This window comes from Peromyscus eremicus, chromosome X, assembly GCF_949786415.1.
Source record: "Peromyscus eremicus chromosome X, PerEre_H2_v1, whole genome shotgun sequence".
In the NCBI taxonomy this organism is placed as follows: domain Eukaryota; kingdom Metazoa; phylum Chordata; class Mammalia; order Rodentia; family Cricetidae; genus Peromyscus; species Peromyscus eremicus.
Genome location: NC_081439.1, coordinates 4,256,376 through 4,328,464, shown reverse-complemented (window position 1 = coordinate 4,328,464; position 72,089 = coordinate 4,256,376). Strand labels below are relative to the sequence as shown.

General features: G+C 39.9%; 1 protein-coding gene across 1 annotated transcript; it reads right to left on the bottom strand.

Moving 5' to 3' along the window:
- Positions 1 to 21,341: 21,341 nt before the first annotated feature.
- Positions 21,342 to 40,154, bottom strand: Fundc1 (FUN14 domain containing 1). Its single transcript, XM_059251210.1, has 5 exons — positions 40,002 to 40,154; positions 39,178 to 39,334; positions 35,377 to 35,452; positions 23,394 to 23,522; positions 21,342 to 22,775 (listed from the first exon to the last, which is right to left on the bottom strand). Exons 1-5 carry the CDS (start codon positions 40,027 to 40,029, stop codon positions 22,698 to 22,700), a joined length of 468 nt encoding a protein of 155 aa, XP_059107193.1. The 5' UTR covers positions 40,030 to 40,154; the 3' UTR covers positions 21,342 to 22,697.
- Between the last annotated feature and the right edge of the window lie 31,935 nt (positions 40,155 to 72,089).

Sequence of the window (72,089 nt, the reverse complement as noted above, 5' to 3'; positions counted from 1 at the left end):
CCCACCCCCACACCCCACCAAGCACAAATCCTAATTGGTCTTAATAAAAACCCGGAGACAGATATTGGGGTAAATGCTGAAAGATCAGAGAGACAAAGGAACAAGCCACAGCCACCTCTCACCTCACCAACTCCTCAGCTGAAACTGAGTTCCTGTCTCTGCCTGCCTCATATTCCTTTTTCTGCCCAGCCATATCACTTCCTGCTTCAACCTCCCTAGTGCTGGGATTAAAGGCTTGTGTGCCTCCCAAGTACTGGGAGCAAAGACATGAGATCCCAAGTGCTGGGATTAAAGGTGTGTGCCACCACACTGCCAGGCTTCTATGGCTAACTAGTGCCTGGCTTTGCCCTCTGATCTTCAGGCAAGCTTTATTTGTTAGTGAAAGGGTATACGGTGCTGGTGGCTGGTGCTGGTTACCGGGCACTGGTTACCAGGTGCTGGTTTGGCTAGCACTGGTTACTGCGGCAGCTGCTGTGGCGCTGGTTTGGTCGGCGGTGGAGGAGTCACAAGCAGAAGAGTCACCAGCCATGGTTACCAGAGTTAGAATGGGCTTTTTTACAGAGAAGAGGGGATAGGACAGGAGAAGCCAGGCCTGGCAGAGAGGAAACAGAAAGAGGGGAGCAGAGAGGTGGAGAGAGAAAGACAGAGACCGAGAGAGGCACAGAGAGAGAGCATGGGGGTACATGTCCGGCTTTTTGGCTGGGACGCAGTCGCCTGTTGATGACAAACGTCATAAGGCGCCAGATGAGACCCCAGCTGCAAATATACAGAATCCTTACAGTTAGAGCATACACAAAATATCACGACACCCCTCAAAATAGAGAAAAAGTATTGTGGCTGGTTTCTATTTCCTTGTTATTGTGAATAGGACTGCAATAAACATGGATGTGCAAGTATCTCTGTTAGTAGGATATAGTCTTTTGGGTATATTCCCAGGAGTGGTATAGGTGGTCCATATGGTAATTCTATGAAATCAATCTAGATGTCTATCAACTGATAATGAAGTGATATCTATACAAATGGAATTTTATTCAGCTGTAAAGAAAAGGAAAATTATGAAAATTTCAGGAAATATTGAGTGAAGTAGCCCAGGATAGCAAAGACAATGTAAGCACATACTTCCTCATAAGAGGATCTGACCTTGTTAGGATTACTATTACTATAGTGAAACACTATGACCAAAAGCAACCCGGGGAAGAAAAAGTTTATTTGGCCAAGGCAGGAACTCAAACAGGGAAGGATCCTGGAGGCAGGAGTTGATGCAGAGGCCATGGAGGGGTGCTGCTTACTGGCTTGTTCTTCATGGCTTACTCAGCCTGCTTTCTTATAGAACCCAGGACCACAAGCCCAGGGGTGGAACCACCCACAATAGGCTGGGCCCTCCCACACCAATCACTAATTAGGAAAATGCCCTCCAGGCTCTCCTCTAACAGAGGCATTTTCTCAGTTGAGGCTCCCTCCTCTAGCTTGTGTCAGGAATTACCTAGCACAGGATCCTAGCTTCTAATTTTATGTATGTATACTAACGTGGAAGTGTGCATGATGACCAGGGAACCAGAATGCGATCCCTGAGAGGAGGAAAAGAGGCTTTAAGGAGTGCAGGCAGGAAACTAGAGCACATTTGGTATGAAAGTGAAAGGGGGAATATGGGGGTGGATGGGTAAAAGCAAGAATGGGCGCAGAGCTGTGGTGAAGGGAGAGAAATTAGTGGGGAGCGGTCGGCTAAAAATAAGTATGTTAGAAAATGCCTTAAGGAAACTTGCTATTCTGTAAGCAAAATAATAAAATGTATAATAATGAAAAATACTGTAGCTTTTGAACCATAGAACAAGACATTTTAAGACACAAAATGAGATGCAAATCTAACTCTCTCACTCTCACTCTAAATTTCTCAAGAAAATAGTCTAACTAGAAATATAAGTAATCGAAGAAAGATGATAGATACAATAATCAATAAATGCTAAGTCTGTCCCAGATTGGATCCCCCAGACTGGAAGTGAGGACAGGAAGATTTTAAAAGACAGGGAGCCAGGGATATATCATGTGTGAAGTTCTGGGTTTGAGTCTGAGCACTAAAATAAAATAAATAGGCATCAATATATGGGTGGAGAACATGTCATTGAATGACGAGGCTTTTTAAACTATAATTTGATGAAGTTTGATAAACATTACCTTTTCTATGGTGTCAAACCTAATCAAGTAGTAATGATGTTTACACAGAATGATGTTTATATGAAATCACAGACTACAGTTTGTTCCTGTAGTCTTTTGACACTATTACTGATTTTCTTTTGATATCTTTTAAAAACATGACTTTTTATAATGTATGTCCATGAGTCTGTACAGACTAATGTAGACACCTGTAGAGACCAGAAGAGAGTAGTGGCTCTCCTGGAACCAAAGTTAGACTGTAGCTGGAGTTTTCCTGGTCCTGCCTGGCCCATGGTCAGGACAAATCTCTCTCACCCGCCAGTCCCGCAGCTGCTTAGACCCAACCACGTAAACACACAGAGACTTATATTGCTTACAAACTATATGGCCGTGGCAGGCTTCTTGTTATCTAGTTCTTATATCTTAAATTTACCCATTTTTATTAATCTATAAGTTGCCACATGGCTCATGGCTTACCAGTATCTTAACATCTTCTCATGGCGGCGGCTGGCAGCAACTCTCTGCCTCAGCCTTCCACTTCCCAGAATTCTCCTCTCTCCTTGTCCCGCCTATACTTCCTGCCTGGCTACTGGCCAATCAGTGTTTTATTTATTAACCAATCAGAGCAACACATTTAACATACAGAACATCCCACAGCACTTCCCCTTTTCTTTTTTTTCAAAAAGGAAGGTTTTAACTTTCATATAGTAAAATTACAGATAACAAAACAATTATCAAGCAAGAATTACAGTTAAAATACCTAGTCTATTTATAATAACTAGTCTATTTGTATTTGGCAAAATTAAAGAAGATATCCTATCTATCTTATATTTGTGAGTCTAAGGTTTCATATCTAACTTATCTTTTATCATAACTAAAGAAAATTATAACTATCTAGTCTTCAACTACATCAAAGACTTCAGAAGGATATAACATTACCTGAGAAGTGGGAGAAGGATGCAAGCAACTTTCACGAGTCTTGCAAGAGTAGACAGAGACAGCTGGCAGCCTGGACAGTCACCTAATGTTCCTTTGTAAAGTTGGGGCATCTGTCTTCAGCCCACAGGCCTAGAGTCTCTCAGTTACTTCTCTCTGTGTCCTGTAGAATGTCTGGTAGTTTCCGCTGTGAAGCAGTAACCTGAAGGACCATTTTGCCAAGCAAAGTTTAGTGGTCACCTTCCTATGGTCCTGTATATCCAGTCTATCAAGCAGTCCATGCAAGAACAGTTTCTTGCCCAAATGGCTATTTTTGCCAAGGTGAAGATAAACTCCATATGGAGTATCTTCAATGCCCATCCTCCTCTCTGAAGTAAATCGGTACTGCCAGGAGCAGACATGTCTCATTGTCCAAAAAGTCTAAATTTTTTAAAACATTTTAAATGCCATATTCTGTAGGTCTTTGAAGTATTTGAAGATTACCTATCTATCTGAAATATATCTATATATACCTAGAAAACTTAACATGACTGTAAGTTTGACTATCATAGAAGACTAATTGTTCCATTACAATTTAAATGAGTTGTATAAACATAATACCTTAAACAAGAGTAAAAATACACATACAGTATAACAAAATTAACTTTAAATTTGTATCAATAAACTAAAATCCATAGCAATGTAAAACATTTTTAAACAGGTTGTTGCTCTTTAAAAGTAGGTCCATCAATCCACCCTTTCATCCTATCACATCTATATCATATCCCCTTTTCTTCTCTAGAAAAAGACTACACCCACAATCAACCTGTTTTAAATAAAAATATTGGTTTTTCTCTGTCCCACACCAGAGGGCTCTTCTGATATAGCATACAAGAATCTCTTAACCTTTTTTTTTTTTTTTTTGGCAATATACTTGGGTTTAGAGAAGGAGTGAGCCAATTCCATCTCCAAAGCCAGCTTGGTATATTTGGGAATTTGGGCGTAGCTTCTCATACTACTTCCTGGTGGATGGGGGCACTGTATCTTATGGGGACACAAAGAAAATTTTAGGATTGTAGAGTAGTCCATGAGGTTGTATTGTCTGAGCCAGTTGCCTTGAAACCATTCTGGATGTTGGATCATCTGGGCCATGGTGTCATCGGAGAACTTTCAGGGGGCCTTGGCTGGTCAAACATGATGTATCTTAATCTGGAACTAATCCATAGCCTCTGGCTTTCTGTGGAAACAAAAGCAGAGCCTCCTTTTCAAAGCAACATATCCTTACATCCAAATTTTGAAGTCAAAGTACCTTTAAAATATACGTATTGGCATAACTCAACATCTTTTACGATCAAATGTTTTTCTGCAGTTAAAAATCCCAAAGACAACACGATCCAGATTCTCTGTGTAATATCCATCTTTACATGGCTTATTTTTTATACTACCATTACTGTCTCTTTAAAGACTTTATTTTTAAAAACTATTTCTTTATATAACTGTATATATTTCTTTTTCTCTTTCTTCTAAGACTACGTGAATTTTTACACACATTGTAAAGCATTTAAAGTCCTGTTCCATCTGAATCTGTCTTATTGTGAATCTATTGTTTTAAACTGCAGCATTACTAGGGCTAAAATAGCAGCTTTGGCTGGTGGCTCCACCCACCTCAGCTTCCCAACATGGTGATGGTGCCTTTACCGCCAGCTCTGGGAGCCATCAACTCTTAGAAACAGTGGTTCTCTGCTTCTATCAAAGCAGCGTGTAGCCCAGAAACCTCTTTTTTTTTTTTTTTTGTACTAGCAAAGACTAAATCCACCATGTAGCGTAATGTGCTGCTTGTAGACACCTCATTCCTGCCATACTGCCGGTCAAATACACACACCAGGAACCCGCCATAGATAGACAACTAGGAAGCTGTTTTTAGCTCTGGCTTAGAATCTTCTTTGTCAGGTTTTAGGTGGAAACTCTTGCCAACCTGTTGGGTGCCATTTGTAGCTGGAGAGCTTCTCTCCGGGTCCTGCCAAGCCCCCATAGTCCTGCAGCCCACTTATAAAATAAACACACAGACGCTTATATTATTTAAACTGTTTGGCCTAATGGCTCAGGCTTCTAGCTAGCTGTTCTGATATCTTTTTGTTGTTGTTGTTGTTTTATTTTTCGAGACAGAGTTTCTCTGTGTAGCTTTGCACCTTTCCTGGAACTCGCTTTGGAGATCAGGCTAGCCTCGAACTCACAGAGATCCACCTGCCTCTGCCTCCCGAGTGCTGGGATTAAAGGCGTGCACCACCACCACTGGGCCTTATATCTTAAATTAACCCATTTCTATAAATCTATACCTTGCCACATGGCTCATGGCTTACTAGTATCTTACATGTTGGTACTCATGGCAGCTGGCAGTGTCTCCTGACTCAGCCTTCCTGTTCCCAGAATTCTCCTCTCTCCTTGTCCCGCCTATACTTTCTGCCTGGCTACTGGCCAATCAGTGTTTTATTAACTAATCAGAGCAACACATTTAACATACAGAACATCCCACAGCATTAGACAATTGTGAACTACTAGACATTGGTGATGGGAACTGGACTTGGGTCCTCTGGAAGAGCAACAAGTACTTGTGACCACTGAACCCTTTCTCCAACCCCTACTGATTTTTTTAATGCTTTCTATTTCTACTTACCCTGCTTTCTCTATTTTTCCATTTCTGCCTTTACTTAGGTTAGACTGTGTCATGGTTTGAATAAGAATGACCCCCACGGGCACATATATTTGAATGCTTAGTAATCAGGGAGTGGCACTATTTGAAAAGGATTATGAGGTGTGGCCTTGGAGGAAGTGTCACTGGGGGTGGACTTTGAGGTTTCAAAAGCCCATACCAGACCTAATCTCTGTCTACAGATCAGGATGTAGCTCTCAGCTACTGCTCATGTTGCTGCCTCCTTCCCACAATGATAATGGACTAAACCTCTGAAACTGTAAGCAGGCCTATCTTAGTTTTGGTTTCTACTGCTGTGAAGAGACACCATCACCATGGCAACCCTTAAAAAAACATTTAATTGAGGTGGCTTGTTTACAGTTTCAGAGGTCCAGTCCATTATCATCATGGTGGGAAGCATGGTGCTTTCACACTGAGTTAAGCTTAGCAGACTTCAAAACCTGCCTCCACAGTTACACACCTACTCCAACAAGGCCACACCTCTTAATAGTGCCACTCCCTTTGGGGGCCATTTTTTTTCAAACAACTACAAGGCCCCAATTAAATGCTTTCTTTTATAAGTGTTTTCTTGGTCATGGTACCTCTTCACAGCAATAGAACAGTACCTGAGACAGAAGTTGATACCACGGACTGGGGTATTGCTGTCACAGGTCTGACAATGGTATTTATTAGAGGAATATGGAAGACTTTGGGACTTTGGACTAGAAAACCAATTGGGCACTTAAGTGGGGCTTGATGGGCTATCCTACTAGGGGCATGGAAGACAGTGGTACTGAGGGTGATCTGAACTCTGGGGGCCCAGCTCAAGAAGTTTCAGAGAGGAAATATATTAGTATATGGCCTAGAGACCATTCTTGTGATATTTCAGCAAAAATTGTGGCTGTTTTTTGTTCTTGTTCTAAAAATCTGCCTGAGGCTAAATTGAAAAGTTTTAGATGAATGGCCTTGGCAGAAAAGATTTCAAGACAGCCTAGTATTGACTGTGTCCTGTTGTTGGGCCCCATAAGGCCCAGGCGTGAGGCCCAGTGTAACTTCCTGAGCCTAGGGTTTGGCGACCTGTCCTGGGACATGACATCTGCATACGAGTGACTCAGCACTACCTGACCTAGAATTGCCTCTGCCTAGTAACTGCTGAGATGGCATCATCTCATTGGCCACCCCATCCCACACATCAGCCCAACCTATATAAGTTCACTCCTGGTGCAATAAAGTTAGTTCCTGCTTCGACAAGACTCCCAGCCCGGTGTGCTTCTCTCCAGTGGAATGGGGGGTCTGGGCCATCCGATACTCACCATCCTGCTCAGCCCCAGGGAGAGACTGGACCCATCCTGCCTCTACCCTACTTGTCGGTCTGACTGACATCCTGTGGTTATTAGTGGTCACTCTTATGCTGGTCTATAATGGAAAGGAACAAGCAGAGCAAGGAAAAATACAAAATGTACAGATTGAGGAAAAGAGGGGCACCAGGAAGTGTAATGGAGCTAAGTCACGTGCTCAAGGAGATAATAGACTAAGAAAAGCCTGATGCTAAAAGGAATAAAGTGGTGACCTCAGGGCAAGACCTCTCCCAACTAAGCTTCCAACTTGTGGAAAGGAATTAAAGAACAGCTTAAGTAGTGAAGGAACCCATGAAAAACAGAAAACTGATGAAACTGTATTTGAGTGGAAGAACCAAGTTTCAGCCCCTACAAGCAGAAAACCTTGGCAGCTTTGGCCACGTGATTCTGGCTTTAGAGTCAAGGATACAAGAAAGGTATTGTGAGATCTTTCTGTGTGACTAAGGAAAGCCATTGAGGCCAGATGTGTATCAGGAGTGTCCCTGAATGGAAAGCCCAGAGAAGCCATTGTGTGAAGCTGAGAAAGTGAAACCTGGATTACCTTGGAGACCCCAAGATGTTGGAGATGCCAGAGCCATGGGATACCTGCCAAGGAGAGCTGCTAACAGGGAGTGGAACCAGCCCAAGAGAAAGAAGTGTGTTGCAGTCAACAAAGCTGAGAGGAGTTGGAGATCTGAAGAGTGTTTTGACATCAGAGATGGAGATACAGAGTTTGGAGTTTGGCAAGCCAGTTTTCAGTCTTGCTTTGGTCCAGTATTTCCTCACTATCCTCCTTTTCCTCTATTTTGGAATGGTAATTTATACCCTGTGCTATTATTATATTTGTGAAGTATATGATCTCCTTTTTTATTCTGATTTTATAGGAAATTACAGTTAAGAGATTGCATGAATCTCAGAAGAGACTTTAAATCTTGGACTCTTAAACAAGGTTGAGACTGTGATAAACTATGGGGACTTTTGAAGTTGGACTGAATACATTTTTGCATTATGATATGGCTACCAGGGAGTATAAAATGGTGGTTTGCATAGGAATGCCCCCTACAGGCTCATAGATTTGAATGCTTAGTTATAAGGGAGTAGAACTATTTGAAAAAGTTTAGGAGGTGTGGCCACATTGGGGGAAGTGTGTCACTAGGGGTGGGTTTTGGGGATTCAAAAGCCCACACCAGGCCCAGTGATTTTCTCTCCACCTACAGATTAGGATGTAGTTCTCAGCTACTGCTCCAATGGCTACCTGCATATCAGCATGCTCCCCACCATGATAAAAACCAACTAAATCTCTGAAACTGTCAGAAAGCCCCCAATCAAATGTTTTCTTTTATAAGTGTTGCCTTGTTCATGGTACCTCTTCACAGCAATGGAAGAGTGACTAAGACAGATTGCTTATGTTTCTAATGTATTTGTTCAGAACTAAAACAGATATGGAGATTGCCCTTAAATGTTCTAACATGCAAGCAAAAATAAACTTTAGATGTAAAGTTAACCATATATTTGGAAAAGAATCATAAAGGACTCCAAGTATTTCCGTTCCCCATTTATTTTAATGCCTTGCTTCCTCAACCAAACAAGTAGACATAACTACTGTTTGACATATGCAGTGTTGCCTTCGGTTTGCCAACCGGAGTAGAGACAGCTCGCTCCCTATCCATAGCCCTTTCATTGGGCCGGCACATCTAGCAGCCAGCTCTAGAGCTTGTTCTCATGAGGTCAAGGCCTCCCAGAATGGAAAATTACTAACCACAATCCCTGTGGGCACACTGTAGCCTGACTGACACAAGGATACACAAATCAGCCCTCACATTACAAAGGGAGAGAATGCAGAGGTGCTTGCATTAGCTGTCTGTTGTAGCTGTATCAAATTATTATGAACTTTAAAAACGTACTTATCTTATAGGTCAGGACATAGGCTATCTGGCACGGCTCTCACTAGGATAAAATCTAGATATTCATATAGCAATGGGAGGAAAATGCATTTTCTTGCTTTTTCCAGTTCCAGGAGGCTACCAGCATTCCTTAGAAAGTGGCTCTTCTAACTTTCTCTTTAAGTTCAATAATACAGCACACATCTTCCCCTCATTGTTAAATCTCTCTTTAGCCTCCCACTTCCTAAAGAACTTTGTGTTTCATAGGGCCTGCTGGTACAACCTAGAATAATCTATTTGAGGTCTGTGAAGCAACATTCTTAACCCACCCATTACCTTAATTCCTCTTTGCCATCTAACCTAACATACTCACAGACTCAGGATTAGGGCGTGCATATCTTTTAAGGTCAATATTCTGTCAACTACACTGTCCTCCATGAGCCAGAGCTATTTGTGGGATCAAACTAAGACTAGGCCCAACTGAGTACACATAAAAGGACCTAAAGAGCAGTGGTTCTCAACCTTCCTAATGCTGTGTCCCTTTAATACAGTTCCTCATGTGTGGTGACCCCCAACCATAACATTACTTTGTTGCTACTTCATAATTGTAATTTGCTACTGTTATAAATTGTAATGTAAATGGTCTTAGGTGACCCCTGTGAAAGGGCCCTTTGATACCCAAAAGGGTGGCGAACCATAGGTTGAGAACCACTGACCTATGTTGTGTGCTCATTCAACAGTAAATGTTATTTGTCAAAGTAATGTACAAAATTTGTAGTTGTTTAAGAAATGACTATTATAAGCATAGAAAATGAAAGGCATTACAAAGCCAAAGCTACATGTACCATAATAGGATATCTAATATAAATATATAATATAATATATATTTAATATAATATATATTTTATCATAATATAAAGTATAAGTATGTCAGTTGTGTGTACCTGCAATCCTGGGACTTGGGAAGTCGAGGCAAGAAGATCATGAATTCTAGGACAGTCTAGGGTCTCTCAAAAAAATCCAAGAAGCAACAGTTGTAGTAAATAAATATCAAGAGAAAAAAAATCTTAAAAGTTGAAACTTCTATGACAAAAAGGCCTTGGAGTTGGACAGAGGTAGAATAAAAATCATGTACTTTTTGTTTAGAAGCCTTACAGACCTGTGGGGGCCTCTGTGACCATCAGGGCCAGTAGATTAACTATCTATGTGACACAGGAAGGAAATCCAGTTTAACATAACTCAGGAGCCAGTGTTGGTTCAAATTTCTACAATCTGACACTGGGCAGTTTATTTTAGGTATATTTAAGCACAGAACAATTTTGGAAAAAAGTTTCCTGATGATAATTAACTCAATCCCATGTGTACAACAAAGTTTAGGCAGGGTGGTGGTGGCAGTGGCGGCGGTGGTGGTGGCGGCGGCGGCGGCGGCGGCGGCGGCGGCGGCGGCGGCGGCGGCGGCGGCGGCGCACGCCTTTAATCCCAACACTGGGGAGGCAGAGGCAGGTGGATCTCTGTGAGTTTGAGGCCAGGCCAGGCTACAGAGTGCGTTCCAGAAAAGGCACCAAAGCTACACAGAGAAACTCTGTCTCGAAAAACAACAACAACAACAAAAACAAACAAACAAACAAACAAACAACCCAAAGCTTAAAGCATATTTACACTGAAACTCTTCAAAGTATATAGGACCTTCTTCCATAAAGATGAGTTCTATTGCCTTGGAAACAATGATCAAGATAAAGGTCTAAGGAGAATGACTGAGATCAACATGAAAGTCTGAGGGAGTCAGGTGTGGTTTAGCCCTAGATACCACAGAGGTCACCTAGATTCTGCTCCATTTGTAAAGTACATGTTACATCTCCCATACGGATGGGTTCTATTGACTGAGAAATAATGCTCAAGATAGCACAGGTCACCAGGCTATTAATTATGTTCATTCCCAGCATTCTGGGTGGAAAACAGGTTCTACATCTCTTCCCTTGAACAGACAACCCTGCGTGTTTAACATTCCTGGTTTCCCTAGTGCTTATCTGTGAGCACAAGGACCTCATGCCCTCTACACAGTCCTATTTGACTTCTTGAACTATTTTCAATGTCTTGGTAAAAACAATTTAAAAACTAAATTCAGAGCCGGGTGGTGGTGGTGCACACCTTTAATCCCAGCACTTGGGAGGCAGAGGCAGGCGGATCTTTTTGAGTTCAAGGCAAGCCTGGTCTACAGAGCAAGATCCAGGAAAGGCGCAAAGCTACACTGAGAAACCCTGTCTCAAAAAACCAAAACAAAACAAAACAAAATTCAGCAAATAAAATAGAAATAAAATAGAAATGTTGGAAAGAAGTATTCCCTCAAGTAGCAATAAATTACTAGTTTTAAACTCTGGTCCCTGGTTCTAAACAATTAATTCCTTGTAACTATAAGTTAGCATGTTTCAAAGGAAGGCCTCAGACAACACAGAAATGGTAACATCATAAAATAGAAATCCTGTACCTCAACCTCTCAGTAACAACCAAAACAAACATGAGTATCTGTGTGTTCACTCCAGAGGGCATTTAAAAGATCAGATCACACTGTAACTTAGTTTTATAACTAACATGAGAGTATCATTCTAGGTCAATTTATGTAACTCTGTATTGTTCTTAATAATGATGTATAATTTTGTCATCTGAAAATATCATTAGCTCTAGTAATAATTTTAGCAAATATCAGGAGGGAAAAGACTCTATTGTATTCATCTTTCATTATAAGAAATCAAGTAATATTACCTGAAGTCGGTAAAAATGAAATATTAAAGTATAATATTTAAATAAAAGTTTATCCTGATTTAGTCTTCTATAAAGAATACATTTCATTCAAATTGTATCTGAAATAAGAAAACATATTAAAAATCAGCTATTCTTGAAGAACTATATATACATTTTTAAAAAATTAGTCAAAATATCTCTATATATCTTCCAAAGCCTAAGCCACAAAACAGCAAAATTCTATAGTCATGTTTTATTAAATCTTCTAAACAGCTTCTCTGCCTTAAAAATATAAAAATTCCCATTTCAGACAAAATAGGCAATTTAGGCTTTTCATTGCAACCAAGCTCCGCCAAGTAATTATTTCTGATGGTGCCTTTATTTTACCGGATTGCTACAAAGAACAGTTTCCTATACGTTGATGCTAAATCTAACATAAGTAATAGCTTTTTGCATACTCACTCATTCTCAATTATTATCTGAATACCTACTGTGATAGCTAAGGAAACTCCATTCTGTACCAGGCACCCTCCTTAGTAGCCACTGGCTTCTGCCATAAATTCCTGAAAGATGAGCTTCTAAAAACCTCCATCCTCCCCAGAATGATGTAACTGCTGTGAGATAATTAATCACTTGCTCTGGCTTCTGTAACTCTTTTAACATGTTAATCCCAAAGATGTGAGGAGAAAGACCACCGACCCAAATCAGCATGGTCAAACTAATTAAAGAAAGTAATTAATTAAAACAAGCTATTTTTATTCGTGTACACTGGCTGCCTCCCCCTAAGGCAGGTTGGAAAGGTCAGCCTTGGATATGAGGAAGTCAATGCTTTTATAGCTCAAGGGTAGGGGGTTTCCAAATGGGGGATTTTGCAGGCAAAATAGGGGGTGTCTTAGGGCTTCTGTTGCTTCGACAAAACACCATGATCCAAAAGCAAGTTGGGGAGGAAAGGGTTTACTTGGCTTACACTTCTACATTGCTGTTCATCACTGAAGGAAATCAGGACAGGAACTCAAACAGGGCAGGATCCCAGAGGCAGGAGCTGATGCAGAGGCCATGGAGGGTGCTGCTTACTGAATTGCTTCCCGTGGCTTGCTCAGTCTGCTTTCTTACAGAACCAAACCACCAGCCCTGGGATGGCACCCACCATGGGCTAGACCCTCCCCCATTGATCACTGAGAAAATGCCTTACAGTTGGATCTCAAGGAGGCATTTCCTCAACTGAGGCTCCTTACTCTGATGACTGTAGCTTGTGTCAAGTTGATAGACAATATACTAGCCATGGCTATCTTATCTATCCTTAACTCCCCTAGAAGCTGCTTGCTGTCTCTGCCCCCATTGTTGGCTCTCTGGAGCCAGCTGTATAAGTGCTTACAAAATCTTTTATCTCTGAGCTTTCTGTGCTCTCTGCTTATTCTGATCCCTTCCTCTGGACACTGGATTCAGTTTTCTAGGATATGTAGCTGGCTTTTGTATAGATAATATTGAAATCTCGTTTCATGTTGCTCTACTTTATTAAAAAATTGGCTCTAGAGTTGGTTTATGCTCTCCCCTCTTCTGACCAAAGCACACTTATTTAAATTTTTTCTCCAGTATCTCTGTCCTAAGTCAGAAGTCCATCTGACTCTATGATAGGGAGATGGAGAGCAAAACAAAACAGCCCAGGAAAAGACACTATTTGTTGGAATTCCTGGCCACTCTCCCAGCTACATGATCGTGCATGCGTTGGCAAAATGATTAGTCATTCCAGGGCTTTACATGCTGCATAATCCCTGTGCTGCATGATCTTGTAATTTGCATGCAGCGTGATCATGCAATCTATGTGCATGCATGGTGTAGCTCCATAAGCCCATATGCACATGTGCAGGGGAATCCATAAAAAGTGGGTCACAGACTCCTCCTCACTTCTTCTTCCTCTTCTTCTCCCCCTCCCTGCACATGTCTTCCATAGGCCTAAGCACATTCTCTTCTGTCCCTCCTTCCCTAATAAATAGTGGGTTTTGTCGTGCCTCGTGGCTTTTCTCACACGGTAATAGCACCGCTTAACGCCACCGCATAAAACCAACACTATATGCTTTAAAACAGCTAAAAAGTAGAGTATTTCTAATAGGGATTATTGCTACACATTTCAACCGCTTTTTGGTTTTATTTAACTTTCTAAAAATTTTGCTAAAGTATAAACTTTATCTCAAGATTTGCAAGACTACTGTGTAAACTTCCCGTAACTCAAGATTTTTGTTTGTTGAGAAAGTTTTTAAAAATCTGTAAAATCTTTAACAAAAAGTTACCTTAAAACTTGTAACAAAAGTGTTAAAAGTTAAAAATCTATACATAGGTAATCTTAAAGGGATATGTACCTAATGGGCACACCTTGGAGTAAAGGGCTGCCATTTTGGCTGATGACCCCATCAGGATGGAAGCAATCATGTGGCTGGCAGCCATCTTTACTAAGGTTAAAGTGAGGACATGCCATGTGACTTCACCACCATCTTAATTAAGATGACCATCTAGTATAAACTAATTAAGGCAGTGCCCATAAAATTTCTTAGTCCTGTTGAGCCCTCTGCTTATCATTGAATCTCCTTTTTAAAATAAGGAGGAAACAATACGTCTCCAAGATATTTTGGATTAGGATGGATTTCTGTATGATAATTTTTGTCCTGGGAGTAAAAATTTTAAATTAAAAAATATATGTTTAATAAGGTACACTTAGTTAAGGTTTATAAATTCCTAAGGTTATAAAGGTCTACTCAGGTTAACATAAATTGACTTAGAGATGAATGTCTAACCACTTATGTCGTTGCTGTGTTCAACACCAGGCTTCTAGAAAATTTTAGATAAGGAACAACACATGTTTGATGAATAAAGAACATTTGATAAGTAAGGCTTATAAATTCCTGAGGTCTATTCAGCCTAGCAGAAACTGACTTGAAGATATATGTCTAGCTTCTTTGTCTTTGCTAATTTTGTTAAGCTTTAGCTATTTGGATAAACTGGGTCATATAGGAAACTATAACATTATACAATGGTATACTATAAAAGGATCAGGAAAAGAAAGTTCTCAATCTCTCTGAGGACTGTATTTACTGTTTTGTGAGGTTCTCAGTCTCTCTGTGGATTGTTTTTATGGTTTAAAGTTTTATTTTGCTGCTAAAGAATTTTCAATTAAATCTTGAATTCAAATTTTTAAGGATCAAGCTTAACAGGGATAAGACTGTAAAATCCTAATCTTGTAAAAGCTGCTAACTCATTGTAAACTGTTAAAGATAATTAAGACACATAAATTCATGGTCAGTCACCTTATAAATGATGAAATTCTTTAATGTGCTCAGAACTGTACTTGTAGTCATGTGAAGTACAAATGTAATTCATTTACAGGGACAAGCCTTATTTAGCCTCCTATCTATGTTTCAAGGTTAAGCCTGACATAAGTAACTAAAAACAAATAAAGTTTGTTTAAAAACAGGTATATGTAATTAATTAAATAACTACCCTCAAACTCCTCAAAAATTTGCTGAATATGGCATTTAAAATGTTTAATAAAAAGCTTCCCATGATAGACAAAAATGCTAACTGCTGGAAGCAACCCTAAGATCTCCTCCAGAGGAGATGCTAGGGCACACCACCTGGATTGTGGTAACAATAACCACTGGGCAAAGAACCAACTGTCCCATGTCTTGCCCACTGCCAGGGCCCTGCCCAAACTGTGGACATTTCTGGGTTGACTGTTCTACTCTGCCTCACCAAGTAAGGTCCGTTTTCCCAAGTTCTTCATCCACAGAAAACAAATCTTTCCGAACTTCTTGGTATGGTAACCAGAGGCCATTGCTGCCTTGTGTGGCAGCTGAAGACTTAATGCTGTGCTGTGTCACAGCCAAAGACAGACCACCTCTGTTCTGTCCTCCCCTCCCCGCCCCCCAAAAAACCCATTAGGATCACCATGGAGGAGCCTAGGGTAACCATCCAGGTAGTGGGTAAGACTCTGTTGTTTTATCAGATACAGAGTGCACTCTGGTCAAATTTATTCTTCTCAGATATCCCCTGAGGCTACAGCAGCCTAGTCAGTCCATTTTATATGTAAAAATCAGGCCTTGTTTTTTTCCAGAGCTACTTGCTGAGAAAGGCCAATCTATAAAGTTTACCTTGCTGACAGGTTTCACACTAAAGGAAATATTTACAAAAGTTTTCAATGTAACTAACTTTTTACTATTCCTTTCTTTTCAATGACTGCTTTCAATAGACAACCATCTGTGTCTTATGGTAAATTAGATAAAAAGATGTGTAAATTTTGGATGTCTAAGGAAATAATTTAATATATATATATATACATACATATATGCAAGTTATAAAGGTCTTAAAATTGATTTAAGGTATGTAAAAATAAGACTTAAAATAATACATGATGTTAAGACTTCATAAGTTCAGAGTTTTAACATACTGATCAATAGAGTTCTAATAAGCTATTTATTTAGCCTTTGTAAAGTACTGGCTACTATTATCATAGTCGCAGGCTCAAAATGTTAAATTATTTTTGATTGTCTTCTAAGTATAAGCTTAAAGATACTTCTCCTTGTGCTGAAAATAATTCTGTCTGATATCGCCAGCTCTCTGGACAGAGGAGAGAGTGTTCATGACTTTAACCCAGAATCATTTTTTTGGATCCCCAAGTGTTTGCTATGGCTCAAAGGCATGAGTCTGCTCCAACCGTTTACAGACACTTGTTAACTGCTTTCTCTACGAGGGTTCCAGTACAGATTACAAACAGTGGTAATGTTAATATATCTAAAACTTTTCTCTCTTTTTTGGTAAATTAAAAAAAAAAAACAGGCTGGAGAGATGACCCACAGGTTAAGAGCACTAGCTGCTCTTCCAGAGGTCCTGAGTTCAATTCCCAGCAACCACATGGTGGCTCACAACCATCTATAATGAGATCTGGTGTCCTCTTCTGGCATGCAGGCAGAATACTGCATACAAAATAAATAAATAAATCTTTAGCCAGGCGGTGGTGGCGCACGCCTTTAATCCCAGCACTCAGGAGGCAGAGCCAGGCGGATCTCTGTGAGTTTGAGGCCAGCCTGGTCTACAGAGTGAGGTCCAGGACAGGCACCAAAACTACACAGAGAAATCTTGTCTCAAAAAAAAAATTATGTAAGGTTTGGGGGGGTCACAACTTGACTGTCACAGGTCAAGTGAATTCCAGATAAGTACTGCTGTCATATCAGTCATCAGTCTAAGCTTCTCTGCCTACTGCCTATTCCTGAGGGTGGGTCTTCTTCTCCTACCCCTGGTCTTGGGACTTCTATCTTCCCAACTACTAGGAACACAGGCACAGAAGTTTCAAATGTAAGAGTTTCCCCTAAGTTCCTGAACTTTACCCTCTGTACCTAGTCTATATCTGTCCCTCATTTCCAATCAACTGAAGACTGCAAACTGCTTCAAACATGCCAGCCTCAGGTGGTCCTTGAGAACCAGGGAGCCCTAGACTTGCTGAAAGCTGATGTAAACCGGCATTCCAGACCGCTCCAAAGCTGCCTGCACTTCTCTAGCTCCAGGTGGCCCAGCAAAACCTGAGCAGTGAAACTGAAGAACCAAAGCTCCTCCATTTTTAAAATAAGTCCTAAACGTTCTTCATCTTAGGTACAGGTCTTGAGTTACTGGAACCAGTTGACCCAGATTCCAGGAATTAGAAAGTGCAAAGTACAGAGTATTCCAACCCTAATCTCCATGGTGATTGCTTAACCACAGAAACGTCCCCACCTGAGGGCAGCCAATGAGAAATGGTGACAGGCATCCACCCCCTTAGATGTAAGATAAAGATAAGGTTTCTGGAAAGTCCCTAGAAGCGAGCCAATCAGAATTGCACCCATACTAGCACCCCTAACTGATGTAACCTTGTGATTTTTGCCTTTAAAAACTGAGCTTGCAGAGGGGCGGGCACCTCCTCCAGCCTCCACTGTGTTAGATGGCTTGACCGGGTCCATGCCTAGGCTTGAATTGCTCCCCAATAAAACCTTGCTTTTGCATTCTGGTAAGCTTGTCTTTGGTGGTCTCTCTGGGTCGTGATCTAGGCACAACAAAACAGATGTATCCCTGCTCCTTTTGAATGGCAGTCCCACCTTCCTGGGTCCTGACAATGACTTTCTAGTTGAGAAGCAGTTATAGAAGCGAGTACATTGCCCCTTCGTCAAAAAAGCCTGGCATGTCTAAAGTTAAAGTTCCTTGTAGTGGTACTTTTTTGTAGGACTGCCAGCCCGCAAATAATGACACAGAGACTTATCAATTATGAAAGTTTGACCTTTAGCTTAGGCTTCTCTCGACTCTTATAACTTAAATTAGCCCATTTATATTATTCTACGTTCTGCCATGTGGTGTTACCTCTCTTCCATCTTGCACCTCCTGTTTCCTCTCTTTGTCTCACTGGTGACTCTGCTCTTCTTCCCAGAGTTCTCTCCCCAGAAGTCCCACCTATTATCTCCTGCCTAGCTATTGATGGTTCAGCTTATTACACCAATCACAGCAATACATCTTCACACAGTGTACAAATATCCCACACAGTTCCCCTCTACCAAAATGAGTTGCTTCCCTTCTCCCAGGCAAAAGGGACCAATGATTACCTATGGTGCCTATTGACATACCAGGGCCCATGCTGGTTTCAAAACTCCCTCAGTATCACAAATAGCTGTTTAAAAAAAAAAAAGCAAAAGGGCTACTCAAGATGTGGGGCTGGGACCTGATTGAATTGCTTACTTCATGGTTATCAAATTTTACCTGGATAAAGCTGATATTTATTTCTTCTGTCTTGCTGCTTTATACATCCTAATGCTAATTTGTGAATATCAGTGTCAAACACTATAAATACCAGGGACCTTAAAACTATACTCCCCAGATACAATGTATTCTCCAAGAGTAGTGGTTCTCAACCCCTTGGTCGCAACCCCTTTGGGGGATGAATGACCCTTTCACAAGGATTACCTAAAATCACCAGAAAACACACATATTTACATTACAACTCCTAACAGTAGCAAATTACAGTAATGAAGTAGCAATAAAAACAATTTTATGGTTGAGGGTCACCACAACATGAGGAACTGTATTAAAGGGTTGGCGCATTAGGAAGGTTGCGAACCATTGTCCTAGAGCTGGTGGGGAATGTAACGGACTACTAACCTATAATTATGCCATCTTATAAAAAAAAAATCAATTGTTAAAACATTAGCCCTATAGGCTTGGTATCAACCTGAACCACATGAATCAATGATTTGATTCATATGATCTAGAGCCAGTGGAGAATGTGATGGTTAAGGAAACTCCATTCTGTACCAGGTACCCTCTATAGTAGCCACTAGCCTCTCCCCAAAATTCCTGAAAGATGAGCTTCTAACCCCCACCCGTCCCAGAATGGTATAACTGATGTGAGATAATTAACCACTTGCTCTGCCTTCTGTAAAACCTACTCAACACTGTATATAGAGGAGAAAGTTTCTCATGTTGCTGAGGGGAGTAAAGCCATTTCTCACAGAGCTACAAATTCCACAGTAAAGATGACTGTGGTATCCACCTTTAAAAACCCTTTCCTTACACCCTTCTGGGCAGCACATATTCAATTTGGTTTTATGGTTGACTCTCACTCTATTACTAGGTTTTTTGTTTGTTTTGTTTTGTTTTTCGAGACAGGGTTTCTCTGTGTAGCTTTGCGCCTTTCCTGGAACTCTGTAGACCAGGCTGTCCTCGAACTCACAGAGATCCGCCTGGCTCTGCCTCCCAAGTACTGGGATTAAAGGCGTGTGCCACCACTGCCCGGCTACAACCAGTTTTTAATAAATTCAGATAATTATAATTTGAATAGAGTCTGTGCCCCTCCCCCCTAGTGGTCTTGAACTCCATAACACCTACCACATGCAAAGCACTATACAGTTTTTATATACCCAAAATGAAATCCAAAATCCCAAATATTCACCAAATAGGTAATTTGTCAGTGTCCACATGATACATCGAAATAACTTAGCTCATTGGGATAGGTCACAATCAAAATGCAGGCACAAAAGTTTATGCAGCAACCCCAAGAGAAACTCCCCAGCCTCCTAACTGCAGTTTTAAAAGGTATTATAATTACCATTCCTGTTAGGCTACATGTAGACAATGTAAGTGAAAGATAAGTGAATTTTGTGTTTAGACTTGCTGTCTTAGACTGCACAAAGGAGGAAGCTAGCTGAGCGGAGCATTCATCTTCCTTCCTGACTACAGATGTGATGTAACTAGTAGCTTCATGCTCCTGCAGCCTTGACTTTCCCAGTATGATGATTACAGTATAATATGATTCTCAACCTTCCTAATGCTGCAACTCTTTAATACAGTTCCTCATGTTGTGGTGACCCCCAACCATAAAATCATTTTTGTTGTTACTTCATAACTGTAATTTTGCTACTGTTATGAATCAAAATATAAATATCTGATATACAGAATTACATTGCAAAGGAGTTGTGACCCACAGGTTGAGAACCACTGGATTATTTATACCCTTGACCTCTGAGCCAAAATAAACCTTTCCACCCTTAAGTTGCTTTTATCTGGTTATTTTGTCACAGGAATAGGAACAGAAAAAACAAAAACAAAACAAAACAAAAAACCTAAGACAGGAAATATTCCAAAACATGAAATACAAAATACTTCAGACCCCAATGGTTCAGACAAGAGAAACTTAGCCAGTACCATATGCCACACAAGCTAAGCAACTGATTAACACAATTGCTTCAGGTAATGGTCAACCTAGAGGGAGAAACAGCATAGCCCGAAGGGGAAACAAGGAGACTGAGAGAGAACAGTATGAGAGAGTACAAGTAATAACGTATTTCCATACAAATATTTTCAAACATGTCTCAGGAGATTTAGAAATGTACAACAGAAGTGTTACCTTCTGTTGGCTGGCTTTATTGTTGTTTTTGTTTTGTTAGGTTAGGTTTTTAGACACAGGGTCTCTCTATTATATACCCCTGGCTATCCCAGAATTCAACGTGTAGACCAAGCTAACTCACAGAGATCTGCCTGCCTCTGTCTTCCAAGTGCTGAGATTAAAGGTGAATACCACCACACACACCCGCTGTTGTTTCTTGAGACAGAAGCTTACTATGTAGCCCAGGCTGGCCTCCAGACCCTGTGATCCTCCTGTATCAGCCTGCTGTAGGCTGGAATTATTGCAGTGTACCACCATTTCTAACTCTTGTTTTCATTTGTATATTTGGACTCTCCACTCACTGTCCTATACAAACAGTCCCCATATTAGTATCCAACTCTTCATACTGAAATATGTTAATGCCTCTAACTGAAAGCTTGAGAGCAGACACATTGTGTTTCTCCTACTCTCCTAACATATCACCCACAAAACAGACACTATAAACATCTTCAAAATGAAAACTGAGACTGGAGTTCCCTGAAGTAGACTGCCTTGCTGCACAGGACCACCCAGGTGTGGTGCTCAGAAGCAGGGCCATGGTTCTCATGGTTCTACCAACATGACTTGACCACAATCAAGATATTTGCTCCTTTTAATTTTATAACAATGAAAAGCTTAGTCAGTTAAAAATGGAGAAAAGTTCAAAACAAAGAACAAGTACTTATAAGCACAATCACTTCATATTAAGAAACTGAGTTTTATTTAGCATTCTATGAGACACTAATGAGAATAAAAGAAATTAAAAATCAATCCCACATTCAATTTTAAAGAACTTCAAGACAGTAAAAGCACACAGCTTGTAACCAATACCAGAAATATGAAACGACACATTTACAATACAAAGAATATACTATGGGTGCTTCCTATCACAAGGAGATAGTCTGAATAGCTGCAATCTTTCCAATCTGAAGACTCCAACCTATACTGTTCTGCCGTTTTCCCCAATGCCAGCATAGAACTCTGAGCAAGACAACAATACTGAAAGTTGTTCTTGGACAAGCGGGGCTCTGAACAAGTGTGATGCTGGCCCTGAGAAACAAGTAAACTGGCCTAGTATTCAAGCAACATAATGCTGCCAATGAGTGAGAGCCACACAATCATGGAAGCAATTATATTTAAGCTATAATTTTATGACTACACAGAAAATCACAGTTCTTCAGACAATAAATTCATATTATACCATTAAGCATTTTAAAGTAATCTGTACCTTTTGGTAAAGAGGCCAAAATTATAATTAGGATTTTTAGAAATAAAAAATGAGATGCATTTGAAGTTCATAAAATATATCAATGACCCAACTAATAACACACTCCCAAATTAGTTCTGTCTAGACTACCAGGGATAAATAAATCAAACAAACTGCCAAACTAGAACATACAATGAAACATTTTAAAAACTGCAGACATTACAGAAGGAAAAATGTTTTAGGCATTAGTATTTCCTTACAAAAGCCTTTAATGAAAAGATACTACATAAGCAAAGTAAGAAACAGGAGAGGAAAAAAGATTGACACATCAGAAGAGTTTAATATCATAATTATTCTATTCTTTCTAAATCCTTCCACAAAGGGGTAATACAATTCTTTTGTTTATTGCAAACACATTTTTTTAAAAAGTCAGCCATAATGTTGAAGCTATAAGACATTTTTTAATCATTGGCATTATACAGCAAAGCACGAAGAACTTTTAAAATACGACAGGGTAATATTTCATTGGACAGTACACATAACAACTTTTTTCTGTCTCCATATATCCAATGATTATATTCATATGCTAGTTTCTAAATAAATGTAAATTAAAAAAAACTGACAAAAGCCATGATTTGCTCAAGAATACTATTGTTTACATAGCACATAGGCTGTCTTACAGCAGATTCTAGCTTGTCAAGCTTCAGGTGGCAAAAGGCTAAGCTGTTGCATTTGCAATTGTCCAGCTCATTCTGGAGATTCTGGGGTATGTGCTGTTCAGAGATCGCCCTGCTGCCACCAGTTCTCTTCTCACTGGGGGATCCACTAAGATAGAGCCTTCGAGTCCTTAAGATGCAAGGCCTAGTAAAAAGCCTCCCACAAAGCCACTGGATATCACAATGTTCTGCTTGATAAATTCTGTTGCCTAAAAATCAAAGTGTCAATAAAAATACTCTTAATTATGTTACAAAGTAGATGTACCTTGAAACATTCCATTGAATGAAATAAGACAGACAACAAAAGGACAAATGCACAATTCTACTTATGTACACTCTAACTGTGAGTCCCAAAGACGACTGGAAGACTAAGGGGAGAGGAAACTTGGGGAAATAAGATTTAATAAAATCAGTTTTTACATTTTGCAAATGGATAGAGGTAATGATTGTAGAGAAGCATGAATGTATATAATGCCTCCAAATTGTATACTTAAGCATGGTAAACTTTATGATATATTTAACAACAATAAAAAATGCACAAATTACCAAAAACCCTATTAATTACTGAATTCAATATAAGTAACATTCTCGACTTTTTTCTTTGGTTGTTTTTCTTTCTTGAAATGGGTTTTTATTCTGTAGCTCAGGCTGGCAGGCTGGTCTACAATTCATGGCAATCCTCCTCACTCAATCTCTCAAGTGCTGGGATTATAAGCATAAGCAACCACACCTAGCTAAAACATCATTAAAACAATGCAATCCTCAGTCATATTTTCTACTGAAACATATTACCAAAAAACAGAAAGCAAAATTGCTCATTGTCTTACTTCTTCAATTATATTGTTGATTTCGGGTGCTGCTTTATTGGCTCGTTTCTTAATCTGTCTTTTTGCTTTGTTTACATCTTTTTCAACTCTCTTCCAGTCGATCTGCACATAGCCACTGTGACTGGCAACCTGTAAACATGCAATAAAAATGACTATCATCCCAGAAGTAGAAGGCCATTTAGATTTCCCGGAATTCACGGAGCTTCGATGTAAGAAACTAGTATTGACTCACCAGTTTACTCATTCAAGAGGCACTGAACAGAGAAGACCTAAGTCTCCACTCTTCTTAGGAGTGCTCCTTAGATGCATTGAACACTGGGTTAAGAAAAGTATAGTACAGGCTGGGAAAGATTCAAAAAGCTGTATTATAACTATTATAACTGCTTTCATCCTACCTTTTAGAATAGGGAATCAGCTAAAAAGACAGATTATCCAAAGTATATGAATAAAAAAGACCTTTTAATTAAATAGATGTGAAATAGTAGGCAGTTGACAGGTCATTAAGGAAATTTAAAATAGCCTGATAATGGCTCTTCACTAGTTCTGAATCTACTTAATTTAAGAAGATAATGTGGGGAAAAGGGAACCTCCATTCACTCTTGGTGGGACTGCAAGTTGATGTAGCCTTTCTGGAAATCAGTGTGGAGAATTCTTAAAAAAAACTAAAAATAACTCTACCAAATAACTCAGCTACACCATTCCTTGGCATATGTCCAAAGTACTCGACATCCTACTGTACAGATACTTGCTCAGCCATCCATATTCATTGCTACTCTGATCACAACAGTAAGAAACAGAAACAACCTAAAAGTCCTACAACTGACAAACGGATAACGAATACTACTCAGCTGTAAAGAAAAATGAAATAGGGCTGGAAAGATGGCTCAGTGGTTAAGAGCACTGAATGAGCTCCCAGAGGACCCAGGTTCAATTTCCAGCATTCACATGGCAACTCACAACTGTCTGTAACTCCTGTTCCAGGGGATCCAATGCTCTCATACAGACATACGTGCAGGCAAAGCACCAATGAACATAAAACGAAAATAAATTAAGCTCCTGCACTCAAGAGATCCTTTAAAAAAAAAAGAAAGAAAATAAAAATGAAATAATTTGCAAGTAAATGTTTGGAACTAGAAAATATTTTATTGACTGAGGTAACCCAGACCCAGAAAGACAAATACTGCATGTTCTCTCTCATCTGTGGTTCCTAACTCCAAATCTTTAGGTATGAGTATATAACCTGGCATGGGGTATCCTAGAAATAGGAATAGTAGGATAGAAATATGAAAGGGGGAAATGGGGGATTAGGCTTAATTGATTGGCAAGGGGTGAGGTGTTATGGAGTAATCTTTTTATACACTGTGAAGATGTGTCTTTGCCAAAGTGTCTTCTGATTGGTTTAAGAGCTGACTGGTAATAGCTAGGCAGTAAGAGATTAGGTGGGAGAGCCAAACTGAGAGGACACTGGGAAGAAGAAGGGTGGAGTCACGGGAGTCTGATGAGTCAGAGGAGATGCTGTGAGATGCAGAGCTAGCAGGATGGGAAGTAGGTACATGAGGTAAATGAGCATCAGGGCAGCACATAGATTAATAGAAATGGGTTAATTTAAGTTATAAGAGTTAGCTGAAAATAAGTCTAAGCTATCGAGCAAGCATTTATAATTAATATTAAGTCTCTGTGTGGTTATTTGGGAGCCAGCTGCCAAGACACAGAAAAACTCTGCCTATAGCAGGGGGGGGGGGGGGGGCAGTCAATACAGAATAAGGGGCATGAGGAGAGGGGAAAATAGCACTAAAGATGTTTGAAAAAGCCATAAGGAATCATATTTTTTTTTACCGAAAATTACATGTAAAGCAAATTAGTGTCTATATCTACATACAGTGTACCTATATATACATATATATACACACACACATATGTGTATACACACACACACACACACACACACACACAGTTACGTCACTTGGGCTGACAATACTACCCCAAGAGCCACTGACAGTTAAACAAAAATCTCCAGTACTAGCCATCTTGAGTTGGTCCAGGGAGTCCAAGAGATTCCCAAAATAATACACGCTATTGCTATTGCCTTTGGTTGTCTCCCAGAGAATGAAAGTAAGTATGTATTGCTGAACACACCATGCACTTTAGATAGAGGCCTTGGAGGATCCAAGCTAGATCTAATCTGAAGTCTCCTCCCTGAGGACTCTAGCTCTCATAGTACCAGAAACGTACTATACAAAATGCCAAGGGAGGAAAGTAATCAATAGTCCTACCCATCCATTATGCATATGAACCACAACAACAACCAGCATGAGAAGATATCCCCAAAGGCATAATAGTGACACTCATATCTAGGTAGTAACCAACAACTATCTATTTGGACTTAAGGCTTCCTCAACAGGAGGGAAAGTATGCCTGGTACTTACTGGAAATCTAGCCAACCACCCAGAACTAGTGAGATCATGGATCTTAGAGGTGAACCTACTATTGCTACTTTCCTTAATCAGCATAATTCTTAACTGCACTCTAAATACTTATCTTGATAGTCAGATAATAAGTGCAGCTTTTAACCCTCATCAAAGCAGCTTTGCTTTGCAGCAGTTGGATATGATTACAAAACAGCCAGACCTGACAGATATATCTATAACACAAGTCCTGCACCTAAGGCTCAGGGAATATCTCAGAATAAAAGGGGAAAGTCTAAGAGCCAGAGAACCAGGAAGTTTGCTGTGAGATCTTGTCTCCTAGAAATAGCAGGGAAGCTACACCCATGAAGTCTCACCAATATGGCTGCTTAAAAGAGGACCTGAACACCACCAACAACGGTCATGCTACAATGGAGGGGGGACGTCTCATAGAGCCCCACCCTAGACAAAGAACTGCAGGCAACGAATGACTGATGAAATGGGGAGAATTAGTCAACCCCAGGGAAGAGTCTCTAATTGGTTATCCAGTTCCAAGTTGTCATCCCTGAAACTATATACATACAAGCAACACTAAATGTCTCAGCAGGTTGTATTTATGTATGTATTCATTTATACATATATGTAATAATAACAGAGAAAAGGAAGCCATGAATTTTGAGAGAGGGGTATACAGAGAGAGCTGGAGGTAGGAAAGGGAAGGGGAGTAATGATCTAATTATATTTTAATTAAAAAACTTTATAGTAATTGCTTTCCATAATAAATTTCATACTATAAATTCTTTTTATAAAACTATAGCTAAATGCTTATTCATCTTAGGAACCCTAATGAAATTACTGAGCCACTGCAAAATTAGAACAAGAACAATAACAAGATGTAACTAGTATAATGAAAATATAAATATAAATAAGCATATAAGAAGCAAAACATTGAACTATATATACTATTATAAACCACTTCTATCAATTTCACACATTCTTTGTAAATTTTTAACTATCTATCAATCTCATACATTTTTTGTAGGATTTTAACCACATATAAAATACTTGAAATAACAAAAATATCTGATTTCATATGAAGATTCTGACTGGAATCTTAGGTTCTATTTTCTCTGTGACTAACTCCACAACAGAACTGGTTTATCTGCAGTTCTTCCTATACTCACTCACAAGTGATCCCATCAGATTCGAGCCTTAGAAAGAGGTGATCAAACTGAGCGGCATATGAAAGCTTTTCCGGTAGAACCTGACACAGTGATGTGGATCCTAGGCACGGCAGTAACAATGAACTTCAGAGAAAGGAGCCTAAGCAATCACACTAGTTGATTACTTTGAAACTTTTGTAGTATTTAACCTTAGGTTGAATTTCAACATATCTTCTTACTGAAATAGAAAGATTACATGCATGCGCATGGCTTTTGATGTTGGTTAGAACAGCCAAAATGCTATCTACATTACCACACTCTGGCAATACATAATTCAACTGTCATTTTCAAGATTCACCATTGTAAGTTACTAATTTTTTTAAAAAAAGTAATAAAACCTTTGTACCATGACTTATGTTGGTGATAAAATAACCAAAAAACAAACAAACAAACCTTAAATTCTCTCCTGGAGGTGACTGCTTATCTACTCCAACCCCATAACTAAAAAATGGAGGCCATCTAATCAGACAGATGAAATAAATTCTCACAAATATAATTCTATGTATAAATTTTAAAAACAAAATGTAGCTGCTACCAAAGTCAGTAAATCCAGCTAATTTGAGAAAAAAAGATTTTGTAGATACTCTGAAAGTAAAGTATCGTACAGTTGCAGGGGAAATAAGAAACCTTAAGATACCTAGGACATAAATGTTTCTCTAGGTTCCCCTTCTCCAACACCTACAAGCAATTCAAGCCTTTCTCCTGCACTCTGTCCATACCACAGGTATCCATCCAGCTAGGCCTTGACCACCACAGGTATCCATCCAGCTAGGCCTTGACCACTACAGGTATCCATCCTGCTAGGCCTTGACCACCACAGGTATCCATCCAGCTAGGCCTTGACCACTACAGGTATCCATCCTGCTAGGCCTTGACCACCACAGGTATCCATCCAGCTAGGCCTTGACCACCAAAGGTATCCATCCAGCTAGGCCTTGACCACCACAGGTATCCATCCAGCTAGGCCTTGACCACCACAGGTATCCATCCAGCTAGGCCTTGACCACCACAGGTATCCATCCAGCTAGGCCTTGACCACCACAGGTATCCACCCAACTTGGCTTCAACCAGTTGATTTGTTTGCCACTATCTATCTCTCCCAGTGAACTGTGAATCTCTGTGTCCCTAGTCACAAATAGTGTCATGAAAAAAGATGAATAAAAAACACTGAATGAATGATGATAAAGACAATGAATAAATACTAAATCTCCAAAACTGTATTAATGAACCTGGTTCAAAGAACACTCTAACAAAGAAACTGGGCTAGATTAACCCAAAGGGTCCTATCATGTTTACTTGTAAGAGGATGATTTCCACCTGACATGGATGTGACCCACTACCACTGAAGAAATTTCCTTGAGAAGTTCATCACTCTCTTCTTCCGTTAGAGAGATACCTGTCAAACTGAAGGGGAACAGTCTAAACTGAGCAGCATGCCGCAGTACAATCATCAAGGATGAATTATCTGTTCCCAGTGAGATTGAAGTACATCTAACCTAATAGGCAAGTGCATCCTCAGAACTGACCATACAGGACCCAGTTTAGTCTTGTTCACATCTAACTTATCCATATAAAGAAATTCAAACCAGCAGACTGGAGAGGAAGTGGAACAATGATGACTACTTTTTGAACTATACTTGACTTTCCTATAGCATTTCAATATTTAATGAAATTACATAAAGTGGCTTTATTAGAATAAAAGCTTCTCAGTTAAAAATAAGGAGCTGAGGGTACAGCTCAGTGGTAGACTGCTTGTCTGACGTGTAGGAAGGACATCTTGGATTAGATCCCCAGAACCACAATAATAAAAAATAATTACATGTTAAAAATAGCACCAAGCTTTCATTAAAAAGATTCATTGCTGCTTGAAAGCTATAAGGAGGTAGATGAGGCTTCCCACTTGTGAACCTCATCATTAGGGATCCAACTGGCTATTTCATTAGGAAGATTCTCCAACTCCTAATTTCAGGATTTCAGATAATTCTTCTTAGACTGGCTAGATTTCTGGAAATGGACAGTTCCATCAAGGATTTAGAGTTACATTAAATTTTAGTGCCTAGTTCTTAAATATGAACAATCAAGGATCATCAGGCACAGAGGAAGGAAGGCTTTTAACATGAAAATAGGAGACCAAAATAAACAAGCAAGGAAAGGGGGTATACATTTAGACAAGGGGTTGGGGTGCAGTTCAGTGTTTGACCACTTGTCTAGTATGTTTAATTCTAACACTGGAAAACAAAACAACAGAAACAGCAACCAAGTGTGAAAATTAGGGGAGTAAAAACTGTAGGGAGAGGTTTTAAACAAGAGCTGAAGCTGTAGCTCAGTGGTAAAGTATGTACAAGGCCCTGGGTTTGACCCCTAAGATCATAATATAAAACAAAACCAGTAAGAAGAGAAGGAGGAAGGGAGCGAAGCAAGGAAAAAAGGAAATAAACCAAGGAAAGCAGGCAAGCAGGCTGGGGGGGAACTGGCTCCATGGGTAAAGGTCTGCTATATAAGCACGAAAATCTTAATTTGATCACTAGTACTAACATGAAAGCTAGATGAGGCTACATACATATGCAGTCCTAGCATTAGGGTGGAGACAGGTGGGTCCCCAGGACTCAATAGCCAGCCAGTCTAGCAGAAACATCGAGTTCCACATTCAGTGAGAAATCCTGTCTCAGAAAAGAAGGTGGCAAGAGCTAGAGGAAGACACCTCACATCAACCTCTGGCTGCACAGACATATGTAAGTGAACCTATACACATGCATACAGATGCACACACAGACAAAAGATGCACAAATAAATATATGAGTAAATAAATGAATAAAATGAACACTGATGATCAGAGGAAATAATGCACAATTGAAAGAGCTTCCCATGGCTAAATCTAACAATTTGATAAAGAAAATGGTATTTAGATTTTAACCCAAAATATAAAATAAAAAAATTAAGTCCATACTGATATAATTTAATAAAAATTAATGAATGAAGAGACAAGTCTTCAGAATTTTTTTTCTCCTTCTGAGACAAGGTTTCACCATGTTGCTTAGGCTAGCCTTGAACCCCTGGGCTCAAATAATCCTTCTGCCTCAGCTTCCCTAATAGCTGGAACTATGCAGACTATACATACCACTACCCCTGACTAGAAATTTTTAAAAACAACTTATGTAGACACTTGTCCTCAGGGAGGACACACCTACTCTTCAAGTGAGGGCTGCCCTATTGATTCCCTTCTAAAGAATATAGAATGGAAAGAAGGAAAATTGGTATGTACTTTCATAAAGGGACAGTGGAAATGCAATGGATGTATACTTACTAGAAGCACTTGATAATCAAAAGGCTTTGTGTGAGAGGAATGTGAAAAATGAAAATGAACGGTTAATTAAAGATCTGGGATGTAGCTCAGTGGTACAGGGCTTGCCTGGCACACATGAGGCCCTGGCGTCAATCTCCAGTACTGCAAATAGACAGCTATCACTACAGTGTTAGTTGTAACGCTGAAAAAATCAACTGGTAGATAAACATTTTGTGTAGATGCTAAGAACTTCATGCATGACCGACCATTTGAACCAACACTCTAGGCCTATAACCTATAAAGGCAGTTACTTCAAACTACCACCTGGCAATTAAAAAATTTTTCAGACCCTGTCACTTTTAAGAACCTTTTATTTTCAATTCAAATCAGAGATGGGGTAATGGGATCAAATGGGATATAGGAGACTCAACTTCATATAAACACAGTCTACCTCCTTAATTTCTTTTAAAAAACAATCATAAATAGCTTGGAGGAATTAAAATATAAGCACAAAGGCTGGGGCTACATGTAGCTCAGTGCTAGAATGCTTGCCTACTATGCACAAGGGTTGAGTTCAATCCTCAATACCAATAAATTAACAAACAAATAAATAAGCAGAAATGGAAAAACTCAGCTAGGAGATGAAGGTGAAAATATCTCCCAGAAAATAAACCAAAAAGACAGAACTAAAAATCAGGAAGACGGGCTATGAAAATTAGACAGCCAGTCCAGGAGATGTATATCACAGGAAATATAGGGATGGGGCATCAATGACAATAAACACGAAGTAGGAACTCGTTCACTAATATAAAAAAAAAAAAATCCTGAACTGAAAGGGACCACAGTGGGTAAGAATAGACCCACAGCAATAACTATCAATGTGACAAATCAGAACACTGGAGACACACACACACACACAATCTTCTAAGCATTTACTAGGAGGTAGGGAGAGGGAGGTACGCATACAAATGGTCAGGTATTAGAACGGCTTTAGACTTTTAACAGCAACATTGAATTTGGAAGACAACACAGAAATATCTAAACCCAGCTGAACTATTACTCAAAAGTGAGAGAAAATGAAATTTTCAGACATGCAAAAATCTCAAAACTTATGCCACCCATGCTTATTTTCTCCACAAGTTACTTGATGTGTGGTTTGAATAGGTATAGCCTTTATAGACCCATGTGTTTGAATCCTTGGCCCATAGGGAGTGGCACTATTAGGAAGTATAGCCTTGCTGGAGTAGGTGTGGCCTTGTTGAAGGAAGTGTTTCCCTGTGGAGGCTTTGAGGTCTCATATGATCAAGCTAAGCCTAGTGTGGCAGTCTCCTTCGGATCAAGATGTAGGAATTTCAGCTCCTTCTCCAGCACCATATCTATCTGAATGTCACCATGCTTTCTACCCTAATGATAATGAAGTAAACCTATGAAACTGTAAGCCAGCCCCAATTAAATGTTTTCCTTTATAAGAGTTGTGGTCACAGTGTCTCTTCACAGCAATAGAAACCCTAAGATACTTGAAGATATAATAATGGGAAGATGTGTCCCTTGAAAATAGGAAATACGACAACATGAGATACAGGAAACAACCCAAGACAGAGCAAAGGAAATATTCAGAATGGTACTGAAAGGGAAATCCCCTGCTAATGGGCATAGGCTAGGCCTAGAAAACAAGCAGGACAGAGGAGCCTGGGACAGCCCTCTCCAGAAGACTAAACTAGCTGGCTGATGCATATTCCACAAAAGAAGATTTAGATAATGAGAATACACCAAAAAAGAAAAATCCCAATCTTCCCAAACAGTGTTTTTGTGTTTTTTCTGTTTTATAAAGAAAATTCATTTATTTTTTTTATTCTGGTTTATTTGCTGTTTTATTTGCCTGTTTGTTTTCTAGAGAGAAAGAAGGTTTGGAGTTGGATGGGTGTGGAGGTGGGGAGTATCCAGGAGGATATGGGAGAGGGGAAACCATGATAAGAATATATTGTATGAATTTTCAATAAAAAAACAAGAATTCGAGCAGCTCACTTAATCACAGATACTTATCTTACACAATTATGAAATAATACTCAAGATGGGGCCAGAGGGCATGGGGGAGGGACAGAAAGCATTCAGGTGTATAACATAGGGGGAGGTGGGGACAGAACAGAACAACTCAAAAAGAAACAGTGAATATTCCATAATGTGAAGCCAACAGTGAAAATCTGCTGCTGAAAGATCAAAAAACTGATCAGTCAACTCAGGGAAAAGAAGGCTCCGTGAGAAGTTAAAATGGTTGCTTCAAGGGAGGGGAAAATCGTGGTAGGAGGCAGAGGATTAATCTGTAACAAGCCCTATACAAGTATCTGTCCCTTATATAAACATATATAACTTTAAAAAAAAGCTGAAATACTCATATGTCATTGTCTACTTTTTTAACTTAAGCAGGGGGAGTGGAAATACCTGTAATTGGTTATGATTCATTAGTTGTAAATACTACTGTACTCAGACCTGCTCCGATGTCTATTTTAAGAAGGCAATATGATAAATATCTACTGAAAAACATTTAATAATGTTAGTAGAAAAGCTTTAAGTCTAACCCAAACGAATACTTATCTTTAATTATAAGCAAAGGTTATGAAATATGGAATCAGGCCTAAGAATATGAGGCAATTAGCTTAAAAGCCATTTCTTTATCTAGTTTCTCTTTCAGGTTCCTCCTACTGCGTTTTCAAGGCTAATTATATCTGTGGGTGAAAGTGGATTGAGGAAGACAGGACCTGTGCCCTTCTGCCTTCGAGACTTCAAAAAATACCAGGCTTGGAAAAGCAGGAAGTAGCAATGATAAAATGTGGGTTTGAACAGTGAATACTGAATGGACTGAAATACACAGAGAGGCTAACATGCAGAAATAGATAAAAACAAACACACAATTCAATTCTGTTAACAGTTTTAGTATACTCTGCTTTAGTCTAGTTCCCTTTGCACTGAACAGAAATGACAACTCAGTTTTCAAAATACCAATAGATTCAAATATGCTCTTGATTCTATACAAATGCAAGTCAAAATCAGCTTAAATAAAATTTTCTTCCATGTAAACACTAGCATACATCCAAAGGACCAAATTAGAAATTAATCACATTCTTTTACCTCTACCACAAGAAATATTGCTCTTAATATTGTTATTAATATAAAATACATCCTTAAAACAGCTGGCTAGTACACTACTTAAATTAGTGCTTAGTTCATATAAGTACTATCTCTTTGCACTTAAGGTGACTACATTGGTTATTACAGGATCAATGGCTTAGGTACTAAAGCCAGATTTTGGTTGCTATGAACAGCAATCATTTCTTAAATCTGATATAACTGACAGTTCTCCCATCTTTAAGACTGTTGCTAACGTTCATTCTCAGAGATTTTCAATTCTGAGATTTACAAAATTTATCTTCTTCAGGAAATACTATTTTGAGGAAAATACATACCAGTCAGACATGAATGGTAGATAATATCCTCATAAACATTCTCTAATAGCAAAGCATTTTTAACCCCTAAAAGAGGATGAACAAAATTAAAATTTTAATCCATCTGTCTTAGAAATAGGATTATGGATAGGATTATGGATATTTTTAAACTTAATTTTCTACTTTCTGTATCCTTCCTTTCCTTCCTTCCTTTCTTTCTTCTTTCTTTTCTCTTCTTTTCCCCCTAAAATCTCAGTATATATCTAAGTAGGCCAAGGCTGGCCTGGATCTTTAGATCCTTCTGTCTTAGCCTCTCAGCCTCTTGAGTGCTGGAATTCCAGGCCTATATTGTTAGAAATTGGCGCTCCTCCACCCACAGCCTGACTTCAGTAACTCAGGGCCAGCAGCCACTTCATCACCAGCCATTAAATGCGACATGTATACCCTTTAAAACATCCCCACAATCACAGATAGCTCTCTGGCCATCACAGACAGATCTCTCACTCTCTGTATATCTCTATTACTCTCACTGTCTCTGTCTCACTCGTCCCCACTCCAAGCAGCATTTTGCTCCCCCACAAGAAATCTCTTGCCTGAGATCTGTTACATGATATGATCTCTGTGGCATTCCATTCTTTGGCCCCAATCGATCCACCAAAGTACTCTTCCGTAGAAACCCTACCATATACCACCACACCTGCCTCTAGTTCTTCAGTTTAAAAACAAATGTTAGAAAATGTTAATAGTTGCTCAGCTTTTGACATAACTAGGCATCAGTTTATGGAAAAAATATAATGAATGCACAGTGTGATCTATGAACCAAGTATGGTTGTATACATCCATAATCCCAATTTACCGGTAAAATTCAAAGGCTCAACTACTAAACTACAGTCCCAGCTGTTTGGTTTGATTTGGTTTGAGGACTAGGTCTTGCTTTGGACTTGTAGTCCTCCTATCTCAGCCTCTTGAGTATCTGGGATTATAGATGTATGCAACCACATCTAGTTCAAAGTTATCTTTTTATTATTTATTTATTTATTTATTTATTTGGTTTTTCTTTTTTCTTTCTTTTTTTTTTTTCTTTTTCCAAGACAGAGTTTCTCTGTGTAGCTTTGCGCCTTTCCTGGAACTCACTCTGTAGACCAGGCTGGCCTCAAACTCACAGAGATCCACCTGCCTCTGCCTCCCGAGTGCTGGGATTAAAGGTGTGTGCCACCACCGCCCGGCATTATTTCTTTGGTTTTTCAAGACAGGGTTTCTCTGTGTAGCCCTGGCTGTCCTGGAACTCATTTTGTAGCCCAGGCTGGCCTCGAACTCACAGAGATCTGCCTGCTTCTGCCTCCCAAGTGCTAGAATTAAAGGTATGTGCCACCACCGGCCAGCTAAATTTATCTTTTTAATACTTGATACCACATCATGCTGTGCATATATTAGAGAATCTAGAAATATTTAATTTGTTTACTTTTATGACAGATACAAGCTTTCAAAACTCATTATAGTTTTTCATGAACTAATACCTAAAAGAAAATTTCTACCTCCTATTGAAATGAACAGGAATGAAATGAGTTAACATTCTCTGTTTCCATTGGCTACCTGTGTAAGTAGAAGCAAGTACATAAAGGTCTAGCATACCTGTAGGAGAAGAAAGCCACCGCCTACTGCAGTTGCCGCAAGTTTTCCAACCTTCTGGAATAAAAATCCTGCACACCTTTAATGACAGAAATAACAAAAAATGAGAACAATCAGTGATGCACTAAATTTCTTCTACATTTTATTGCTTTGCTAATAAAAGCTTAATGTCCTCCCATTTCTCCTGATAATGTCCTTTGCCTGCTCAGAAACCTTCAGTGTTTTCCTTCAGTCATACAGGGTGGTTAAAAATGCACACAAAAATGTCTGAGATTTGCTGTAAAATGAGGAAAGAAGGGAAGATGGAGACTTAAAAGGAAAATAAAAAGAGCAGCTACTGAAACCAATTGTGAGTATTTGAGTTCATGATACTCCTTCTCCATTTGTGTAAGCTGAAATTTCCCACAGTAAATCATTTGCTTCTTTTGCTTAATGCAGTCAAGGTGTTCCACACATCTGGCCAACACATACTCTACCCAAAGCAGCTCCAATCCAGTTAGCTTCAAATGCATCATCATCTTTATTTGAACTATTAATCTTCCCAATTCTATAGATTCCTGCCTAGCTCTGCCTATGCTTTTGCCTTCCTGTCCTGTGTGTCATTCCACTTTTATGATTACATTGCCCACATTTCTCAGAGCCCCCTTATCTACTATTGATTTTCTGTATAAAGTTTGTTTTGTCTCATCTAACTGTAGAGTGTCACCCCATACCTCTTGTGTGAACTCACAGTTCCCTCACTATTCCAGATCAAAATAGCACAAAAGAATCCCAGATTTCTAACCCTAGCCTTGTGCACTGAATTGGTGTCTCCCCCAAATTACTGTCCTTCATGAGACTTTACTTGGAAATAAGGTCACTGTTGATGTAATTAGGTAAGATGAGGTCATACTGGAACCGGTAGGTCCTTAATTCAATGAGTCATGTCACAGGGACACAAACACAGTCAAAACAACTGCTGTAGTGGGTAGCCATTCCAGCTTTGACCTGGAAGTTCCAACCCCCACTGAGGCTTCCGTAACGTCACGCCTACAAGGCGGGGCTGAGAGAGGACCCTGAAGACCCGAGATCCAGATAGGCCAGCTCTGTTGGTTCCTGGACCCTGGACGCTGGAGGTAGACCAAGCAGAGTTCTCCAGAGAATACCGCCAGACTACGCTACACCTTTCCCAGACCCTGTAACCTATCCCTTCACTTGTAAGTTACCCCACAAAATAAACCTCCCTTTTAACTACGTGGAGTGGCCTTAATAATTTCACCAATAAACTGCTACTAAGGTTCCGATTTCTATGTACCACTCTCCATTTGCCACTTCACATTCATTTCAGATTTCCTCATCTTCAACTGAAAGTTGTCTATACCCTGTCTCTAAAACTGTTTTTTCCTTTCTATTCTTTTGTTAATTTTTTGGCAGTGTGTGTGTGTGTGTGTGTGTGTGTGTGTGTGTGAGAGAGAGAGAGAGAGAGAGAGAGAGAGAGAGAGAGAGAGAGAGAGAGAGTGTGAGCATTTACACATAGGGATGTCCAAGCACAATGTACATGAGTTGATTCTCTCTACCATGTGGGTCCTATGGTCCTATGGATAGAACTCAAGTCACCAAGCTTGGCAACAAGCCTACTTGCTGAGCCATCTTGCCAGCCCTCCTTTGCACTCTTAAGGGCATCATTACCTTGGTAATGGAATGTTGGGATTCCAGAACTGTGCTTCTAGACCATGCTCTAACAACACCAGAATCAGTCTTGAAGGCCTCCAGGTCTCCTAGCAACCACCCTTTATCACACTAGTTTTTATTTCTTATGATCAAAAACTCACAGCTAACTACCTACTACAGCTAAATACAATCTCCTCAGGCTATCCTTCATGTCTTGAATAGGTCTGAAATGTTAAGTTAGATTCATGCCTATTAATTGTTCCTCTTTTATGCCACAATATCACACCAATGTTATATCCTAAGAATATTTCAAAACGTTACTACATTGAATCTACACTACAGTCCAAGTCATTACAGCAAATCACCTATGTAGCTGCCAATGTCACTCAGAGGTAGAATGTTTGCCTGCCATATGCAAGGCCACAGATGTCACTCACAGGTAGAGTACTTGCCTGCTATATGCAAGGCTCTGAATTTACTCCCACACTAGTTAAAAACAAAAAACAAGCCACCTATGTATTAGTGTTCTATTATACAGTTCAGGCCATAGGATGGCTCAGCAGATAAAGGCACTTGCCACCAAGCCTGAAGACCTGAGTTTGATCCTCAAAACCCACATGGTAGAGTGATCTGATTCCTATAAGCTGTCCTCTGACCTCCACACATACAAATAGATCAGTGTCAAAACAAAAACAAAAAACCACAAACCATTACATAGCTCCTGGTTTGAACACTTGGCAGATAATGATAATCCAAACATATGTATTACTATTATCAAGAATATGTTCTTCATACAGGAGTCGATAACAAAGTCTTAGAGAAAAAAAAGTAGGCAAGTATCTACAATATCCCAAGTTGGATGTTCCATAAGCTGTGTACCACTGCTAGCAAGCATCAGTCACTAAGATGACCCTACTAACTTCTGCTCTGCCTTTAGGCTTTTCAAGAAAACCTGGCAATCATGGGCCTTCTTACCAGGTTTGGTCTACAAGAAGAAAATGTGCAGTAATCTTATAATTCTATTTCTCAATTATTTTTAAAATATCTTTTAACATTGGGCTTTTGGCCATGACTCCATTTAACCAATCACCTCTGGCACCAAATTATGAATTGATTTAAGGGGGACAGAGGTGTAATCATTCTACAGTGAATCATCGAAGTGACCAAGGTCCTCAGCAGAAATTTCTGTTCTAACTGCATGCTTTTTCAATAAAGCAGTATTAATACTGTGCCTGTGTGCCATGGAATCTTCACAATAGTTGGTTTTTGTTTGTTTTACATTATAAAAGGGCTTTTATAAGCAGGCATAGGGAACCATCACTACTCCAAGGTCCATGTAAAACACACATGAAGAAATGTTATTTACCTATGCCACATGGAAGTATGTATTTTAATTAACACAAGATGAATTTACCTTAGAATGTAAAGAAAAAAATGCTTACACTTTAAGCACCGTCACTTCAAAAGAGTCATCAACATTTTTGAAAACGAACTGGTTCTGCCCCTTATTATCTGGTTAATCTTTTATTCCAAAAATAACAGAACTAAAATACATGGTAACAACAGTATAATCATGTGGTCTGAGTTGTTGCCTAGTTAATGGTCATTAAGCACTCCTTATTGTACTCCACATTATTGCAGAATAAGCAATCGGTCCATTAATTTTAACACAGAAGCAATGCTGTCAGATCTTCAAAGCACTATCATAATCTGAACTAGCACACAAAAAAATCGAATCCGCTGCATCATCATGAATAATTTTTACTGACCATTAATGCTTCTATGTACATAGCTGAGACTCCTAGAGGCCAGTTCTGCAGTGGGAGTTCTCATGGGTTTTTCCAATTGTTGGCATTGAATAGCAAATAACTACAATTAACTTGTTAAATTTGGAAATTTGATAATGAATCAAAGGAAAGGTAACGGAGGAAGAGTGGAACTATGGTGGGCCTATGACAGAGGGAAATCATCAAAATCCAACAAGGAGTGTCTGAAGGTTGATCTAACCAATCACATCAGGGAAAAGCCCCAAAGTTATGCTCTTCTGGAATTAACAGTGGAGAGCCATCGAAGATGTATGGTGACTGGCCCATTTACAAAAGGACAATAAATAGCTAGGTTCCCATTGAAATTTAATGAAAAAGATGTTCTCACCAGCCAGTCACACCACCCATTACAATCTGGGTAGCTACGGAGTATTTTTCTACCATAGGTCCCGAACTGTGGCCAAATACTCGATTCCACCAGTGGTGTCTTCTTGCATACTCAGTTAAATCCAACACTTCATAAGACTCATCATCGCTTTCATAGTCTTTAAAAAACACAAACGAAAACATAAATCAATCTATACTCAGAAACGTCTAACAAATTGTTTTCATAAAACCTGTGACTGTCATGTCTGGCCTATAACTAAAAATGGCCAGATGGAAACGAATGAGCAATATTAATTCGATCCCTGAGACTAGGGCCTCAAGAGAAAAGGGCGTAGCAATAGCATCCCCATTTCCTTTTCAAAGACATAGGGACATGCAGCCAGGAGCCAATTGAGTTACAAAGCAGTGAGTGGTTACCCGCCCAATCAGAATAAGGTCAAGGTAGGGTCCATTTCCATCAGTGGGTAAAGGGGGAGAAGGGATGTTCCTCCCCTGAAAGAACAGGTTAGGAAGCCAGCCAAGGAAATCAGGACAGGCCTGAAACGGAACCAACCAATCAACCCACCAACCCCCATACTGTAGCAAGATGGAGAAGGGCTAGAGGTGGGGGCAGGGCAGGGTCCGGCATTGCTAAGTGTAGAGGAGCATGGTGAGTTCCGCAAAGAGGGGAAGGTGACGTCTGGTTTGGAGGGGGGTTGCTCAAAGGGGCTGTGTAGCGACCGAGCCCCAGAAACACTGGAGGAGGGGGAGGGAGAAGCACCATAGGAGCAAGGTCGAGAGCTGTGGGCCGCGTCCCAGAGACTACTTCGGGTCCTGGCTGCTCACCTTGGGGAGGGGGGTTCCGGGACGCCATGATACCGCCGGCGGCCAGTTCGGGGTGGTCCCCGCCCGCCCTCCTCTCCCCAACACTTTAAAGGACGCTCTAGGCCGAAGTGGAAGTCTATGGTCTCTCTTTTTCCTCAGCCTCCACCTCCTCCTCCTCCTCCTCCACCTCCTCCTTCTTCAGACTCAGTCTTGTCACCGCCCACTCTTCCCAGCACAGCGCCATCAGCACTTTGTGCGCAGCCGCAAGACTCGGGATTGGGGCGGACTATTTGGGTCCCCGCCCTACCAGGGCTTATGGGAATTGTAGTTCCGTGCTCTTCTTCCCGGGTGGCCTGGGCATCTCCCAACCCCCACTAGAGTTTCCAAGAGAAAATTTCGTTATTCTTTTTTTCTTTAAGCTGAAGGAATGGGTGGAGGAACGGCGCCGGGCAATAGAACAGGGCAATCAGTTTGGCTCGGCGGACTGTCCTTAACCAGTCTTCAGTCAGGTTGCTCTTCTGAAGCTGTCTTTCTGATTAGATGTCCTCCTCAGATCCTATCTTTGGCCTCCAGTTGTTGCAAAAATTCTGTTGACTTTAACAAAAATTCCACCCCTGCTCCTTGCTTGATATCTAATAACTCAGACCTTTCTTCAGTAACCCTCTTAAGTTGGCTTAGTAATTAACTCTCCTGCCCTGACGTCTCCTCTTCACAGGACTCCACAACTTGACCTTCTCCCTCAGATTATGCACTATAAATCACCGGCATTTTTCTGTATTCCAAATTGAAATGGATCCATTGCCCATTTTAACTAGCGTCAAGATAATTTTTAAAGGTTTTTTGTAAAAAATGTGTCTTAAGCACCATACCAGCAAAAGATATGAAACTCCCTGTTTCAAGCCATGTATTTCACAAACTTCCACAGGCTCACCACGAGACAGAAAATTTTTTAGTGCCCTGTTGCTAAGAAAAATAGGACTGCTTTGATGGAATTGTTTGATAGTCAAGCAGACATAACTCTTTAGCTTGTATTTTTGTTTGGTTAGTTATTTTTATTTTTTATTTTTTTTTTCGAGACAGGATTTCTCTGTGTAGCTTTGGAGCCTGGAACTTGCTCTGTAGACCAGGCTGGCCTCGAATTCTCAAGAGATCCGCCTGCCTCTGCCTCCTGAGTGCTGGAATTAAAGGTATGCAACACCACTGCCTAGCAAAACCAGCAAGTTAAAAACTCTAAGTTCTTTTCTTTCTTTCTTTTTTTTTTTTTTTTTGGTTTGGTTTGGTTTTCCAGACAAGGTTTCTCTGTGTAACAGGCCTGGCTGTCCTGGAACTCCCTTTGTAGACCAGGATGGCCTCGAACTCACTGAGATCCGCCTGCCTCTACCTCCTAAGTACTGGGATTAAAGGCATGCACCACCACCACCTCCCTCGTTGGTTATTTTTAGACAACATCTCACATAACCCAGGATTCTCTGTAACTCCCTATGTAGACCAGGCTGGCCTGGGACTTGCACAGATCCATCTCTGTCTCTCCAGTACTAAGATTAAAGCCTACTTGCTTGTTTGTTTTTACACGTCCTCACTGTGTGAGCTCCAACGCTAGATTCCTCTGTCTCTCTCTGGTGCTGTGATTACAGACATTCACCACCATGCTGAGATTTTTAGAATCGTTGTTATTATTTAAATATGACATAGGGATAAAGTCAAATTTTTTATCATGAAAATCCATGGAATTCTGTAGGATGTAAAAACATGTTGGGTTACCAAACAGCTACCCCAAGTTCACATAAATTAGCACCAAACTTATTTAAAACATGAATTCTATCTGAATTAGCTGTATAGTTAAAATGAATAGCCTGATTTGTATTAACATTACTGGAAAGTTAACACATTCTAGTTTAAAGTACATTATTTAAGAATATTAGCTTTGCAGTTGATATTTCAAATCTTGGCAGTTTTCAAACCTCTTGCTTATTAATTTTTTCATTTATATAGCTTGCAAATGTCTTTCAATTATTTGTTGGTTGGGATAGAATACTTCAAAGCAGGTAATATCCCTACAAATTGAATTACTTACCTTCATTACCCTTCATATTATAATACTAATTTGTAATAACTATTAAGTAACTTGTGTTTCTTAGTTCTTACCTTATGTATGCAAATAATTATTAGCCTTTAGCTTCAACTCTGCTTTCCTTTAAGGTTGTTTAGTAAAGCAAATTTTCTCTGCTATGGTCTAATAGGATTCCAATATCTACAGAACTAGCAAGACATAAAGGCATGTAGACAATAATGACAAGCATTCATTTCATGTCCATGAAGGGGTTTGCAGAGCTGGGAATAAAGGAGAAAGAGAATGAAGACAAACACTCCAAACATGGGGTAGAAAAGAGAATATAAGGCAAGAGTGAGGTGCCTCAAGGAAGGAGAGGATATTGGAAAATTTAAACATTGATATAAAATAAGATAGTCTAATCAATGCTGAAATAATGTACCTATTCTAAAGTGACTAAGTTTGTGGTGATATTTTGTGTATGCGCTAACAAATAAAGCTTGCCTGAAGATCAGAGGGCAAAGCCAGCCACTAGGTAGCCATAGAGGCCAGGCAGTGGTGGCACACACCTTTAATTTTAGCAGAGGCAGACAGATCTCTGTGAGTTCAAGTCCACCCTGGGCTACACGAGGCTAATCCAGTCTAAAAGAAAAACAGCCAGGCAGTGATGGCTTACACCTTTAATCCCAGTACTTGGGAGCCACACCTTTAAATCCCAACACTAGGGAGGTGGAGACAGGAAGTAATATGGTTGGGCAGAGAAAGGAATATAAGGCAGGAGGAGACAGGAACTGGGCCCCTTTGGGTTGAGGATTTGGAAGATGTAAGAACTAGTGGCTGGCTGCTCTGCTTCTCTGATCTTTCAGCTTTCACCCTGATATCTGACTCCGGGTTTTTATTATTAAGATCAATTAGGATTCGTACTACATAAGTTCATCACACTGCTGGTTCCCCCACCAAAAGAGAAAAAGCAGGTTTTTAAATCCACATATAATGACTAGGTAAACCTTTATGGCTAGGGCTCTAGCTCAGTTGTAGCCTGCTCACCTAGCATCTATAAGGCCCTGGGTTCGAATCTTCATGCCATAAAATATCAGAATAATTTTAGTATTTATTTATGTATGTGTACATGTGCATGCACATGCATGAATGAGAGAGAGAGAGAGAGAGAGAGAGCGAGAGCGCATGGATGCCAGAAGAGGGCATTGAATCCTCTGTAGCTGGAGTTACAGGTAGTTGTAAATTGCCTGATATGGGTTGAGTGCTGGGAACTGAACTCAGGTCCTCTGCCAGAGCTTGCCCATTACAACTTTCAAGGTCAGACTAGGCTATACACTGAGTTCAAGACCACCCTGGAAAACATTGAGACTCCATGATGGTTAGTGTTAATTGTCAAATCCACACCTTGGAGGTAGACCTCTGGGCACACCCATAAGGGATTGTCTAATAACCTCTGGGAGTGTCTGTGAGGGATTTTTGCTTAGTACTGACTGATGTAGTAGGACCCATCTTGATTGTGGGCAGGACCATTTACCTTGTCAGTAGGGCCTTGATCATATAAAAGGGAGAGGGCGAGCTGAGCACTAGCACAGAAATATGTATTGTTCTCTGTTGTTGACTGTGTTGCTGTTGATGTAATGTGACCAGTTCTCTCAAGCTCCTGCTGCTATGACTTCCCTGCCATGATGGGCTGTAACCTGGAATTGGGAGCCAAACAAACCCTTTCAACCCTTTCTCATTAAGTTAATTTTCTCAGTGTATTTTTTTTTCACAGCAACAGGAAAAGAAACAATGACAGACCTAGTCTCCAAACAAAAAGACAAAAAATGTGCTGGGAATATGCCTCAATGTTACTGTGCAAATGGCCCAGATTCCTATTCTGTCCCCAACCCAGGTACTTCTTAAAAGTCACTATTTTAAAATGTGTCAGACACACTCAGGCCAGGATGCAGGTAGGCTAACTGCAGACCTTCACCTCTTCCTCTGCTCCTCCAAGTCCAATCACCCAGTCTCATCCCCAGTTCTGCAGCTGACCACCTGCTGAAACCTCCCTTCCCTCACTGCCCCATTGCCAGTTGGTCATAGAGATTTTATCCTCCTAGGGTCCTTTCCCCAACTCATTGCCTTATCCCAGCCCTCAATTCCAGCAGGCATTCCCTGGGAATGCACAGGTCACTCTGGCCAGGGAAGTAGGTAAGGCAACTGCAGATCTTCACCTCTCTCAATTCATGTAAGTTCAATCAACCAATCTCCTACCCAGCTCTGTAGTAAACCTGCTGTGGCCTCTCCTCACACTCTGCCCTCATTGTCAGGAGACTAAGCAGATCCTGGTAGAATACCCTGTTAATCCTCCCTCATGTGGACTACTTCAGCCCCCACAAGCTCATCACCATTCCTAAGTGTCAGCTGCCAACACCCTGAAACATATTTTACCTGGAGCCCACAGTGGCCACACATAACACAATCCCAGAATAATTTTCTATCAGGCAACAAACAGACACCACACTATCCTAAAAACCATAGAAGAAAACAGAAACAAGGAACAAAACACCCATTCAACAAAGACAAGACCAGGTATCAGCACCTAGAATTACAATCTTCCCAATCCCAGAAGCCTAGATGCCAGAGTAAAAAACACAATCAATAGCAGCAGCAGCCACAAACATATGTCTCAACTAGAGCCCAGAAACCCTACCACAGAAGTTTCTGAGTATTCAAACATAGCTGAAACATAGGAAAAGGACCACAAAATAACCTTTATGAATATAATAGAAGTCCTTAAAGAAGAAATAAATAAATCCCTTAAAGAAATCTACACACACACACACACAAAAAAAAAAAAAAAAAAAACCAGTGGAAGGAAATGAATAAAACCATTCAAGACCTAAAAGTGGAAGTACACTCAATAAAGACAACCCAAACTGAGGAAAATCTGGTAATGAAAAAGTTAGAAACTCAACAGGAACTACAGAGACAAGCCTCGCCAACAGAATTTAAGAGATGGAAGAGAGAATCTAGGAATGAATACACAATAGAAGAAACAGATACTATGGTCAAAAAAAATTGTTAACTCTAAAAAAAGTTATTGGCACAAAACATCCAGGAAATCTGGGATATTAAGAAAAGACCAAATCTAAGGATAACAGGAATTAGAGGAAGGAGAAGAAACCCAGGTCAAAGGCACAGAAAATATTTTCAACAAAATCATAGAAGAAAAATTTCCTAATTTAAAGAAGGAGATTCCTATCAGGAACAAAAAGCATACAGAACACCAAATAGGCTGGACTAGAAAAGAAAGTCCCCTCAGCACATAATAATCAAAACACTAAACACAGAGAACAAAGAAAGAATATTAAAAGCTACAAGAGTAAAAGACCAAGTAACATATAAAGGCAGACCTATTAGAATTATACCTGACTTCTCAATGGAGATTCTAAAAGACAGAAGGGTCTGGACAGATGTGCTACAGACTCTAAGAGAACACGGGTGTCAGCCAAGACTACTCGTACTGGCTAGTTTTATGTCAACTTAACACACGTTAGAGTTACCAAAAGGAGGGAAGATCAATTGAGAAAATGCCTTCATAAGATCCGGCTGTAGGGCATTTTCTTAATCAGTGAGTGATCAGTGGGGGGAGGGCCCAGCCCAGTGTGGGTGGTGCCATCTCTGGGATGGTGGTCTTGGGTTCTATAAGAAAGCAGGTTGAGCAAGCCATGGGAGCAAGCCAGTAAGCAGCACCCCTCCATGGCTTCTGTATCAGCTCCTGCCTCCAGGTTCCTAACCTGGACGTTTCTGCCCTGACTTCCTTCAGTGATGAACAGTGATGTGGAAGTTTAAGCAAAATAAACATTTCCCTTCTCTACGTTTTTTGCTCATAGTGTTTCATCACAGCAGTAGTAACCCTAACTAAGACACTACTATACCCAGCAAAATTTTTAATCATAAGAGATGGAGAAAATAAGACATTTCATGATAAAACCAAGTTTAAGCAATATCTCTGTACAAATCCAGGCCTTCAGAAGGCACTGGAAGGAAAAATTCTAATCAAAAGAAGTTAACCACACCCAAGAAAACATAAGGAATAAATAACCCCAGACCAACAAATCAAAAGAGGGGAAACACACACACACACAACAACAACAACAACAAAGTAACAGTAATAAACAAACAGTTCTTATTGATATCTCTCAACCTCAATGGCCTCAATTCCCCAATAAAAAGACACACACTAATAGAATGGTATGAAAACAGGATCCATCCTTCTGCTGCATCCAAGAAACACACCTTAACATCAAGAATAGACATCACCTCAGAATAAAAGGATAGACAAAGATATTCCAAGCAAAAGGACCAAAGAAGCAAGCTGGTACAACCATTTTAATATCTGACAAAATAGATTTCAAACCAACAGTAATCAAAAGACATAGGGAAGGACAATACGTACTCATTAGAGGAAAAATCCACCAAGATCATCTTTCCCTTTTTTTTTTTTTTTCTTTTTTGGTTTTTCGAGACAGGGTTTCTCTGTGTAGCTTTGCGCCTTTCCTGGAACTCACTTGGTAGTCCAGGCTGGCCTCGAACTCACAGAGATCTGCCTGGCTCTGCCTCCCGAGTGCTGGGATTAAAGGCATGCACCACCACCGCCCGGCAAGATCATCTTTCAATTATTAACATCTATGCCCTAAACACAAAGGCACCTCAATTTTTTAAAAGAAACATTACTAAAGCTTATATCCTACATAGATCCTCACACACTGATAGTGGGGAGACTTCAGTACCCCACTCTCACCAATGGGCAGGTCATCCAGACAAAAACTAAAGAGAAAAATACTGGAGCTAACAGATGTTCTAAATCAAATGGACCTAATAAATACTTACAAAACATTTCACCCAAACACGAAAGAATATATCTTCTTCTATGCACCTCATGGAATTTTCTCCAAAATGGATCACATAGTCAGACATAAAGTCTCAACAGATATAAATAACACCCTGCATCCTATCTGACTACCACAAATTAAAACTGGATACCAACAACAACAGAAACAACAGAAATCTTACAAACTCATGGAAACTGAACAACTCACTACTGAATGAAAAATGTGTTAAGACAGAAAGAATTTAAGACTTCCTAGAATTCAATGAAAATGAATACACAACATATCCAAACTTATGGAACACAATGAAAGCAGTGCTAAGAGGAAAGTTCATAGCACTAAGTACCTACATAAAAAAAATTAGAGAGATCTCATAATAGCGACTTAACAGAACACCTGAAACGTGGAAACAAAAAGAAGTAAGCATACCCAAGAGGGGTATATGGCAATAGATAATCAAACTGAGGGCTACAATCAATAAAATAGAAACAACAACAACAAAAATAATACAAAGAATCAATGAAACAAAGAGTCAATTCTTTGAGAAAATCAGTAAGATTGACAAACTCCTATTTAAATTAACTAAAATGCAAAGAGAGAATATCCAAATTAATGTTAGAAATGAAAGGGGAAACATAACAGACACTGAGGAAATCCAGAGAATCATAAGGACATAGTTTAAAAAACCTGTATACCTACAAATTAGAAAATCTAAAAGAAATGAATAATTTTCTCAACAGGTATTACTTACCAAACTTAAATCAAGATCAAATAAACAATTTAAATAGACCTATAACCCCTAGTGAAACAGAAGCCGTCATTAAAAGTCTCCCAACCCAAAACAGCCCAGGGCTAGATGGTTTCAGCACAGAATTCTACCAGACTTTCAAAGAAGAGTTACTGCCAATACCCCTCAAATTATTCCACAAAATAGAAACAGAGGAACATTGCCCAATTCATTTTACAAGGCCACAGTTACCCTGATACCCAAACCACATAAAGACCCAACAAAGAGAGAGTGGAGGGGAAGGAAAGGAGGAGGGAGGTGAGGGAGAGAGAACTACAAACCCATTTCCCTTATAAATATAGATGGAAAAATTCTCGATAAAACACTCACAAGCCGAATCCAAGAACACATCAGAAATATCATCCACCATGATCAGTTAGGCTTCATCCCAGAGATACAGGGATGGTTCAACATACAAAAATTTGTCAATGTACTATACCATATATACAAACTGGAAGAAAAAAAACCCACATGATCATCTCAATAGATGCAGAAAAGACCTTTGACAAAATCCAACACTCCTTCATGAATAAAAGTATTGGAGAAGTTAGGGACACAAGGGACATACCTAAACATAATAAAGGCAATTTACAGCAAGCCGACAGCCAACATCAAATTAAATGGAGAGAAACTCAAAGCTATTCCACTAAAAACAGGAACAAGACAAGTCTATCCACTCTCTTCATACCTATTCAATCCAGTACTTGAAGTTCTAGCTAAAGCAATAAGACAATTGTGATGGGAGTGTCTTTCTGTATGCTGTAAAAATGTGTTGCTCTGATTGGTTAATAAATAAAGCCATTTGGCCTATGGCAAGGTAGCTTAGATGCAGGCAGAAAATCCAAACAGCGAGGAAGGAGAAAGACAGAGCAGATGAGATGCTGCCAGCCTACCGCCATGAGAAGCAAGATGTAAAAGTACCGGTAAGCCACAAGCCACGTGACAAAATACAGATTCATAGAAATGGGTTAATTTAAGATATAAGTACTAGCTGGCAAAAAGCCTGCCATGGCCATATTTTAAAAATAATATAAGCCTGTGTGTGTTTATTTGGGTCCGAGTGGCTGCAGGACCAGTGGGTGAAAGAGATTTGTCCTGACGGCAGGCCAGGCAGGACACAGGAAAACTTTTAGCAACACAACTGAAGGAGATAAAGGATATAAACTTCAAAAGAAAGAAGTCAAAGTATCGTGTTTGCAGGTGGCATGATAGTATACATAAGTGTACCCTAAAAGTTCTCCTGGGAAACTTCTACAGTTGATAAACACTTTCAGCAAAGTAGCTGGATAACAAAATTAACCCACAAAAATCATAGCCTTCCTATATACAAATGGCAAATGTTCTCAGAAAGAAATCAGGGAAACAATACCTTTCACAATAGCCTCAAATAATATAAAGTATTTTTGGGCATCTGTAACTATGGAACTGAAATATTTGTATGATAAAAAAAACTCTTTTGACTGTTGTACACCACTCTGAAATGAACACTAATATACAAGTATCCTGAACTGTTCAAGTCCCTGGCCAGTATATCACTCTTGTAATTTAGTCACAGCAAATATATATATTTTTTATAGCAAGCATGTATTTGTCTACAGAAATGCTGGAAGAACACACAATACATGAACAAAAGTGGCCAAGAGATGGAAAGTTAAGATAACTCCTTTGGGCCAGGGAGATGACTCAGTGGGTAGATACCTGTTGTACAATCTGGATGACCTGAGTTTGGTGGAAGAAAAGGGCTGACTCCCAAAAGTCCTCTATTGGTGAAATTATTAAGGCCACTCCACATAGTTAAAAGGGAGGTTTATTTTGTGGAATAACTTACAAGCGAAGGGATAGGCTACAGGGTCTGGGAAAGGTGTGGCGCAGTCGGGCGGTGTTCTCTGGAGAACTCTGCTTGGTCTAGCTCCAGCGTCCAGGGTCCAGGAAACAAGAGAGCCCATGCATCCGGATCTCGGGTCTTCAGGGTCCTCTCTCAGCCCCGCCTTGTAAGCGTGACCATTACCTAAACCTCAATGGGGGTTGGAATTTCCAGGTCAAAGCTGGAATGGCTACCCACTACAGTCCTCCTCTGTGGCATATGTGCATTCCACCCACAATAATAATTATAAATATAACCAAATTTGTTGGAGTCCAGCTCCCACCTGTTGAAGGGTTCTTGAGGGGAGGAGAGAGGAATGAGGAAGTATTAGATAGAAATATAGACACAGACGACGAGAAAGACAGAGACACAGGATAGCTTCGGAAGGGCCCTGGGTCAATAAATACCTAGTCACTTTGAGTTTTATTTTAATGGGCTTTTTGTACAATGCCAAGGGGAGAGGCTAAAGACCTCCCACTTCAAGATCAAAGCACAATGTACTGCCAAGTGTAGACCCTTCAAAACACCTGAGAACCACGCCTCTGGCCAAATTATCCCATTATGCAGTCCTGCTGGGCAAAGCAAGCTCAAACTTTCTGACCTTGAGTAAAGCCTTACTAGGAAGCCTTTGTGGGCTTCCACACAAATTGAAAAACTTCTCCTTCAGTATACCTTTTCATGGTTTTAGTATTCGATATTGTTAAATGTATTGTGTGAGCTAAAACTTAATCTTCCATTCTTGAGTTTCCATCAAAGGATCTATTAATGAGGTTGAGAGCTGTGTATGGGGAAGGGTAGAGAAGCAAAGAAGACATGACTCTCAAGTTATCCACTGTGAGGTTAGTAAAGTATTTACAAGTTCAAAGTGTGGAAAGAATACTTTCAGAGCCAGGTGTGGTGGCACACACCTATAATCCTAGCACTCGGAAGGCTGGGGCAGAAAAAATCTCAAGTCCCAGACTAACCTGGTCTATATAGCAAGATCCTCTCTCAAAACCCTAGAAAAAAAGTTGCTTAATTAACTCATTGAACAATGTTTACTTTTTCCTATATGTGAAAATGCCACGTTTTATTGCTGATTTTTATCCCTAATAGTTCTGACAGTTCTTGTTCATCTAAATATTGCATAGCTTTGCCAACAATGTTATCTTGTTTTACAGGTTATAATCTTTATAGGAGCGGAGTGGTGCTTGAAAAAGTCAGTATCCCAATGACATAAAGGAAAAATTTAAATAGAATTTTCTTAGTTCTGTCAAAAATAAATAGTATTGCTGCAGAAATTGAACTCATACTGCCTCATACCTCCAAAAAAATAGTAGGGTTCTAATGCCCCATGATCTCAGAGAGAGACAGGGAGGGAAGCAAGGAAGGGAAAGAAGGAGAAAGAGAGGCCACAGTTTCTTATTATGACCCCCACATCCCAGATTGTGAGGGGGGCAATTCATTTTTCAAAGAAAGGCCCAGGAGGAAGATGAGGTTAGTAATAATGTCATCCAATTATGTAACAAAAGGAAAAAGAAAGCAGTCCCCATCTCAGATCAGTAAACATGCTCTTACTAAAGAGTACACAGAGAGAAAATTGTTCACATGAGTCAGATGGCAGAGTACAGGAAATAAACCCCATCAGATGCAAGCCCTTAAAGTCACATGCAAAATTTGCTGCAGCACCTGGCTTATCAGAGGCTATCCAAAGCTTGTTGGCTGGTCCATGGAAAAATCCTTCTGTGGCTTTCTCTTTTCTGGCTATTTTTTAAAATAACTCAGCACACTTCCTTAGGGGGACCGAGAAGCAAACACGTGGCCAGTGCAGCCAGCCCTGAGTGTGTCAGGAGACTGGAAGGCAGCCAACAGCCCAATTCCCTGATGTAAGTCTTCCTGCTCATAAGCAGATTTCAAAATAACATTTCTCACTCCAAAACATCTAGTGCAGGCTGACAGTTCTTGGATGGATGGAAATGGGCTGGTTCTTTGAGGGTACTTTAGCAGCTCATCATTTGAAAATGTTTTGAGTCCTACATTCAACAGAGAAACATCCAGAACGTCAAGCCCATTAAAAACAAGACAGAACAAATAAATGTGAACAATCTCAATGGCTTTTTACTGTTCCCTCAACTTACCTTGTGATAACTTACCTTGTGCTAACTTACCAAGTTCCCAGTGGATAACACATTAGTTCATCATTCCTCTGCTCCTCTCACTGTGCCTCTCAGCTGTGCTCTCCTGCTTTGGGCAAATGTTTGATTATGACTTTGGGTTACTGAGGAAAAAATTTAAAATATCCAACGCTGCTGATTTTCAATTCAATTCCCAGCCACAGAGTTTCAGTTAAATATTTTGAATTAACTCTTAGAATTGCAAACAGGACCTCAACAGGAAGCTAAGGGGAGGCTCCAGAGGCAGCTCCCCAAAGGCTCTAGCATGGCTACCAGGTTTGGAACTATAGGAAAGGTTGCTCTACCCATAACTATTCACTTCCTCAGAGTTCAACCCTTCACCAAACTGTCCTGTCTTTTAAGCTTGTCAGTTCCACTTGGAAAAGTAGATGATGCAGAGTTTACCTACTGATTGGTATGACCTAGGGTCGCTGTTTTACTTGGAAAATGGGATCCAAACACTGCACAAATGCGATGTGGACAGCTGAGTTGGTAGGAAGAAAGAGGTGAGCAATGCAGACTTTATTCTCTCAGCTGGAAGGGTATCTTCAAGAAAATGTCCACCTCTCAATTCTATGAGGTAGAATGAGCAGAGTCCATGTATATCCTGTTATACTCAAGGAATTAAGAAAAAAATCACTGCAAGCATTAAAAGGAATCCTAATATCTAATTATCTTTTACTGAAACATAAGAGTATAGTTACCTTATTTTTTAAATCAGATATTCTACTTTGGTAGAAAAAGAAGGAACAGGAATAAAACAAATACTAGTTCTTTTTGCCAGAAAAATATTTCAAATATTGATATACAAAGTGTCTATGATGGTTAATCTCAGTTGTCAACTCAATGAGCTCCAGAATCACCTTGGAGATGAGCTTCTGGCTGTACCTGTTGGGAATTATCTTGATTAGGTTAGTTGAAGTGTGGAGAAGCAATACTGTGGGTGGCACCATTCCCTGGGCTGGATCCTGGACTGAACAAAAAGGAGAAAAGGAAGTGAGTACAAGCGTTCATTGATCTCTGTTTGTTTACTGCAAATGCAATGTGATCAGCTAGCTCAAGCTCCTCTCCATAGTAATAGACCTGGAGCTGTGAGCAAGAATAAATCTGCAAGTTGCTTTGTCAAGGTATTTTATCATAGTAGCAAGAAAAGTAACGAAAACAGTATTTTTTCCTCTTTTTTTCTTTTTCTTTGAGACAGGCTCTTAGATAGGTCAGGTTATCCTCAAACTTACTACATAGTCAAGAATGCCCTTGATCTTCTGATTTTCCTGACTCTACCTTCACCTCCACCCCCCGATATTTGGAGTATGGGCATGTACCACTGCAATTTGTTTTTATCTACTGGCTTTATATAGCCATTTACTGTTGGTTAGGGCTCTTCTGTGGAGTTTTTATTTTAGAATTTTCGCTACTTTCCAAATTTCCTACAATGATTTTTTTAAACTTAAAAAATTATAATGGCATAGTACATAACAGGATTGTTGCAAAAAAATAGTAGTCCCCCAAACCCACAAGTTGATTTCACTATAAGGGACAACTTGCAAAACTTTTAATGAGTTATTTGGGTATTCACCTCCACTAGACTTCCAAATATTCTTGATTTGTGGTTCCATGTCCTCTGACATGACTTTCCTTTATAGCAGAAGAGGTTAGATACTGTTGCCCATTAAGCAATGGCTCCTATGTGTTCCTAATACACAGAAAAATGATGATGCTGGTTAATCTTGTTGGCTTGATTGGAGTGAGAGACCCTAGGAAATTAGGAAAGCACACCTCTGAGTACATCTGTGGGGATGCTTCCAGAGATTACTGAGGGCAAAAGACCTGATCTGAGTGTACATGGTGCCATCCAAGATGTTAGGAGCCCAATGGAATAAAAAGTGGAAAAGGGAGGAAGCCCCAGCAAGCGTTATAGTTCTATAAAGTTCTGTTGGTTCTGTTTCTCTAGAGAATCCTGACCAATTCAGTGGTATACTTTGTTTCACAGTTTGGGAGAAAAAAAACAACAGAATTTATAGTCACTGCTTTGGGAATATCAGCCACCCATCTGCATACAGTGTTCCACAAAGACTAAGAATATAAGAGAGATTTTGTACTGGACATCCATCCAGATCATTCCTGGCACTCAGTAAGCCATTGCAGAATGAGTAAACATAATGACAGGTTGAGTTTGAAGTTTAAGTTCTTCATCTGTCAAGTGAAGGGATGGATCTGGGTACTCTGAGGTCTTGCTGTCCCTTGTGATTGAGAAATAGAGAGAATGAACTCTGGAAGGCTTCCTTCTGCCATCCACATCTTCCTGTCTCTACATATCTTATAACCACTTCACATTTGCCTGCCAGTGTCTTCCATTCTTCCAAAGAATCTTTCTGAGTCTCAACCAGGAGAAGGGACAACATGTCTGTCAATGGTGAGGTGGCTTCAGAAGGAAAATGAATGAAACAATTTTATTCATATGGTATTTTTTGTCAAATTTGAAATACAAAACTGTTGTTTTCATAGAGCTCTTATGAATTTTGTCTCTCTCTCTTTTGGTGGTGGAACTCAGGGCCTCATACATCCTAGTCAAGTCTGGTGAGTGATCTACCACTAATCTACACTCCCAATCTCCTTCCCTGCCCATGATCATGTTAATGAGCATTATTTGATTATTTGCTTCATGTACAGGGTTGGAAAGAGTGAGAGGGAGGATGCAAACCTGATTCTTTCAGGAGTTAACTTCTTGGCAATATTTAAGGTACCTTCTTGGCTTGACAGTTGTTGATAATTGTATTAAAAGCAATTAGACACAGCAAAAGAGAAGCTATAACTCAGCACAAACACCAGGTATCTAAAGCCATTTTATTGTGCTCACTTTCCTACCAACCATTGTTTCTTAATCCATTTCTGTTACTATAACAAAATACTTGAGACTGGGTTACATATAAAGAAAAGGTGTTTGAGGTTGAGAATATAAATGCATTGTAGAGTACTTGTTAGCATGCACAAGATCCTGTATTCCATTCCTGGTACCACAGCAAGGGTTAGACAGAAGAGAAGTTATTTGGCTCTGCATTCTGGTGATTCAAGAGCATGATGTTATAACCTGTTTGGCCTTTGGTCTTTTAGCTACATTATGACATGGCTATTACCATCATAGTGGGATCATGCACAAGTAGGAACCATCACATGCTCAGACTGGAAGTCAGAGAAATTCAGGAGCCAGGCTTGTTCTTTATTTTGTCACCCCCCCCTTTTTTTACTAATTTAATCTTTAGAGGTTATAATTATAAAATTTCCCCTTTCTTTTCCTCCCTTCAAACCCTCCCACATATCCTCCTCTTCAAATTCATTGCCTCTTTTGTGGTGATATATTGTATACCCTAATAAAATTTGCCTGAAGATCAGAGAACAGAACAAGTCACTAGATTAAACATAGATGCCAGGCAGTGGTGGCACTCACGCCTTTAATCCTAGCACTCAGGAGGCAGAGAGCCATCTGGATCTCTGTGAGTTCAAAGCCACTCTGGACTACATGAGATTGACTCAGTCTAGGAAAGAAGCAGAGCCAGACACTAGTGGCACACGCCTTTAATCCCAGTACTTGGGAAGCACACATGCCTTTAATGGCTGGGTGGAGAAAGGTATATAAGGCATGAGGAGATAGAAACTAGAAGCCTTTCAGCTGAGGCTTTTCAGACTAAGTCGTCCTAGAGGTAAGAGGTGGCTTGTTCCTTTGTCTCTCTGATCTTTCAGCATTTACACCAATCTGGCTCCAGGTTTTTATTAAAAGACCATTTTAAGATTCGTGCAACGCTCTTTCTCTTTCATTGTTGTTGTTGTTGTTGTGTGTGTACTCCTAATTATATATAATTACAATGTGATCAATCTGTACAATGTTACTTGTATGTATATGTTTTCAGGACTCACCAATAGGTATTGGATAAACAGTTGGTGTGCTCTTTGTGTACCTATAACATCTCACCAACATGGCTGCCTAACCATGACCTGAACAAGAATGATATCAATAGACATGCTAATGTGGAAGAAGGAAATCTCACTGGGCCTCAATCCTAGACAAAGAACTACAGACAACCGAGGAATGCTGAGAGTGGGAGAAATAGTATTTTGTTATAACTTTACCAATATTTTATTGGTACACACATTTTTACATATTTGTGGGATACTATGTGATATATATATATATATATATATATATATATATATACAATTGTGTAGGCTTGCTCCTCAACTTGCTTTCATAGGAACTAGAAAAGGTCCCACAAGAACTACACTAATCTCTTCTAAGAGTTTGTTCCTCCAATAATCCTATTACTTCCTACTTTGTCCCACTTCTTGAGTTCCAGGACCTCTCAACATTTCTACACTGAGGACCCAGTTTACAGTACATGAAGTTTGGAGGTCGGTGGTCAAATCATATCCAAACAGTTCAGAGAGATTGGTCCAAATTCCTCTCACTTCAGCCATGCTTCCCTTCAAGCTCTGAACTGTATGTCTTTGAATACACGTATCCTGTAATTTAGCACATTCATCCCTGTTAACATTAAGTTAACAATGTCATTGGGTCCCACTAATATTATCTCACATTGTGTTCAAGCTATTGAGTACACTGGTTTAATTTACCGTTTTCAGTTACTGTTGCATTGTTTTGTTGAATATATACTTCATAAAAGTGGACAAATTACTCACAAGTGGTTTACTGAAAAATAGTGATGAAAATAGTGACATGAAAGTTCCAATGTAAAATAATATCATAAATACAATCAACAGGATCCCAGTCTAATTTTTACTATGAGTCTATAAATATAAGTAGGACCCAATCTATCTGTGTGGATACCTGACAAGTCTCTAAAGCAGAAAAGCTTAAACTGGGAATAATATGACTGATATTTGAAAATCAGATTTTTATTAGACCTGTGATTTATTTAAAACTCTCCAGGGTATAGTCTGTTATATAACTTTATTAAATAAGAGGATGAAAGCACTGAGATTTCTGCTATCTAAAGCCAAAATGACCTCTCAGATAGCTTTGGTGTATTTATTAAAAATTAGCATAAAATAATGCCTCTCATTATGAAAATTATTATCTAAAAGTAGAGAACAACCTAAGGAGTGCAACTTTAAACTGTCCTTCTTTTGGCAAACACTATATCAGTCTTGTTCCTTCTGGAAGCTTGCGAAAGAACATTCAAAACTAATGATCAATATTGTGCTCAAAGGAAAAGCACAGTTAGCTACTGGTAAAAAATATCATGTGCTGGTTGGTGGCACCCAATGTGTTGGCAAGAATTTCCACCTAAAACCCGAGAAAAAAGATTCTAAAATGGAGCTAAAAACAGTTCCTAGTTGTTTCTCTCAAGTTAGTGGCAGCCTGCATGTTTGAGCTACTGTGGTGGGTTCCTGGCATGTGCGCTCGACCTGAAGTATGAGGGGAATGAGGCCTTGGCAAGTGGCACATTAAGCTGCATGGTGGATTTAGCCTTTGCTAGTACAAAACAAAAAGCGGTTTCTGGCCTACATGCTGCTTTGATAGAAGCATAGACCCACTATTTCTGAGAGTTGATGGCTCCCAGAGCTGGCGGAAACGTACCACCGCCATGTTGGGAAGCTGAAGTAGGCAGAGCCAGCAGCCACAGTGCCGTTTCAGTCTTAGAATGCTTCAGTTTAAAGCAATAGGGTCAAGGTAATATAAAAAATAAGCCACGTAAAGATAGCTATCACACAGAGAATCTGGATGATGTTCTCTTTGATATTCGTAACTAAAGAAAAACATTTGATTACAAAAGCTGTTGAGTTATACCAAAATGTATATTTTAAAGGTACCTTGACTTCAAAATTTGGATGTAAGGATATGTTGCTTTGGAAAGAAGGCTTGCTTTTGTTTCCACAGAAAGCCAGAGGCTATGATTTGTTCCAGATTAAGATACATCAGGTTTGACCAGCTAAGACCCCCTGAAAGGTCTCCAATGACACCATGGCCCAGATAATCCAACATCCAGATCAGATTCAAGGCAACTGGCTCAGACGATACACCCTCACGGACTACTCCATAATCCTAAAATTTTCTTTGTGTCCCCACAAGATACAGCGTCCCCCTCCAGCAGGAAGTAGTAAGAGAAGCTATGCCCAAATTCCCAAATATACCAAGCTGGCTTTGGAGATGTGTAAAAGTTAAAAACCTTCTTTAAAAAAAAAAAAAAAAAGAAAAGGGGAAGTGCTGTGGGATGGTCTGTATGTCAAATGCTCTGATTGGTCAATAAATAAAACACTGATTGGCCAGTGGCCAGGCAGGAAGTATAGGCGGGACTAACAGAGAGGAGAAATGAGAAAACAGGAAGGTGGGAGGAGACACTGCCAGCTGCCGCCATGACAAGCAGCATGTGAAGACGCTGGTAAGCCATGAGCCACGTGGCAAGGTATAGATTTATGGAAATGGATTAATTTAAGGTATAAGAACAGTTAGTAAGAAGCATGCCACAGCCATACAGTTTGTAAGCAATATAAGTCTCTGTGTTTACTTGGTTGGGTCTGAGCGGCTGTGGGACTGGTGGGTGACAGAGATTTGTCCTGACTGTGGGCAAGGCAGGAAAACTCCAGCTACAGGTTGGTGTGTTGTTCTCCAGTAAGTTGAAACTACCAAAGTAGCAAGCATGAATCAGCACTTAGCAAATATGCCCCACATACATGAAGAGGAAGGGCTCGGTGACACCCTTTTCTGATTATAACTGAGAAATCATGCTATCAGAGACACATTTTTTTTCACTACTGGTTATTTTAGGAGCCATGATATAGCCTGGCCAAGAATGAAGTTTTACCTGGGACAGTATGTGGATTAGTCTTCAGCTACAGCAGCCTTTCCTTATAGAGCAGATTCAGCTTGATGCCAATCCACACCCTATTCAATTCCCAGAAAAGAATCCTCAGGAAATGAACCCCTTGACTTTGATTGATGGTTGCAAGAAAAGTGAAAAGCTTTGCATATAATTAAATAAGCACACATAAATTGTGTGCTTTTCAGAGGCACATGTGAAGAAATGAGTAGCAGAGCAGTCTCCTCTGATCCATGGGGAGGCCCCAGCCCAAGTCTGAAACCACCAGTAACACTAAACCCTATGTAATCTATGCTATCTTTTTTTGTTTTTACTACAAAGCATACCTATAGTGAAGTTTAATTTATAAATTACAGATAGTAAGGGATTACCAACAATAATAGAGAATTATAACTGTAAGCTGTAAGAAAGATATATGCATGTGGTCTTTTTCAAACCATATTGTATTCACACTTCTTGTTTTGTTTTGTTTTGTTTTTCGAGACAGGGTTTCTCTGTGTAGTTTTGGTGCCTGTCTTGGATCTCACTCTGTAGACCAGGCTGGCCTCGAACTCACAGAGATCCACCTGCCTCTGCCTCCTGAGTGCTGGGATTAAAGGTGTGCACCACCACTGTCTGGCATATTTACACTTCTTGTGATGCTTTGAGACGATGAAATGGTGAGACCAGGTGAAGCATGTGATGTAGGCATCATGAAGCAGCGTCTAGAAGCTATTGAATTTCTGATTGTACATCACAGGGATGATCATATGCTTTGGGTGATACTGATTTTTAAACTCTAGGGAACTGCTCTGAAATTGAAGAGAGTAAAACTTAGGATAGGAAAGACTGCTGTATATAAAAAGATAGAAGTCTGCTTTCCCACATAGGAACAGGAAAGAGAAAAGTTGTCTAGTGTTTGGAAAATGAGGAAGGAACAAATAAATTCTTTCACACATTGACAATGTCAGTTGGGCTATTTGAACGATTTAAGGTAGGTTGTTTTTGCTTTTTTAAAATAATTTAACTTTTTGAGGACTTCATACATGAGCCCTACATCGTCATCATTCCCACCCTTTCTTCACTGCCCAACTCCTTCCATGTCCCTTCTCTCCCAAACTCATAATTTCTTCTTTATTATTGTTGTATGTATAGAACACACATGTGTATATATAACTTACAGAGTCCATTTAGCATTGTTCATATGCACATGTGTCCTGGGCTCAGCCCTTGGTATTTGATAACCTACTGGAGGTTTGTCCCTGGAGAAGACTGTTTCTTTCTCTCTCAGCAGTCAGTGATTGCTTGTAGCCTTCATCTAGTGGTGGGGCCTTGTGGTATATCCCCCATCCACATTGGCATGTCAACTGATGTTGTCATTGTGCTGGTCTTATTTGGGCAACCATACTGTTGAGATTTCATGGGTGCCCCTTCCCTGTCATATGTAGAAGACATAGTCTCTCAAAAGTATTGTGGTCCTCTGGCTCTTATAATCTTTGCATGCCGGTCTTCCTCAGTGTTGCCTAAGCCTTAAGTATAGAGATTGCATTGTGTGTGTATCAGTTGAGATTGGGTCCCCCACTGTTATTTGCTTTCTGCCTTGTTTACATAATACATCCTCAGTCAAATAATCACATTTTGTTTGTTTGTTTGTTTGTATTTCAAGACAGGGTTTCTCTGTGTAGCTTTGGAGCCTGTCCTGGAACTTGCTCTGTAGACCAGGCTGACCTTGAAATCACAGAGATCCACCTGCCTCTGCCTCCCGAGTGCTGGGATTAAAGGCATGAGCCACCACTGCCTGGCAAAATAATCACATTCTTAAGATGACTCAATTTATCACTTGAGGGCCAGTCTGACTGCCACATGTGCAGTATGCCTGAGGAATTGTCAGCCAGAAAGCTTTCTAAAGTTTCCAGTCTTTTGGTAACACACTTATAAGCTAAGGTTTTTACATTTCCCAAGTACTCAATGTAAATTCTCTTTTTTTCCCAATTGTTAAGCAAAGAATATACTATTTCTTTATATCAAGGAATACATGAATGGCATGGCTTGGGGGCCGACAGGATTTACCAATCATAAATAAGTACTTGATTGATGTCACCACAATGTGGCAGGAACAACATTAAGTGAGCAGCTGCCGTGAGGAGGGAGGAGTGTCTCTGTGAAACATCCTCTTCTACACACTCCAAACACCTGAGGACTTTAGCAGCACAAGTGAGGCAGACAATGTCAAGAGAAGGACTGGCCAGCAAACCCACTGACTCAGGAGAAATCAAAAGTTCTAATCCACTGGGTTTGAGAGTGATTTGCTTTCCAGTTAATAAATAGTCAAAACAGCAAATTAATGCCACAATGAGAAGAAACAGAACCACTTCAGAACTCATAAGCTTTGAATTCTGACGGATCTCACCTCAACTCAATTCACCAACTTACTATCTACATGGCTTGGGGTGCATTTTTAAACTTTTCTGAGCCCCAGTTTTCTTCCATAGAAGGAAGATTATTGTGACTACTTCTTGACATTCTTATGTCAGTCAAAAGTTTGCCAGCTTACAAACAGTTGCTACATGCTACTGACGATAAACCTAAAGAACCTTCTAGCTTCATGCGCACTTAGCTGACTTAAAGTCATTCACTGGGAGGTCACACAGCTGTTCCTCATTAGCTTTGCTGTATCAAGCATCTCTGCCGAGTGGGTCATGGTGCTAACAGTTATGTAGGTTACTCTCCAGAGACTTAAAGCTTACTTTTACTAAAGACACAGACTCATCTCTTGGGCCTGCAGATGTCCATTACGGGCCTGGAACAAGATAACCAGGCTTTACATCTCTGTTTTCATGTCTCTTTCTTTTACCACCTTCTGTTTTGGCTCCAATAGCCACCATGACTGGAACCATCACAATGTGAAAGAGGTGGCATCTGAATTCCTGGAAAATGTCTCTCTATTCCCAGAAAAGACAAACATCCCTTCACTTAATTAGCCTGGAGTTGAGTTTTCCTTTCCTGTTGCTCTATCTCTTAATTTATTGTCTTGACAAAGTAATGTAGTGGCTAGTTTTATGTCAACTTGATATAAGCAAGAGCCATTTGGGAAGAGGGAACCTCAATTGAGAAAATGCTCCTACCAGACTGGCTTATGAGAAAGCCTGTGATACATTTTCAAAATTAGTGATTGATATGGGAGGGCCCAACATATGGCAGGGGGTGTCGCCCCTAGGCAGGTGGTCCAGGGTGTATAACAAAGCAGGCTGAGCAAGCCTTGAGGAGCAAGCCAGTAAATAGCATCCCTCCATGCCCTCTGCTTCAGTTTTTGCCTCCCAGTTCCTGCCTTGAGCTCTTTTAATGATGTATGACAAATGTAAGATGAAATAAACCCTTTCCTCCTCAAGTTGCTTTTGTTATGGTGTTTTATCATAGCAATAGAAACTCTAAGACAAGTGGCATCAGAAGTGAACCTCATTTTAAACTGATTTTTATTTTCAGATTATGTGGATATGTGCACTGGAACTGGAAGTACGAGGAGTTGTGAGCTGCCTGACATGGGTTCTGGGAATTGAATTCTGGTCCACTGAAGGAGCAATACGTGCTGTTATTAGTTGAACCATATCTCAAGCCCCTAGAATTCAACTTTTATGTTCATTTTATAAGCACACTACTCAGCACATAGTAAGGATCTAAATCATATTTTTCTTTCTTTTTCTGTTGTTTTGTTTTGAAACAGGGTTCCATATAGCCCAAGACACTTTACAGACTGAGCAGCCAGCCCTGAGTGTGTCAGGAGACTGGAAGGCTGCCATCAGCCCAATTCCCTGATATAAGGCTTCCCAAGACAATTTATGTGAGAACTAGTTCAAATTTGGATAGGTGAAAATTATTTCTCTTTTCTCTAAAAAGCATTAAACATACTAATAAAGAAAACTGGGCAACAACAGAATTTTAACTCAGAATTGATATTATATGCCATGCTATTTCACTTTTGCTACAAGTTATTTGGTGTTTTCAGTAAATGCAGATTGCATCATAATAGCAGAAGCAATAAACAAAATACAAAGATCCATTTTGTCACTGGGAGTTTTAAATGGTAAACAAATTAAAAGAATTTGTCTTCAGAGAAGGCAATAGTAATACAATTATTTACTTGGGTAAAGAATTGCATTTACATTAAAAGGAAAAATGAAACTAAAACACAAAAACAAAATTGATTCTACACTTTAGGCCAATATGTAGATTTTCTATGCTTGGCCACAAAACAGATGGGGGATTTGGGAGTCAAGAGGCTGGAAAGAATTGTAGAAAGTCATCCAAAATATTATGGCTTTGCCTACTGAAAGGTTGCTGGTGGAATAGTATAGCAATGGAGAACATAGAGAGTTCCTAAATCAAAAGGGTTAGAATCTAAAAACACACATAAAAGATGTCTCACATATTAATAAGCTACATTAGGAAACTTAGACCTTTAATTGCTACAAGATCTCACTTCCTAAATAGTAGATCCCCTCACAGATGCACTCCTTTTCTTTCATTCCTGTGATGTTTGATTATATTTGTACAGTATATGTTGATTTTCCAGTTTTCTTATGTTGGAGATGTTTTAAAGAAAAATACATAAATCTTTATAGACTAAGTTTAATGTCTTTTGGTTTCTCACTGTAATTATGACAGTCTTAGAGAGACCTCCACCCCTCCCCTACTCTCCTTACTCTTGTACCTGCTCATCTCCTTGAGAGTGCATGGGGCCTCTGATGTATGTCTAATTAACGGACTATGGTTAAGGTGATGAGAGGTCACTGCTGTGATTATGTTTCACTATATAACTCATTTTGCTAGCAGATTTTTCTTGAGACTAGAATTGCACTCTCTCCTTTTCTTGCTTTCAAAAAACAAGTTGCTGTGACTCCTATAATCACCACTCAGAATTGAATGCTGCCAACCAGCACAGAAAGGTAGAAGAAAATGAGTCTCTGATTAGAAGCCTTGTGAACCTCATGATTGCCGCTTGTGGGACCCTCGGCAGAACATCTAGGTAAGCAATGTCCAGATTTCCAGCCCACAGAATTGAAGGAAAATAAATGTGTGCTGATTTGTTGGGCAGCAATAGAAAACTAGTGCTGATTTTTGTACCTGGAAGTGGGTGCAGTTGTCATAGGTACCTGTGAACACTGTGAAAATAGCATTGGAATTAGGTAGTACGGTTGGAAGAATTTTAAGGTTCATGGCAGAGAATGCCTCAGTCAGCTTGAACAGACTGTTAGGAATCTGGACTTTGAAGAAACTAACTTATAACAGCTCCAAAGGAAGCAAGATGCATGTTATTGGAAATTGGAGGGAGTTATGGCATGGCAGAGATTTAGTAAAAATTTGTCCTGAAGTTATGAGGACAGAACTCACAAATGATAGACTTGGATGTAGTCATGCACTCCATGATCATTCTTTGGTCAGCAATAGACCACCTATATGGTGGCAGTTCTCTAGAAATGTAGTGAAGCTGAAATTTTCCTGGAGTTTAAGCTGTCATAGCTGTCCTAATGTCTCATGTGTTTTAAGATGATGTTCATGTACACAAACTTACTATGCTGGCAGATATGCAATTATGCATATATGCAAATGTGCAATTATGTATCTTCCATAATTCTCGATAGTAATAAGTAACTGTTTCTGGCTTGTATATTTACTACTTTGGTCATTATTTAAAGTTACTCCTTCTTGTTAACAGTTTAGTATAAATTAGTACGCTGGATTACACTGGCAGCAGGCTTATACTTCATGATTACCATAGTTCTCGATTACAGCATTTCTCTTGTGCTTGATTTCATCTCATGCTGTTTGATCTGTCATAGCTGCTAAGTATACAAAATCTACTGGGGATTACTAGAAAGAGACCATGTTGAAAGAGAGACCTGAACACAAAATTAAAGGCAATCAAACATTACATGACTCATCCCTCCACAAGCTGCTAAAGAATGGCCTTCATTGAAGGCTATGAAAATAAGAAAAATTTGAGAAGGGAAGGGCCTTTACCAGATAAGGAAAAACTTCTAAGGCTCTTTTCTTTTTAATTAATTAGTTAATTAATTTTATGAGGACTGCCCAGGTCTAAGCAAGATGAGGTCCCAGTACTGAGAGGGAAAGTGAACACAAACCCCCACCCCTAACCCAGAAGCTCTCTTCAATTGATAACCACTTGCAAAGGACAATTTACTTTTCTCCAACAGAGTCTCACTGGATATACAAACCACATGTAAGGGAAGGCCCCATGCCTAGAAATAAATGACCAACACAAAGAAAATTTAAATGACATTTTTGGAGGATTTTTTTGTCTCATAATGTCTGGGCAATTTTTTTTTAATGTTATTGGTCATTGATTACTGTTTTCTGATTTTATGTTTTTATGAGATTCTTATGTGTACAAGTCTGTGTGTCTGTTTATGTCTGTTTGTGTTTCTTGTGCTTTTTCTTTGACTCATAATTTTTTTCTGTTTGTTTTGTTGTATTCTGACTTTTTTCATTGTTTTTTAGTTATCTGTTTTCTAATGAGAGAAGGAAAGGGCTTGGATTTGGGTGGGTGGGGAGTAGGGAGAATCTGGGAGGAGGTGGGGGAGGGAAAACCATGATCAGAATATATTTTACGGGAAAAATCTATTTTCAATAAAAATTAAAATTATAAAGAAAAAGAATTATTTTAATTTTTTCATACAATGTATTCTGATCATGCTTTTCCTTCCCCCAACTCCTCCTCCCAGATCCTCCCTACCTCCCCACGTACCCAACTCCATGCCATTTCATTCTCTCTCTTTTTGGAAAACACTGAAGGAGAAACTTCTGATAGTTTTAACTGAAAACCAAAGGACATCCTTCTCAGTTCGATGACTATCATGGCAAAACAAAACATTTGTTTGCCATGTTGAAAGAAAAGGCTGTATTCAATGATCATATTGAATTTATCATTGGGTCTGAGTAGATTTTTGTTTCTTTGTTTGCAATATTGCTTTGTTTTGTTGACCTACAAGTGCTAGGATTACAGGCACCATACTAAGTTTTTTTTTTTTTTTTTTTTTATTCTATCTACGGCTCTGTTTGTTCACAGAGAAATCCAAACAAACTTTTATTTACAGTCATAGCAATTGAACTCAGGGCCTTGTGTGTACTCTGCCACTGAACTGTATGTCCAGCTCATGAGACTAGCTAGTTGAAATGATTTAAGAATTGCTGCTCAGTACATGTAGGAGTGTGTGGTGTCTACAAATGTTGATGTCAAGGCAGCCAAAGAAGTTTTGCAAACCATAGATAACCAATTGTAGAGGAAAATGACTTGCCAGAGCAAATCTTCAATATGAATAAGACAACTCTACTCTTGATACAGATGTCTGAAAGACATTTTATCCATAAAGAAACCAACTCAGTGCCAGGGTTCAAGGCTTTTGAGACATCTTGCTTGGGGGCAGTGTTGCAAGGTGCAAATTAAAACCTGTTATGATCTGGCACAGTTGAGGACCCTTGGGTCTTCAAGCATGTGGACATAGAGTACCCTTCTTGTTCACCACAGGAATATTAAGAAGTCAGGGGTGATTCAACATCTCTTCCAAGATATCCTGTTGAACTGTGCCACTGAGATAAGAAATACTGTTTAGAGAATAGCATGCTTTCAATATGTTGCATATTGTTCATAATGTTCCCATTTGCCCTCCTTTTATTGTGATTTTTCACCTCAATATCAAAGCAACATTTCTCTCTCCAAACACCACCAGTGGATGAGGTAGTTGCAGCAGCTTTTAAGGCTGGCTACCTGCGTGGCCCTTACCCAGGCTTGTACAGCCATGGAGGAAGACCCTGAGACGATACGAATGTAGTTCTGGAAGGGTTGCAGCATCTATGACTTCAGAAGCTCCTTGCTTGGACTTGTGTAGCAATTTCCCCCTGAGATGAAACATTCCCTCCAGGAAGGTACATGAAGGCGCATGAGACTCAGGAAGTACAAAACATCATATGTCTGGGAAAGCTGGACCTTATAAGACTCAGGAAGGCCCCTCCCCCAAGGATACAGAAACAGTAAACAATTGCCAGGCAGAAGAGAGGAGGCTAATCTGCCTATAAGAGATTGTCCAACCTGTCAAGATACTTTGTCTGTCAAGCAGAGAGCTCTAGGGTTGCAGTTTCAATGAGTCATCACCTTTTGGGGGTGGGCTTTTCTGTCATGCATCTGCCTTTGAGTCATCCTTGGTCTTGTAAGTAACCCAAACAAATTCATCGGTTTGCCAAGTTGGACTATGGTGGGATCATTACTTTGGTTTGTCATTGGTGCCCTATTTGGGGTGAATAGACAGAAAAGTCTCACACAACACACTTGCAGTGATGTATTAGAGTGCCCGAGTGCCAAGTAGGAGAGGTTGCAAGAGTCAACAAGGTTGTGTCTGATATAGAGGAGCATGACACAGAGGAACTCCTACATGTGATTTCTAAAGACATGACCAATGAGGAGTTGCAGCTTTTGCAGACCTCAACCAGCTCCTTAAAATGTTTGAGGAAATGGCCCCTGTGATGGTTACTGTTAATTATCCACTTAATAGAATCTAGAATCGCTTGGAAAATGGGTTTCTGGGGGACTTTTCTTAATTTAATGAGTTGAAGTGAGAAGACCCACCCATTGTGGGTGGTGGCATTGCTTGGCTGGGATACTGGACTATATAAGTGAGGAAAGGGAGTTGGTCAATAGCATGCATTCGTTGCTCTCTGTTCCCCATTGTGGTTGCAATGTAATCACCTCCTCAAGCTCCTGCTGTGTTGACTTGCCTGCTGTGATTAACTGTGTCCTGGGACTGTGAGCTAGATAAAACATTTTTATGCAACCCAGCTTGGAAATGGTGCTGCCTTTCCTGGAAAAGGAAGGATGACTCCAAAGGCAAATAAAGACCTTCAGGGCACAACCCAAAGGGACAAGGAATTATTCCAAGGCCTTGAAGTAAGTAAATGACTAAGTAACATTTGCTCCAATTCCCAACTGATGGAACCTGTGAGGTAATAAATGTGTGTAGTACTAAGTAATTTGTTGGTGTTTTTTTTGGGAGGGGGTAGTGGGTGTTCTGTAGCAACAAACAGCTAACACACTATCTTCTACCTGCTTTCTCTTATCCAAGTCTACGCACCACCATGTTTCTGGTCATGTCATGCTCCTCTGTTTAAATAGCTTTCCTGAACATATAAGTATATATGTTCAGGACATAAATATAAATACCAATATATTTACATATGTCACTTTTTAAGACTTTTTAGATTTACACAAATGGTATCACACTGCACATATTATACACCTGGGATTTTTCTCTCAACATTTTATTTTTGAGATGCATCCATGTACTCCATTGAACAAATACTACATTGGTTTATCCGTTCCAGTACTGGTGGACCTTGACTTGGTATATGTATAGTGGTGTCTCTTTTCCCAGTTTCTTCCCAAAACAGGATTAGAGTCACCCTTTTGCCTGGTGCATCCATGCTGTACTCTGTCTGCCTATGAGGGACTAAGCAGCCTTCTCAGTCATAAGATTGGCTGTTGTGCTATTGCAGAGCTCATCCTCAAAAAAGCCTTATTTTATTTCATAATGGTCCCAAATTACAAGTGTAGCGATGCTGGAAGTTTGGATAGTTCCAAGAAAATCCCCAAATTGCTTCCTTTAACTGAAAAGGTAAAGGCTCTTAATATAATAAAGAAAATAAATTATATGCTATGGTTGCTAAGATCTATAATAATAGGTTATTATTATTCTCTTACTATGACTAATTACCATGCCTAACTTACAAGTTTGTGGGAAAATCCATAGTATCTATAGGATTTGGTGTTACCTATGGTTTGGGGCTTCCACTGAGGTTCTATTCTACACAGGTAAGGAGGGACTACTGTATCTCTTCTTAGCTGTACACTTGTTTGTTTATTTTTTAAATTATTTTTCAAGACAGGGTTTCTCTGTATAGCTCTTGCTGTCCTGAATCTCACTCTGTAGACCAAACTGGCCACAAATTCAGGGATCCACCCGCCTCTACCTCCCGAGTGCTGGGATTAAAAGTGTGCACCACCATCACCTAGCTTAGCTCTATGTTTGTTGGTGTCAATAATTACAGAGATTAGTCATAGAGATTAGTCATAGTGGGAATATTTATGACAAAATATTTTTGTCCAAGGCTTAAAATAGGACCTTTATCTCCCCTGAAAGTTAGTGTTTACATATTTACCAGCATATCATCATATAATATGATGTTTGTTTCAATAATTTCTCTGGGTTACAGTCATAGAGGTAAGTTTTTTTTCATATTGTGTTGGCTAACTTTCCATTACTATAACACAATACCTGAGATAACAAACACAGAAGAGAAAAAGGTTTATTTGGGGTTATAGTTTTGGAGGTTTGAGTCCATGGTCAGGTAGATGAGTTGCTTTGGGGTCTGTGACAAAACATCACATCACAAGACTTCCACATCACTGTGGGACTATATAGTGGAACAAACCTGTCCATCTCGTGGCAGCTGGGACAAAGAGAATGTAGAAGACACCAGGGTCCCATACTTCTCTTTGAGGGCCCTAATGACCTAAGTGATGTGGAAGTCTTGTGATGTGATGTCTTGTCACAGACCTCAAAGCCCGGAGAGAGTAGTTTTTAGTTGACTGGGTTAAGGTATACTGGGAGCTGGTAAAATATTGCATAGAAAGAACTGCCATATGGATCAGTAAATTGAATAAGGAGGAGCCATGTGCTCTAGTATGGTTCAGTGTCAACCAACCACTCCTGACCTGAATGAAACATAAAGGCAAACTGACCTCCTCTGGGTCTGGGATATCCAGTTTCTCTTGCCATCAGGTACTAGCACTGGTCTCAGGCATTCAGACTTTAGAGCCTTTAACCTGCCACAAGTCCTAAAGACTTTAGTCTCCAACTGAAAACCACATTATTGACTCCCCTGGTTCTCAGGCAAAAACTCAGGCTGAGTTAAGTTTCCTGGTTTTCCATTTACTGCTCTGGTAGATCATGATGCTTCTTGGTCTCCATAGTCACGAGTCAGTTTTTGTAACGTATCTTTTATATACCTGTATATGCATCTTGTTGGTTCTGTTTCTCTGGAGAATACTGATTAGTACACTCTCCAACCCTCTACATCCCACTCTTGGCCCCACTGTTCGGTCTGCTTTCATACAGAATCATTTGCATTTTCTGAAAAGTTACCCAAATGAAGTTACGCAATACGTACTTTTGTGTTTTATTCAGCATAACTATAATGAGGTTCATTTGCACTCTTGTTTCTAGTTCATTTCTTTTTACTGATAACTTGTATTCCATCATATGGATATACTACAATTATTTTATCCATTAACATATTCATGAATAATTGAGATTTTTCTGCCTGTGACTATTAAAAGTAAACTTGCAATATATAAACCTTTGTATGGACGTCAGTTATCCTCTCTCTTGAGTAGATATTCAAGAATAGTGTTACTGAATCATATGGTGGGCATAAGTTTAACTTGGCAAAACATTGCTGGGACTGGCAAGATTGCTCAGAGGATAAAGGCACTTACCACAAAGCTTCACAACCAGAACCCACGAAGAGGAAGGGAGAACTGACTCCACCAAGTTGTCCTTGAATCTCCCCATTCTCACCATGGCACACACACACAAAATAGATAACCTTAACAGATCGCTAAGCTGTTTCCTAATGTGGTTGCATAAATCAGCATTGCTACCAGTTGTGTGTGAGGGGCCCAGTTGCTCCACATCTTGTGAACACTTGGAATGGTCAGATTTATTTTTACAATGTATATGTTCTAATATGTATAAAGGGAAGACTATTAGTTGATTTGTATTCTCCCAATTACTAATGACTTTGAGACAAGAAGCAAGCACTAAGGACTAATAATTTAAATCATCTTCTCAAACACTTATTTACCATCCAAGTATCCTTTTTGACAAAGTATATGTTCTAACCTTTTGCCATTTCTTCTTTCCTTTATTTCCAATGCTAGAGGTTGATTAAAACCTAGTGCTTGTGCATGCTAGGCAAACACTCCATTAAGTGAGCTACGTCTCAATCTTTTTATTGTTATTGTTTTGACAGAGTCTTGCTATGTAGTCCAGGTTGGCCTCAAACTCAATGGTTCCCTAGGCCCTCAGCCTCTGAGGTGCTGGGATTACAGTTAGGCCTAACTTTCTGCTTGTTCTTTTTAAAATAATATTTTTATTAATTTCTTTTGAGAATTTCATACAATGCATTTTGATTATATTCACTCCTCCCAGATCCAACCCTACCTCACTATCCACCCAACTTTGTGATCTCTTTATTGTTTTTTTCTTATTTATTGGTTTGTTATTGGGTGGCTTGTTCCTTATTATTGAGGTTAGCTCTTTATAAATACAAAATACAAGTCATTATCAGATACATTACTGCTAATTTTTCTCTCCCAGTTTAAGGTGTATCTTTTTACTTTCTTAATTGCACTTCCCCATTTTTAGTATTTATTTTTATTATTGTACATGCATATGATATATATGCAGGCATGTTGATGCTATAGCACAGGCTGTGGGCTCTAAGGGTCAAATTTACACAAGCATCTTTACACACTTGAGCCATCTCACTGGCCCCTGACAATGCCTTTTAAAAAATAGAAATTCTTTTTTTTAAACTTTTTATTGATTGGTTGTGGATTTCACATTATGCATCCTAATCCCATTCATATCCCCATCCCTTCGTAACTACCTTCTACCCTTGCAACATCCCCCGACAAATAAAATAAAATAAAATTTAAAAGAAAAAAATCTTGTCATGGAAGCTGCAGTGTGACACAGTGAGTCACACAGTGTGACACAGTGATTCACACAGTGTACCCTTTAGCCCATACATCTTTGTTTGCAAATGTTCATTGCCATGAGTCATTGGTCTGGTTCAAGGCCTCTGGCTTCTGCTACACTATCAATACTGGGCCCTCACTAGAACTCCTCTTGGATATCCTCTTGTTGCCTTGTGTTATGGAGATCTTGTAGTTTGGGGTCTGCAGGACCAGCCCCTTCACGTGCTCCAGCAGCCAACTCATAACCCTGGTTCTGGGCCTGAGTGGTAACTGAGTTGGTCAGCCTGCCTGCTCTCCCTCATCCTTACTACTAGGGTGAGCTTTCCAGCACTGTCCTGAATAGCTCACCCAATGCATCAAGCAGCAAGGGCAGGGCCAGTTCTCCTGCTCTTGCAACCCTGGGATTGACTCACCCACACTCACACCACCAGGGCCAGCTTTACTATATTGCCCAGGTGAGGTGCAGGGCCCATTCTCCTGAGTGCTGCTGCTAGATGAGGGGCAGGACCAGCTCTCCTGCTCTCATGAGGCCAGCTCTCCCATCTGCTGCAGATAGCAAGGGTTGATGTGGGGGAGGGCATCTTTCCCCTACTCAGGCCACCACATGGCAGGTGAGGGGGGAGCAGGCTCAGCTGTCCTGCTCTCATGTCCTCAGAGATGGTTCACCTGTGCCCCTGCCAACAGGGTCAGCTGTAGTGTGCTGCCCAGACAAGGTGCAGGGCTTGCTTTCCCGAATG

Coding starts and splice junctions, on each gene's coding strand:
- Fundc1 (XM_059251210.1), bottom strand. CDS start 40,029: ATGGCGTCCCGGAACCCCCCTCCCCAAG. Junction 39,335..40,001: donor CCGGAACCCCCCTCCCCAAG/GTGAGCAGCCAG, acceptor TGTTTTTTAAAG/ACTATGAAAGCGATGATGAG. Junction 22,776..23,393: donor TCAACAATATAATTGAAGAA/GTAAGACAATGA, acceptor TTTGATTTTTAG/GCAACAGAATTTATCAAGCA.